Source organism: Gambusia affinis, linkage group LG21 (genome assembly GCF_019740435.1).
Source record: "Gambusia affinis linkage group LG21, SWU_Gaff_1.0, whole genome shotgun sequence".
Taxonomy (NCBI): Eukaryota; Metazoa; Chordata; class Actinopteri; order Cyprinodontiformes; family Poeciliidae; genus Gambusia; species Gambusia affinis.
Window position 1 is genome coordinate 9506015 of NC_057888.1, and position 72089 is coordinate 9578103.

Below are 72089 nucleotides of genomic sequence, written 5' to 3' on the forward strand. Positions count from 1 at the left end.
GAAAGCAGAAACCGAAAAAAAACAAAAAAAAAAAAAAAAAAAAAAACACCAGGAATTAAGGGCTCACAGTGAGTGCCAGCAGTTAGTTTTGGAGTTAAATTGCTGCTTGGCTACAACCTAAACAAGGAATCTATTTAAAGATCACTGGCGCTCCCTTGTGGTGTGGCAGTGAACGTGTTTTTTCTATTCTTTAGTGGAAAACCTTTTAAATATGTTAACAGTAGAGTTTACTGCTTAATTTTTAAGATCTATTTTGAATAGCACAGCATGTTACATAAGGTAATTACTGATGTTTACTTTATTTTTCCCAAGATCAGACATCCTGCAGCCTTTCTCTTTCTCTATAAGCAGAGATTAGAGCTCTTCAAGTATTTGCTTGCAAGTTTAATCGCCCACCCTCCACCCCTCCGATTTTGTGCCCCATCTTTAGCAGAGCATGGGGAAAGAAGTGGAGCAGATGAAAAGCTCTGAGCTTCTCATCTCAGTGATCAAATATTTTCTTTGCATTTGAAATTCTGCTTTGTTGTTAATGATGTTGACACGAACTTCAGTCAGCGTCTGATAATTTTGATGGCTGGGTGTTTGACAAATGCAAATGAGCAAATGGTAATTAGAATTTTTGATCCAAACTGTTTTAAGAAGCAAACTTTTAAACTCTCTCTGAAATGTCATTATCTTGCTTTAGGCTGGAGGTGTTCATGCTAGAAGCAGGCTTGATCTCACAGTGACACCTTGTGGAGGACATCAGCAACATGTTTGCATTCATCACAGAATGTTAATCTCTATTACAGACAGTGCCAGTTGACAACAAACCCACTAGTATGGGTTTGCTGTCAATCATCCTTTAATCCTGCTCTATAATTGCCTCTCAAATTCCCATTACAGTTTAATTTCACAAATTACTATGTTTCTGGTCACTCTTAGCACAGTTCTGAACATATTTCTCCCATAGTAATTAACATATCCACACAGATACAGAAACATACAGTCCACTCATCAGAAGTAACAGTTTCTTTATGCACCTGCGCTCATGACACTTTGATCTGGCCCCTTAGCTTAGAACACTTCATTCATTTTTACCTGTGAAATAACTTAACAGTTGACCTGGTGTTGAGGAAAATTCAAAAAGGAGAAAGGTGTGCGGTTTAATATATATCTATATATATATATATTTATATATATATTTATATATATATATATAAATATATATTTATTTTTTTTTTTTTTTTTTTTACTGACAGGAAATATGTAAGCTGTGGAGTTAAAAGAATATCAAGATATATTAGCCCTCCATTTTAGTTGACCAAAAAGTGCAAATTAATGGTTCTAATTTATGATTTTGTGATTACTGTAGGACAAAGTTAGTATAATTAGAAAATGGGATTTGAAATGTAGAGCCACTAGCAAAAGAAACTAAAAAACACTTTGGGATTTTCAGGTAATTTTACTTCTTGGCTTTTCAGTGTCCAGAAATGCCATGACTCGCCTGAATAAAGATTCCACATAACAGAATCCTTTTTTAAATAGCAAATAAGCCTTTGTTATTTACAAAAAGGAAATATATTGCTCATCACATAACTGGGGGTTTTTCCAAGAAAGGCTTTTTCAAAAGCCCATAACATTATTAGCTTAATATCTTACCTTCAATAGATAACTCTCTCATCATTTAGTCCAACAAAGCTACAGCTAGTGGAGTTTTACAAGCCCACAGTGGAATATTACAGTATTAAGTAGCAAGGCACATGGTCACTGCCTTCACTAGCTTATTTTTTCCCTGCCATGCATCCTGATGTCAGGTTTTTCAAGTAAGATAACAAGATTCATCTGACCATACCCCCTTCTTCCGTTGCCCTGTCATCCATTTACTAAGTTTACATCCAGATTGCTGATGCTTTCAGGGCTGGACAGTGAAAACCATAGATACCCTGAATGGTCAGCAGGAACAAACTGTGATTCACTGTACTCCAACACCTGCTTCTTGTAATCAGGGTTAACACAGAGGTTAGGCTTTCCACCCCACATGCCTCAGCGAGCCTTGGTCTCCATGGTGCTCATTTTTGATAGTTACTCACAATTGCATTGAGCAACATTACAACAGCTGCAGTTCTGGAGATACCCAGAAGCAGGAAAAAATGAGCAATTCTAAGAATTTGAGTTAGTTTGATTTAGCTAGACAGCTGGGTCTATCACATCAGCTTTGAGGGCAAAATGTCCACTATTGTTATGATGGATTGGTATGTGGTTGTCATAACATATGGCCTAATTGATGTAGTTTGATTCATTTCCCCCCCATATAAATTAAGTCAATAACACAAACTAAGGTTTCAATCATCTTATTAGGGTTGAAAAATGTAAGGATCATCTTACACTTCAGTATAACTAAAACTCGTGGGAGCAAGAGGTTTGTTCTGACATTGTTGCACTGGCTTCCGTCCCACTTCCATTCTTCACCGACCATATGTCTGTCCCACGCAGCAGAGAGGCTATAGAGTGTTACAGCCATTATGTATGACTCTTAACAGACCTCTCCTTCATACATCACTTCAAGCCGCCAGGGAATTTATCCACTTTATCAGCGCTGAGTCACAAAGTCAGTTCAGCGGAAATAACTCTCGGGAAAAGACGTCATTTTAAAGAATCGCTCTTTAGGCTCTCGGGGAGCAGAGAAAAGCTTCTCCAATCCTCTCAATGCACATCACTCGGCCCTTCTGTTACACACTTCTGTTTAAACTCTAATATGTTTCATTGGACCAAAAATAATGATACTGTGCAGCGCGAAATTTAGCTTAATGTTCCATTTGTGAGTGAAACACAATGGGAAGAATCAGCCTCATAATGGGTGTTTTTTTTTTGGCAGAAGCAGTACCCTACAATTTTAAAAACAGATTACTGTTCATCTCCATAAAAAGCAGTTTTGGGAAGTACCAGAATATTGCTATCTTTTGCAGGCTTCCATTATTCTCATAATGGAGCTTAAAATACCCTAAATGAAAGCATTCTTTAGGCTTGCTGCAGCTTGTATCACAATCAAAGAACATTCTAGTGTTTTGGATGTGTTGCACAGCTCTGGGCTGCCAGTGCTTCAGGGAGGGTGAGGAGCGGTGTCAGATTCCAGACCCAATGAGGCTTAGAGGAAATGATGTCACCCTTTGCCCAGACTACCATGATTCATTAGTTTCAGCCTGAACTTTCATGTTGCCCTATATTAGGGGGCCCTGGCAGTTGTGGCAGTGCCACGCTGAGAGGTACCTGGTGCCTTACATTCTGCTCTTAACACATACTGGATTTTCATGTTTCTTCTATTACAAACAAGCCAGAGAGTTTATTCAGGGTTCAGAATGCAAGCTGAACTCTCATACGCAGATCTATTGTTAGGGAGCTGTAAATTGCAGTGATTTGGAACCTTCTGTGGGTATTTCTTTTTATTATTATTCTTCTTTAGTTTGGAGTCTTAAATATGAAGTGAAAACAGGTGGTAGTCCATTAAAACTTCTACAAAGCAAAGTCAACACCAAGGAACGTTCCTTTCAGAGGGGAGGTAGATCATAAGATCTCTGTAGGAGAACTGGAAAACAGCAGGTAGCCAACCTGTCCGGCGCTAAACCGTGCACTTTTGGGAGGCCATTTAAACTGTTTGGAGCACAAACAGAGATTATAGAAGATTACACATGAGTTTGCACGTAGACAAGCATAGCCAAGTTCCCCTTTGTTTAGGCTCAAAGTATTTGACTTCTTAAAATACGTGATTTGAGATAATCTATGTGTGTGTCTGGGAGTTGTATACTTTAGCTCACGGGTTTGATTTATTTATTTTTGCAGGATAGCATGCCCCATTTCTTCTGCTTATGTCAGAGCTAAATTTTTTAGGTCAGAGTTGACATGACTTTTGTTATTGTTTAGCAGGAGCAAATCTGCTGAGCTAAGTGACACTCAAACTTGGAATTAGACCTCAAAGAACCCAATTAACTCTCTTTCTTCTTTTTTTTTTTGAGCTCTTCATATCAAGGCTGCAATATACCTTTTCATGAACACAATATGATCTGATGGGCTTTTGCTTCAATTCAGAAGACTACCACAATGCTACATTTGTAAAATTGGAATGTTCACCAGTTGGGTTGAGTGTGTGTTGTTACTTTTCTGTCACCTTCCTTTCTACCCCGTTTTCCTGTGATGCTGATCTCTTCCGAGACCAAGGTTGTTCTTGCTGCCAAGGCTGTTCCTGCTACACTGCTCACCCACCTGCAATGTATCATGTCATCAAGTTAGTATAAAAGGACCAGCGGGACTCCCAACTGTTGCCAGATTGTCTGTCTCAGTAGTGGTATTTCAGCTCTTTTTCTTCTTATGCCTCCAGGGAAAACTTGCTACATTCTCCTTGAAGTTTTTGTGGCTTTCAATTACCTACTTGAAGCTCACCTTGTTTCTCCCCTGGATTACCCTTGTAATACCTTGGTTACTTAATGGTTTTTACTACGTCTGCAACAATTATCTAGGGAACCCACCAAACTGCATTAGAGGTCATCTGTCAAACCCCCTCCATTTACTTCAATTGGCTCATAAACACCACATGTAAAACAACCAAACTTTCTGGAATCACACAAATTAAATGCTAATCAAAACCACTGCATTAATCCTTACTTTGTCACATCACAACCACAGATTCTAACATTTAATAATATTTCTATGTGATATGCTAACACAAACTTGTGCTTAATTGACATGATGCCGACTCCGCCCCCCATGCTGATGTAGAGCAATCCTCCCCCAATCAATCCAGGGCACTTGTCAGCAACTGACCAATCAGGCCAATTGCTGGGTGACATGCAAAATTCAAATGGAGGACCTGAAGTGGATTTCAATGGTTCAAAACAAAGCAAAGTTGATCACAACAGTACGCTAATGTCTCAAATAGGCTGGAACAGACAAAGCATCTCAAAAAACACGTATATTTAGGATATGATCCATGTTATCGCTGTAGAAAAGATTTCTCTTATAATATTGAGGATTTACTAACATCAAGGTGATCCACATAACTATCTGGTGCTGCAGACTTCATATTATATGAGCCAGAAGAAAGTTTTCAAAACCCTGGAGAATACAATCATTTAGTTTCTGTCATAAAATGCAGTAGTAGAAATGGTGACGAAGACGCTGTGGAACCAGGTTGAGATGATACAAGTGATGATTTAATGATGAATAGTACACAAATAATCCAAAGGTCCTAAATCCAGGCAGTACAGAATGAATGGAAGGCTAAGGCTCAATACTCATATCAACTGGAAAAACAAGAGACAAGACAGATCTGACAAGCACTCGAAGAGAAACAAGGAACACATGTGGGATTAAATACAAAGGGAGACAATCAGGAGAATCAAGGGACAGCTGGGGACAATCAACGGGTGGACAGGACAACATGGAGACTCAATTAACTGAAAATGACACAAAAACTTAAATTAACACAGAGGAAAAAAACTAAACCTGACAGTTTCAAGTTGGGTCAAGCATTTAGGATCAAAAGTAGCATTAAATAGCTGTCAACTTGTTTCTGCAGGCGAGTAATGAATTGTGCTATTTTCAGTAATTAGTCTATGATAACGATGCTATCGCTAACAACAAACTAACCCATGTTCTTTCTATGAGGTTGGATCTGATAGTAAATTATTTATTTAGCTTCTGTAAACCCAAATTCATACTGGAGTTGTACATTAATGTTGAGTTGTTGGAGTGTGGCAACAGAAATAAATGGGCTGCATTTATTTTTGGCCCTCTATCTGCATGGACCTTACCAAGCACCACCCACAACCGACCTAGAAAATCTTACATGGCCGCAAGTCTCAGGCATGTTGTTCCGATGTAAACATGGCGTCTTTCAATTTCTCTGCAGTGTATTTCTGACTCAATTAGTGCATCATTTCAACCAGATTTTCACAATATATCAGCTACTACAATGGACAGAGGAACTAACAAGTTCCTGTCATCTTTTTTGGATGAGATTAAGGTGTTTGAGCCAAGCGATGCCTCCAACATTGTGCACATCACAGCAAAATGCTTTCGTTCAGTGAGGAAAACGGCAGATCCACACACCCTCTTCATCAATGTAGCTGTGGACAAGATCACTGATGCCTATTGTTCTCCCAAGGCTGGGCAAGTCAGGCATTCATCATTCTGTAGGCTACTTTTGAAATCAGTGGGTGATTCCTGTAGTTTGTTGGCAAATGTTTGACCGTGCCTAGGCCTGATACATTGTACTTGGTGCTAGAGTGGCTAACACCAGTAACAGTTTAGTCCAAAGCCCTTTCTGCTAAAATAAAATCTTTAATGTATATCAGATACAGTACACATTGCATAATGATCTGTTTAGCTAATGTAAGACTGTGTAGCAGCCAATGAAATGCCCTCTGGTAAGGTCCATTGGGTGACGTCGGTGCTACGTCATCTGAAACACAGCAACAGTATCTATTATAGAAAACGCGCTGCAGTCAGAGATTTTGAGGATAATAGGTAATCATGATCCAAGTAGTCAGTGGGTAATATGCAATCCCAGAACGTGTAGAGGGCGGAATACAATTGTTTTAGGAATTACTAGAATTTAGAATATAAGTGGGTAAATCTTATAATTAACCTTCATAGGCTACAGCATAACACACCTTAAATCTGAAAAAGAAAATGTTCATAAAGATTGATGGTTCTATGCAAGATCTTGTAATAAAGTTTTTTGATGGAGGGTAAATACTCATTTAAACAGATAAAATTCATAATATTATTTCTTCCTTTTCCAAAAGCTTTGGAAAAATTTTACTACATAGTTGCATTCTTTGGTTATTCCCATGACCTAAAGCAGAAAATATCCAACTGTCTGGAGCAATTAGCAGTTTAAATGTGTTGTCACACACACTTTCACAGCAGTGGAGCTTAAACTGCTGGAGTGAGAGGAAATTAAAAGGATTGGCCAGAGAGGGAGGAAAGACATTTGACCTATTGAGTCAGTTTTCAGCTTTGCATTCCAGAAAGCTTTTTACGTTCAACAGATCTGTGTGATTTCTAGCTCTCTCAATGTCCTGTGGCTTCTGACCTCCCGGAAGTAGAGTTTCCACATGTCCTTCATAATAACCACTTGACTTTGGATTGTGTTCAGTACTGATTCCATTAGACCTTCACTTCCTAAGGCTAAATTTACTCAGCCATCTCACAGTGAAGACCCACTGCTAAGCTTGGTTTTGCTCTATAATTACTGACCAACCTAATATTACAAAGTAGTACCTCTAAACATATTCCAAACCAAGGAACATTACTTTCTGTTTCCCAAAATATCAGCAAATAACTCACTACACGGGGCCATCGTTTCTACTCAAAAAGCTGTATGAAAAAAAAAAAAGTTGTTAGTTGTTGAATCCACAAACCAGTGCTGATCTTCCTTCACCTGTTTTACTTAGTTGTTTTTTTTTTTTTTTTTTTGGGGGGGGGGGGGGTTTCTGTGCAAACTTTTCATGTAAAGTAGCTTTATCCCTTTAGACATATTTGTGAATCTGAGAGCAAAACAAAGACTAAGGCAAGATTCCCAGATGGAAGATGCAGTGCCACAATAGTGGCCTGCAAACCACAGTGTCCATTGGGGAATATTCCATTGTAAAAGCACCAACGATATTCAAAGAAAAAGAAATCCCTTACTTGTGGTTGGTCTTTTAGGTTGCAGCCAGAAAAGGATAAGGGTGGATCACCACTGGGTTTTGTCTTGATGTGTTGTGGTTACCAGATTGCCAGTCTGCTACTTCAGTGCTTCCAATGCCTCTTTCTCCTTAGAGGGCAACAGGTTCATATGGATGGCTCAAAACAGACACACCCTCAGTGTGAAGGATTCTTCATCTGAAATATCTGATCAGACTTCAGGACAGAAGTGCCTGCTGCAAATCTTACTGAGGCTCGAAACTGGCAGCCTAGAATTAACTATAACTATTATATAGAATGGAAATGACACAGTGCTTTCTATGAAATGAAAGATCAAGAGTAACTATGGGAATGATCTCATGTCTTCTTTTCCTGAAACCGATCATGTAACCTTCGGCACAGAAAATATAACAAAAATGGTATAAATGCAGACTGAAAACGGTATTTGTGGTTCTAGTTTTATTTTCCTGGAGGAACTTTGACAAAGATTGATGAGGTGAGGTGTTTAATTATAAAAGAGCACATTCAGGCAGACTCGTAAAGTTTTTATGTATGTTGAAATTATCAATGAAACTATTGTTTTTTCTTTGTTTAAGTGCGTTTGAGTATAACTGACATTACATAATTACTAATTTACTGTTGATTATTAACTTTGGGGGTTATCAAACCACTAGAAAACAATAAGCCATTATCCTTAATTCATGGTATGTTTCTAGTAAACAGACATGCATTGACTGTTAAAGTTTAACAATAATCTAGTACTTTATCTTGGACGTTTGTTGGCTTTTTGTACTTTGCTTTACTTGGAATACAATGTAGTTAAGGTAAATTGTTCAGGGGACGGGTAGGATTAACCCTATCCTTAACCCTAACCCTAGCCCTCTATGGTTTGGGAGACAGGAAAAATGCACTCCAAACGCTTTATTTGGAGTTCATTTTGAGTCCAGTGATGTAAGGGGGCAGGACCTCACCAGCAATTACAGCCAAGTGAGAGGCCAACCCTATAAAGCCTCTTGTGTGAGTGAGGCTCTTTGGGTTAACGTTGTTGGTCCCCAGGCTGACACTCAACTGGAAGTCTGACGGTGACAGAGACACCCATAGAAAAGCTCTTCTAATGCCAGATCAAACTGAAATGCCCTCCAACATGCATCATACCTGGCCACTCCCTCATTCTTGTCAAAAAGGTTCTGCAGTTCCTTCACAAGGTAACGAAGCACCTTGTCCAGGTTCGAGATAAGGCAGTGTTGGAAACCCATGTCCCGAAAAGGGATAACCAACAGGTTCTCCAACAGCAATATGGTTAACGCCTGCCCACAGAAAAAGAACTTGGGATCAATCTCCCAGGGAATGTCGCCCTCGAATCTGCAGACTTGTTCGATCCGTACTCCAAGCTGGAGGACCAGCTTGTCCTTCAAATCCTCCATGTGGCCGATGTCCTGCCACACCCTGGACAACAGTGCTCACTGGAACTGACTGGATGCCTATATGGCAGTTGTATGTGGACATGTGGGGAGTCCACATACAACTGCACAAAGTTAAGCTAACTGTCAGCACCAAGGACATCCATGAGTGCTGGCTGCAAGCTGAGCGGTAAGTGATCCAGATCAGTTTGGTAATTGGTGGCCTTGTGGATCCCCAAGATGGAATAAATGGATCCACGAGGGCCTACCTTGTCCTGCATAGCATACCTGGAGATTAGGAGGTGGATGTCCAGGTCCCAGGCTGATATCTTTCACGCCGCGCGGACAGACAGACTGGTGACACCGTTTGGATCTGCCACGTCTGTCATATCCACAGGATCCTCATCCTTTTGGCTGAACATGGTCAAAAAGAGAACTGGCTTCAGGGGGTGGCTCTCACCATTATTCATGATAGCCTTGTGGACAAGGGAGAGGATAAAAACCAGGTTTCGCCAGAGAACATTAGTCAATATTTGCTTCTGCCTGGCCGGCTTCTCCCTTTGCTGCCATCAGCTCCTTTTTGGAACTCAAACAAAATGCAATTAAACATCTCACAAGCATAACTTCTTTGTGAGACGTGTGTCTGGGTCAGTCAAGGAGACTGGCGTGAATATTGGTGTCAGGTGGCAACCACCCTCCACATGTCCAATTGTGTAGCCACAACTGTGTCTTAGGGCAGTCAAATCCTGTGGGGTACACTGTGTCAGGTTCACATTCTTTTTCAGGACGTTATAACAATCCTGAAAAATGTGGACCTGACAATGTGGCAGATCTAAAAGTGCCATAGCACGTTTTAGCTCCACCACCAGGCCATCAGTATCGAACCTGAACGTGACGTCACGTTCAGGTTCGCCAACATAGGTGGAGTGAAAATGTCTGAAGGCATTTGATGTCAGCTCCCAGAAAGATTGACAACTTTGCATACTGTGACATGGCATGGCTAAGTGTTTGTGAGTTCAGGGAGCCAACCTCATGAATGACAGACTGGGTGACTTCCATGGTGTGCACAGCATGGTTGTCAAATGGCAGATGACACAAAGATAAGTTTCAAGTTACTTAAAATTCCAAAATACAAACTTATGTTAATTGCGCAATTACACAAACATAGTAATGTAACTAATGTAATGTCTTAAACAACAAAATGTTTAAGACATTAAACATGTGATATAACAAATTTATATTTACATGTCTCTATGTATCCCCTGTGCCTCCCCCATGTATTCAACATGTCCCCTATGTCCAACGAGTCCAGCTAACTTGCTCCGTGTGTCCAACGTCTCCAAAATGTGCAATATGCCCCCCGTGTCCAATGTGATACATGTGTTCAACGTGTGGTCTGTAAAGAAAAATTAAAACTGAAAATGTTTTACCACATTCATGAAAACTGCACTTTGATCAGTCCATTTTGAGAAAATAGGGCCACAGTTGTCAAAAGTTTTCAAGAACCGAACTTTGTCAGGATAATCGCTCAAGTTCTTGCATTTTAGATCCCAACATGTAAAGGGCAGTTATTTGCAATAACTCATAGGGAACTACATTTAGGGGGAAACTAACATTTGTAATAATGGTTCTCATAAATTTAGGGAGAAGATACTGATATAGTGGGTCCTGCTTTCGATGTAGGAGCTTAACAGCATTCAAAAAATTCAGTGCCATCCATCTGCTTTTTTAAATCAGGCCGTCAAGAAAGACTGGCTATATAGCTATTATTGGCATAAAATGAAATCAATTTTACTTGGCACCAAGTGGCAGCAGGTACAAAGACCTGGAAAATAGATTCTTGTGGGCTTCAGTTAGGTGCAGACTTTTTAATAGTATTTCAGACCAAAATGGATAACCTCGACTGGCTTTAAATTGATAGGGTCTAAGCTGTAATTGACAGCGAGGTCACATTTATGACCTAAGCAATTATCCCCTCAACCAAGTATTGGAATATTGGTTGTGACTGACAGCTTATTACACTGCGATCCAGTATGGAAACGATAAGTCTGGGTGGCTGTCTCTTGTGTCATGCCAAGAATCACAAATCATCTCTGGTGTAAGTAGCAAGGAAATTGACTTCATGTAAGCAGAACCAAATGTGTTTACTCAAAAACAAACACCGAAGAAAGCAGACTCTTCTGAAACATATGCTGCTCCACTGCCTGTCTTTATCAAACATCAAGAGTGTTTTGATTTCAGTGTCTAAATACAGTCTTTCAAATATTCCAAAGTTTCCCCGAATTATTCTTGCTCCATTTTGTTGTCTAGGTCTAAATATGCAGTCAGAATGACCAGATTTGTAGGTCTGCACATCAGATCATTGTTTTAGCTTCTTGTATCAACAAGTTTGTTCCTTTCAAATGTAAAAAAAAAAATCATAATTTGCAGTCCACATGTGGACTGAACTTAAAATATAACAATTTCAAAAACCTTAATGCAAAAACCAAACTTGGATAACTTAGCATGCAGTGATATATTTCAAGTCGAATCCTAGAGAAAATTAAAGCCCGGAAGTTTTAAATAAATTTTAAATTCAGGAATTTCAGCTTTCTCCCAAGTATCAATTGCTTTTAAAAGTCATTCTTTGATTACAGAGGTAAAAAAACAAAATACTGACTGAAAAAAACAGAAATTATCCAGCTTAACAAAGACGGCAAAAAAAAAAAAAAAAAACTATGCCCAAAATTATTCATACACCTGGAAAATTTAGATTGAAAATGTCATGATGTAAGAGTTTAAGAATGGACCAAAATGCAGACAGGAGCAGGGAGCATGGATCATATTAAACAATACTTTGGAGAAATAAAGACAAAAACTTATTAAAAAAAACCATGGGAGCACAGGGACTTGGAGCCAAACAAAAATCCAGAATCCAGAACAAAACACCTTCAGGAAAATCAGTGGAAGTATCCAGGATCAATGGGAATTAAGAGGAGGAACCAGCAAAGAGTATGAGCAAGAGAAGGGTTTAAATACCATCAAAATAAAAAACATCCATTTCAATGGATGTTTTCTCGTTCCAATTTTTAACATTTGTATGAAATGAATATTGCCGGAACAAAAGACCTGAGCTAATGAGCTAACAGGTTGCAGGTGTGAGGAGAGAGAGACAACATGGCACAGAGGGCGAGAGAGAGCATACGGGGCCTAGAAAATATATCTAATACCAAGGAATTAACTCAATCTAAGAAATATAATATAATAACAGAGAATTACTAGAGACAAGACTGAACAAAGAAAGAGACAAAAGAACAAAAAATAATAAATAAACCTCAAAACAACTCAGGATCCTAACAAAAAAATGTTTTTCATTTTACCAAGAAGTTTGTTTCTGAAAGGAAATAAGATTGGCATATAAATGTAAAACGTGCAATGTGCATCAGTAAAAAAAAAAAAAAAAGTATTTACATTTTATTTAAAAAATGGTGCACTGATGTTTATTATCTTCTCAATCAATGGAGAAAAAAATATGGAATTACAGCAATTAAAGCCTTAATACATTTGCAAAGCAGTTGTTTACATTTCCACTGGTATTTCACAGTTTGTCTTTGATAATAACTTGGAGCTTTCTTTCAATAATCTTTAGAAAAGATTATATCTACTTTAGGATTGATGGATTGTAAACAAAGGGACCCGAATACAACCCTCTTTTTTTCTTTTCTCGTGCACTTTTATTGACCTAAGACACGTAGTCTCTGTGTACCCATGCTGACACACCCTGACACCAAATTACCCTAAACTGCTATTTTTTTTTTTCATCTGAAATTCAACCTACAAAGAAATGATTGAAGGCGCAAAAGTCAGACTAAACACTCTGAAAGATCATTCAGAAGTCTCCAGAATAGCTCATAAAAGTCCTGCTTTGATTTTTTTTTAGCTGGCTATAAATGGAGCTCCTGTGGCTTTTGACAACTCCCCATCCTCCACCCATCCTCTGTTCCACTTTTGTCTTCTCCATAAATCAATATATGTTTGGGAGTGTGGGGCTGCTGATTGTTTTTACAGAGTGTAGATGTGTAATTTGGATAAATGGCATGTACAAACAGTTTGCTATGACGATGGTAAACAGTCTGGCTGGTTAGAAAGGGAGTGTGCCGATAGTCTCAAGGCATACAATCTGATATAATTGGTAGTGTAAAATCTGAGCATATTTGATTACTCTCCTGGAGGATAGGTGTGATGATAGGCTCGTAATAATTCCCCCTTTTTTGTTAAATCGCCTGGATCAAAGTTCCCATTTCTTGCCCCTGCCAGCCCATAATTGTGTTGCATATAATCATATATATTATATATAGGCTGCCAGAAGGGACTCCATCCATACAGGTATATTATTTGTGATTTTATACATAGGGTTGAAATGGTAAATTCTATTGAGTTTTTTTAAATCTTCCCGCGGTCTTATAGTGACGCTCAGGAGGAGTGTGGTGTGTTGGATAGCAGGGAAGTAGGAAGGGAGAGAAAAGGGGGCGGTGGGGAGTCAGCTCCCCAAACCACACACATAAGCACACCAACTCAGGATGACTGAGACCTCACACAGGATAAAAAGGGACCCTGACTCTTAAGACCACGTCTACATAGTGTATTAATGCTACAGCTGCATTCACAGCAGCCAAATATTGCTTTGATTTCAAATTGAAGGAATTTAATCCAACTGCTTGGTATGTCTGGCAAAGAACTTTCTCTTGCAGCGAGACAATAAGTATGCATCGAACTAAGGATTTTGTCATGTACAAACTTTAATAAATATGTTTGCTTCTTATAGTTTTCTTGCAGCAGTTGCTTTCCTCTTGACATTTTTCTATCCAGGGAATATTTGTGAAACACGATTGATGTTTATCATATTCTTCCCCCTGAGCCTTGGATGTTTGCAGCTGATACTGAGTTACCAAAATCCTCCAGGTTGATACTATACTAAATGCTCTCTTTCCCAGGCCTCTGTGGAGAGGTGGGCAGCCATGTTTTGGAAGGTCTTAGACACTGCTTTAAGATTGAAAAGGATTTTATTTAGGAAAAATGTTTTTTTTTTAGAGAAAAGGGAGCTTATTAGGCACTGCACATCTTTAGATGTGCCTTCATAGCCCTTTTTTTCTTCCTACCATTTTACAATTATACATTGCTTTGTGTTGGTCTGTTGCATAAAATCTCTATAAGATGCATAAATAGTTGTGGCACAATGAAAAAAACATATTATTCAGAATATTTCTGCAATTGTTGTCAATACAATAGATTTGTTCATTCTAAACAGAACAGGATGGGGAAGTAAATAACGGGCCAAGGCAACAATAATAAAACTGCAATAAAACAGTACTTACACTAAGTTTCGGTTCACAACAAAGTATGCAAATAATGTGTTCCATTAAAAGCTGAGACACACTCAATGAACAGGTGTTGGTCCAGCGGAACACGTCATACATTCTTCCTTTCTTTATTGTTTATTTGCATGGGGAGACATGAACATTATGAACAAAAGCAGAACACTATAACATTTATGGCCTTATCTAATTTGCAATGCATATCCCCAGATGGAGCTTTAACCACACAAAACAATTTAAAAAGACATAAAGCAACATAGCAAGATAATATCATAATAAAGTGAGGATGAAAAGAGCGTATGTTAAAGAGGTCTCCCACTGCCAATAATTTGACAGTACAAAGCTTGAGTTAAGTGTATAAAAAAACGTTTTACTTTACAGTTTTTCAATGGATGTTTTCTCGTTCCAGTTTTTAACATTTGTGTGAAATGAAGATTAATGATTTCAGAAATCTTATGGAGATGCACATGAGGCCAAAAAATACACAGCTGTACTGAATCTGTCCTCACTTCTTGTCTCTTTCTAGTATTTTTCCACTAACTCTAAATTGCACTGTGCCTGAACCCAGATATCCCCAACCTCCGCCCTCTTCCTAAAAACATAATTAGAGAAATTTACAGTGAGTTAGCCACGTAGTATCCTGTATATTCAATATACAAATAGTTGGGCCCCTTCAAGTGATGTGCTTGGGTTTAAAAGCTCTGGCTGCATTCCTCATTATTCCTCACAGGAAAGCTGATTTGGGCAAGACATTAAAGATAAGTTTCTGGAAGTTTAAACATTTCCAGAAGTTTGCAACTCACCTATGTAAAGTTAGCAAATAGTTTGATTTAGTTTACTAACAAATTGTCCATGTCATTAGTGAATTCTTATTATTTTTGACTGACATAAGTATTTTTTAGTGCAAAGTTCAGTTTTCTTCACAATTTTACCTTGTGGTTAAAGCTGCAGTATGTAACTTTTATAAAAAACACACTTTTAACATATTTATTCAAACTCTCACTATGTTGTGACAGTTTGGTATGAGAAATAAAGGATTTTTTAAAAAGAAATAAATAAATATTGAGTTCCTACTGCCTTCTCCCAATGCCATAGCTATAAACAACCAGAGCCACATTTTGTTGTTATTTTCTTTGATAGAAAAACACAAAGTGGTGCGTGGTTAGAGAGTGGAAAGAAAATATTTGGATTACAATTAAAAGTCTGAAGTGTGGCCTTTATTAATTGGATGTGATCTTGAAAGCACAATGCACCATGTTGGGATAATTTTCCCCACAGCAGGAAAATGGATTAGAAAATGGATGGAGCTAAACACTAGGCATTGCTGGAAGAAAACCTATTAGAGCTATTAAAAGTTTCAACACAATTAAAACTGGGGCAGAGGTTTTATTATCCAGCAGGACATCTAAACTACAGCTGAGCTACAATGTAATAATTTAGATGAAAGGGTATATAAATGTGTTAAAATACCCCTTCAAACATCCAGACTTAAATCTTATTCAGAAACTGTGGTAGTATTTTAATTGCAGCTACGGACTTAGAGACTTAAATCTGAATTCAGATTAGTGCTTAAAAAGTAAAATAAATTAAAACTAAGCATCATTAGAGGTAACTTAATGTACTTCTCCAATGTAACATTTCAACAAAATATGTTTGCAGATCAATGCGCAGTAGGATGATTAGGGTAGTATGTGCCACAGGCAATTTCTTCAGGTATCAGAGCTGATGCTACACTTTGTGTTTTTGTATTTATGGGTCATACCTTAAAAGTGTAACTGAAGCACCCCAAGTGCTCATTAAGAATTTGTTAAAAATAGGCAAAAATCTTGACAAATATTTCATATTTTTCTAAATGTTTTAGGTATTTCTTTGTTACATGCTCAGGAGACAGAAATGATAAATATAAACAGTATAGTTATTGACATATTTCTATTTACTTTAATGTATGTTATTCTGTTACTTTACTTTAAGCATGAAATATCAACAAGTTAAAGCATGCCTAAAACAACCTGCCTTTTAAGATTCAAATACAACATCTTTAAATTTTCTTGCCTTGGACTAAAATAAATCAAGCTTTCTTTATCCCTTCCTCTATTTGATAAAACCATTTATGTGGCATTTTTCTATCTCGGTCAGAGTGCAGGTTTTGCTACATTCCTGGTTACAATCAATGTCACCTTTCAGAGGGTATGAAGTTGAGCCAGTTCAGGGGAAATGATGGACACAAAAGGCTCTTTCAGCAGCAATAAGTCTCCCTCCCTAGTCTGACCCAAATCTCCCCTGCCTGCCCCCCTCATCATAGCTGGCTCATAGCAGCTACTCAGACATTCAGCCTTCATCTCGGCTTTACAAGGAGCAGAAACGTGCCTTTGGTCAGGCAGCCAGTAGCGCAGGGTGAAAACATGGCACCTAGAGGTGGGGACAACTCTCTAGAGGTTGTAGATGTTAAAATATAATGAGAATTGATAGAGATGTGAGACCTTAGATGTTTCATATCAGTGAAGCACTGGTTTGAATTTATTCAAACTGACTGTACATCACTATTTTGAAGCATGACGCCCTACCTCGTTTCACCCGCTATAGATTCCCCGTCTGCACTTTCTCAGTCTTTACATCTCTGACCTGCAAAGTTTTCTTTAGGTTACATGTACATGTTTACACACTCCCTCCAAGATACACTGAACTACATTCTTACCTATGTATATCATCACACCACACCCCAAAACACATAAGTACACCTCCCTTCAGAGCAAGCAGGTCTGATTGATTCTACATGTGACATGTCCAAACCTGAGAACAACCTGAAACAGGGATTACACCACGTAGGTCTGACCTGCAGAAAGGAACTTTGACCTCTCTGCAGGTCAAAGGTCTGAACATAAATCAATAGTGAAACTCTGATATTTAGTTTAGTGTGCTCCTTATTGTTGAAGTGAGAGTGAATATCACTGTAAGATCAAAAGAGCTGTCTAAGGTCCTCAGAAAGAACATGGTCGCAACTTCTGAGACCAGATAAACAATAAAAAAAAATCTTAAATGAGTTTAAGGCATAGAGATAGAAGTGTCAAGTAAATTCAGTACAATTCTGTTGTGTAATTTACAACAAACATTTGCCCTCTTATGTCTCTTCACATTTAATAAAATAGTAAATTCGACTGAATTATATAGATTGCAAGTTAGGTAGATGCATGTCAAATCAATGTTAGTTATTAATGAGGTCAATATCATGAGATGCCCAAGTAAACATTGTTCTGCAGACGTCTGCAGGATTAACAGGAAGGGCGGACCTGGTATGAGAAACTGGAACAAGTGCATAATCATTAAAATATAACAGTAGCAATCATTTTTAAACAGATTTTATTCAATCTTGACAATAACTTAAATATGTTGTCTTTCTGAGTTTCAAAATCCAGTCACTCACATCTCTCTGGAGAAAAGGCATTTTTATTTACAGAAAAGCAAATGCTTGACATTTTCAATAAAGAAAGAAAAAGCAGATGACAGTAAAATGTGAAAATTCCAACAGGTGAACTGGAATCTGCTGACTTGCTTGTTAGTGAAAATACTGAGAAAACTAAGATGGCCCTTTTCAAAGTTTCTTCAATAAAAGTCTTGAATAAGCTGCTTCAGTACAGAAAAAACAAATTAACATGCTATCCAGGAAATAAAGAAGTTGAGTAGCACCAGTAGTAAAAAGCTTCAAACTTTTTATGCCTGAAACACAATTACTCTAGTTAAATGTGCACATGCTTCAGCTGCTTGTTTGTGAAGATACCAGTGTGTATGACGGCTACCATGATGGTTAAATCAGTATTATAAACATAATGGTAACCTACAGTACACATAAATGCTGTCTGATTTAGATTTATTTTCAATATACTCTATGCCATTTATTTCAGTCACTTTTCTGTACCATTTTCACTCTGTTTGACAGAGATTCTTTGAAAAGAAAAAAAAATCATTCTTTCAAAGCGTTTGCTTTAAAAAAAGGGAATTGCATCGTGAAATGACCAAACACAAAAACAAACCAAAAAATAAAAAATAAAATACTAAAGCAAAAATAAAGCAAAAATAATTTATACTGGGCATTCAAGGAATGTTCAAGGATCAACAAAGGACACAGCGATGTAGCGAGTGCCATTAGTTGTGGGTAGACCTTCGTGGAGATGAGTCAGGCGTCCTGGGTGCATGAAGCTCCATCCTTTTCTTGGTGATTCTATGGAGCAGTTGTACCGATGGAAACGGCAGCCTCCACCCTAATTTGGGTGTAAACAGAGCAGATGAAAGCAGATTGTGTTTTTAAGAAGCATTTTGGAGCCCAAAGTACATCATTCAAGAACTTTCACCAAGTCCCTTTAATATACCCTTGCTAGACCACAGGTGTTTTCGTTTTAAACTCTTTTTCCAAGAAGGTGTTGTCCCACCATATCCAACATTTGAATGTCAATAGATGCTTTGCTCCAAAAAGAGTTTTATTTCTGTCTCACAAAAAAAATTCTTTGATTGATTTGCTGATATGAAATATATCGTTCAAGACAAAAATTTGCTTAAAAAATGATGGGCTTTCCAAAGGTGTTTTGGTTAAAATAACTTCTGCATCCATTGTGTTTCTGGCCAAAGAAAGGAAAAAAAGCCAACCTAATAGCAACATTAGAATAAACTGCTCCAGTCTAAAGGAACTAAAATGGCAGTCTGTGACTTATTTTCAAAATGCGTCTTACCTGAAAATCTGTATTCTTGTTGTTGAGAGCGATGTTGATGGTGAAGGTGGAGGAGTCGTGATGGGGCCTCAGGAAGGCTTGTCTGTGGGGTGTGTATTTAACTACGAAGTTCATCAATGCATATCCCTGCCATGATGGAACAGAATTACATTGTGTTACTTGCTAGTCAGAGGTTTGTACTAAGAAATTAATGCATTTGGAAAATCTGAATGACACACAAACAGGGGCCTGTCAACAACATCAGGATAAAAGTTTTGATAAAGTTACGTGTGCAAAACAATCCCTGGACAATGTCCTACGTTTAAGAGAAATGTGTTTCTGGCAGCAAAACAACACAGCCAGAAGGGTGGAGCTGTGTGTGGAAAGTGTTGCGTAGGGGTGCTCTGTGAAGCAAAAGTTCAGCTGGAGACTGCAGCTCCAGGGAGGAGCTTTGTGGAAATAGTTGGTGCTTTATGAGGGATTCAAGGTTTCCTCAAACATGAATGAAGGAATCAAAGCAACAGATCAGGTATGTTTTGATGAGGGTATTACATTAGAATCTGAAAGTAAATTTGACATAATATTCATGATATTATTACACCCCCGGGGGGTTCATAAGACAAGTTTTAGGTTTTAGTAGAAAGAAGACGGTTTTGAGTCACGTCAAACTAACCTTTGTGTAATAGCCGGAGAAAACTTTCAATGTGACCGGCGATATGAACTCCCGGAGAAAGTGCAGCCACTCTTTATCAAACCCAATTTGCTTCATGTGAATGTCATCCGTCGGAACTGTCTCGTAGCCTCCAGAGATCCTCTTGTCCTGAAAAAAGGATGAGAAAAGAAAGTAATGTGATTAACAATGGAACAAATGACCCACCGATCTCAAAGTGTGTGACCACAGAGTTCACCATGATGATGATGTTGGTGTGTCTGTGTGCCAATAAAACCACAGGCAGGGCTGTTGTCTGTCAGCATGAAGCTTAATGACCCATCCAGGAGAGTCACTTCCCAAACAGAGCTATTCAAAGTGTCTGTATGAATTCAGTCTGTCCCGGAAAACTCAGAGACACACAGAATTACCAATTTAAAGCAACATAAAACAGGCCAAACCCCTAAAAATAAATGTTGATCATTATTTCTTACTTTAGTGCAGCTTCTCATTTTAGACATGGGACCTATTGTCTGCTAGTTCTGTGTCTATGAGCTTTTCTGTTATAAAGTAAAGTAGTAAGGCAGAATTGTAAGAGCTCCCAAACCAGGAATGCAATAACACAATCTTGTAGCCCTGGGAAAGAGATTGGATTTGTATCCTTGCAGGGTATCTATTGAACTTTATTAGGTTTAATTGTAACTTATTTTCAGAAGATTTTATGTCACACCCAGGAATTGAAGTTATAACTTTTTTAGGCTGGTTGACTCTTATTAGCTCTCATTCAGCTAAGATTGTGATGTATTTTGAGAGCATTTAAATATCTTAGCCACAAATTAGCTACCCCAAACTAGCTATCCATGCTTTTGGATTTTTCATGTATTTATGAAACTAATTACATTTAAAAACAAGGAATTAGTTGTATTCAGCTACTACTTCTCCGATGACTTCTTACATTATGTATACTCATTGAAAAAAAAAAAAAAAAGATTGTAGGAATTGACACATTTTGTAAATATCTCGGGTTTCTGTAGTGTATTACGCTTTTTTGAAAAAATTCCATTTGACTCCATTATTGTTCAATAACAATTGGCAGTGAGGAATTTGTGGTGAGTGGTTTTGTACACTGGATGTAAGACTGAAATAATTATAGAAACCAGATTATGCCACATCATTTATACAGTGAAACCCTAGAACAGGGTGTACTTTTCTCTTACCATGACTGTAGATGTAGCCATTAAATCAAAATTTATACATAATAATAAAAAACAAAATTTGCTTAGAAGCAGGATATTATTTTTATACACACAAAAGGCTTATAAAAAGCAGAAGGGTTAGGGTTAACAGAAAACAGTGGCCACAGGCATGAGCTTGTGTTGCAATAGCTTTCACTACTATTCTCAGGAAGTCTCCACCAACAGTACTGACCTCATGTTTGCCTCCAGACCATAAACCATAGTGCTCCATCTCCTCAACTATTTCATCACACGCCTTCTCTGAGAGCACTGGGAACCAGAACACATCTGGACAAGGCTGCAACACACATATGAGCACACACACATGCATAGAGTGACTACAGAGAACAGACTTTACTCACATCTTCACCTGGGGTTGTAGCTGCTGTAATACAATACCCAGACATGCTAAAACCAGATGTTGGGATTTCCATGCGACATTATGTCACTGTCTTTTTCGCACTCTCAGTCTGTACATGCAAAGCCACACATGTAGACACAAACCTCCTCCAAGTGGTTCTCAGTGAAAATTTGTGTGTAGTTTGGGTGGATGTATTTCTCCTTCCAGTCCTGCATGTAGAGAGATTTTTAGATAAGCAGACTTTTTTTTTACACTGTTTGCCGACTTGCATACCTCACAGGACTAATCACTCTCCCCACCAGCTAGGAATCTTTTTTGCACTAACGCTTTCTATTGTCTCATATTTCTAATTCTTCCATTACTGCTAATAGGTTTTACAGGTGGTCGCTGTTTATGTTGGGAAAAATAGATTTCACATGCATGTAAAAATAATGAAAGACTATAATGACTTACCACAGGGTTTTCAAATATCTGCCACAAGTCGTTGTTGTAACGAGATACGTTGTAATTAGCTGTGGAAATGAGCCTCCCAAACTCATGACGGTTGGTTATGTATATGAATACTCCCTGCAGCAAATAGGGAAATAAATCCTCTTAAATTCTATACAAATGCTAAATCTGAAAAATCTCTTAATGTCTCACAATTCACGACAGATGTGCATCTACATAACCATAAAACATGCAGATTTAAAGCTCGGTAAATCCCTTAGTGGTTTTCACTGGCATACAGAGAGAATAAAAAAATGATTTAAGTGTGTCTAAAAACACACTGAAATCATGCTTAACTCTAGATTCAAGTAGACAGGTGGCATATAAATAATCTGAGATTATTTATTGGTCAGTCTTCTCTGAGTTGCTCTTGTAAGGACAAGACAGAGTCATTAAGGGGTTTGGTGGGAGGCAAGACCAAAAGGGCATCTTGGGATGAAGCAAATCTAGAGAGGACGCTCTAATTTCAGTGATGCATAGGGAGGGTGCTGTGTGGGAGTGGATCTGGACTCACTATCAGACTAGGCTTTGTTAATGTCAGAAATCACAAATTATGGGTCTGTTTTGCAGTCTTGTGGTGTTGAGTTTCCAAATTGCAAATGTCTCGGTTTGTGTTTGCAAAGATGTAATTCAGGCCAAATGCATAAGAAGTGTTGTAAAAGGATGTGTTGTTTTGGAGCCTAGTCTGAGATCAGTCGATGTGTTCAGTGGGGGAGGTGCTGCTAACGCGTGACTGGCTTGTAAGGGTAAAGCATCAGAGTAGAGGACTTGCAAAATGACCCTTGAGCCCTTTAAAGTCTATCTAAACCTAGCTACTTACAAATTTAAACTTTTCACAAACAAAAGGTTCACATTATTTTCCCAAAAACTGTAAGAATTATTATTTTTTGTTTCTTACATTGTGACAGACTTTGCAAAAGCCTTCAAACCCTTGAACTTTTTCTTATTGTTTTTTGATTTTTTACATTTACTCATATTTCATACACAAACATAGATAATATTATATCTGTTTTTCTTTATGCATAGTAGAGAAATTGAATGAAAATAATGTATTTGTATTGATACCATCATACTGGAAAATGAGCCTTTGCCTATTACAGCTCTAGACAGATTTTCCTAATTGCACTGCATTTACCTCCTTCCATCCTCCATGCAAGTCTCACCAGCTTTCCTGTCTGTGTTTAAAAAAAACAAACAAAAAAAACATCCTCACAGCATGTTGCTGTTCACACCACAGAGACCTCTATTTTTCAGGTTGACAGGAATTAATTATGAACTGATTGCACTGGTTTTTATTTAGGGCTATCGAAGCACTGAGAAGTGAATGCTTATACATGCCACACTTTTCAGATAAAAATATGAAATAAAAATGATGTATTCTTCTCCTTACATGTCACTAATTTGTTAAACTTGTATGTGGGTTAACCATATAAAATTCCAATTAAATATACCAAAGTTTGCCATTGTAAAATAACAAAATGTGGAAAAAGTTCAAGGGGTCATCGTATTGAAGAAAATTCTAGATCTCAATGTTAGATGTTATTGGAACTTGACATTTTAACTTAGCACTGCTTATTACAAGAATCACAATCAATTAGTTCCATTGAAAATTAAAATATCAGACAGCAGAACAATCAAAGCAAATATTGACCTTTGGGGACCTGAGCATATGGAATGATTCCGGAGAAGGGGAGTCTTTTTCCCTGTGACTTGTCTACAATAAAGGAGAAGCATTATATAAATAAGACTGCATAATTTTTACTCAAGAGTAAGAGACAAAGTGACAATTAAAATATGTCCATGTCACACATAGTAGAACTTAGTAGGAGTGAAAACGCGCCTGCATGATCAAACGAGCAAGATTCCCTCTGAAGCTGATGTTTTTTGGGGTTAGTATGGGAGGAATGCATGCCTTTGCAGGGTAGTGGTTCAGTGGTGATCAGAGGTGACAAGTAGGTGGCACAGAGCGGAGCTAAGTGAACAGTTTAAAGGTGTTCAGAAAAAAAGGAAGACACAAAATGCATGCTGTCAGCTGCCAAGCCACGCATTACAACTGACTGAGATCATGGCAATAATGGTAGAAAAAACAAAGGATGATGGGATGCAAGTAGAGCAGAGTACCTTAATGCTCTGTAGACAAAGCATGAACATAGTTGGGTCATGCCTTGGTGACAAATACATTTCAAAACAGCAACATACTTCCCTGGTTTTGGTTTCCATTGAGTCACTGACTTCTTTTAAAAGTTAGATGTGTTGTATTTTCTACTTGCATCATTAAGCCTTCTTGGTATGTAAACAAAATCCCTTTTTAATACCTTAACACTTCTGTCACACTATTGCCTAGCTGCCTTGTATTTTTACTACTTCCAGCAAGACATTAAACACTCTAACATTGCTATTCTACAAAACTAATACTATAGCATATGCATATATTTTAAAAATATTTTCAGATGTGCCAAAACATGTGCCAAGTATAGAAACAGTGTGGCAGAAGCTTATTAATAGCAAAACATATTCATTGTAATATTAAAAATCCCACAGACCATTTTTTCCCACCTTCTTACCATTTCTCTGGAGTTTCTACACAAAGCCATATCTGGGTCCAGTTTCTCCAGAACAAAATGATTCCTTTCTTTAAGTTCATTCCTCAATACAGTTCCCTTGATGAGGTATATGTGCGCCATGTAAGGAATGTTCCACACACCCCTTAAAGCAAAAAGAAACATACAATCTTTCACTTTACTTCCATACTATCTTAAGGGAACAATGACAGTTTGGTGATTTTATTCATTCCATGCATGAGTTAGGATTTAGCAACTACTGACTTGTGGTAACTATGTGGTTAACAAAGTTGATTTAAGTTATGTGATATTCAAAAGTAGCTTGTTTTTATTTTTTGCTTGTGACTATTTAGGATTTGTTCTTACTCCTCTACAAAGGGTTACAGTGAGAACGATACTGTAACAGTTGTCCTGCAGAACAGCAAAGAAATTTGTCATGAAAAACACCCAGAACACATTATGTTGTCCTGAGTAGCAATGGAAGGTGAGTTAAGTGTAACACAATTACAGCACTATGTAGAATATGTATAACATAACAAATGTGCACTTTAAAGGTGAACTTTCAAGTATTTGCACTGATTCCAATGAGCTTCTGGACATATGTTGCTATGTATCGCTAACAGTGGCTAAGAACATTTTCAAAACACTGAGATGCATTTGATAAGAGTTACATCAACGCTCAGAGATTAAAACTTGTACGCTGTGTTTGAAAAATTGAAAAAAAAAATTAAGATTAAATTATACGTTAAGCAGTATATGCTTGACTCACACTCGTTTCCTTTGTACAATGTCAACATAATCCTCAGATCGTGCATAGTAGCCGTCCAGACTCAAGGCTCCCCAGAAATTTGACCAGAGCTTGCCATGCCGAGTGACAAGTGGTCCAATTACTTTTCTGTGAAGGCAAAGTGGGAAAGAAATGGGTGCTTCTGTAACAGTGGATAAAACTAGACCAACGTCTAATGTACAGATTCTCTTTAAAAACCTTGTGCTGGAGCTGAGCAATTAACTTTTACTTGAAATAACTGCCAATTCAGTAACAAATCCCATAAACATTTAATGCAAACCAGGTCCACAAATTATGCTTGATTGAATTAAAATGATTCCCATGCCTCTCCTCTGGTAGCTCTAAAAATGTTTCACTCAGTCACATTTTGGAGGAATTGCTTCAACAAATCTTATTATTAATAAAAATAGTCTACATGTATTGTGGAATATTTTTTTGTTACAGCTTAATAAAAAAGACATACCAAAATTGTTTTAATTTAAATTAGATAGCCATATGCTTTATGACAGACAGACATTTTCTAGTTTGATTTTTTTTTTTTTATGTCCCCACCTTTCCCCCAACGGCCCCAGTGCCAGTAGAAAATTCCCATGGAGCCTTTAAATATCCTAGAAAGTCTCTCGCCTTGCATGCTTCCAGTCAGTAACAAAAGCCACAGTGACATCCAGTTTATGGGAAGGTTTCTTCACAATCATATGCTGCAAATGAGGAAAAAAGGTTTTCTTTTTCTTTGCTGGCTTTTTTTGTGTTCTTTTTTTTTTTTTTTTTTTTTAGTATTTTCAAGCGGCATTTGAGGACTAGTGCACCCGAATCCATCTGTTTCTATGAGGAGGAGCAAAAGAACGGGAACCCAAAGCAACCTTTTTAAAACTTTAATTAACTTGGCTTTAATGTTCCTGTGGGTTTGCCACTTCAGGAATGAATCCCACACGTCAGCAAGCACAACAGCTACCAGAGAACTGGTATGACTCCTGTTTCAGCTGTTGTGTGAGTACCTGTTTTGTTCAATGAGGAGCTTCAGTGTTTGCCGGTTGGTGAGCATGACATCGGAATCGATGCTGAAGTAGTAGCCACATGAAGCATCCTTGCGGCAAAGATCCCTGATAAAATAAACATGGAACATTGTCAAAAATGTCTTGTTTAAATTCATAAGAGAATTTTAAGCACAGAGTCTGAGTATCTTTAAACCTTACGTAGACGATGAATTATATATATATATATATATATATATATATATATATATATATATATATATATATATATATATATATATTGGTGCATCAGTAGCTTAAATACAAAAGGTTTGTCAGAGCCAGTACATTATGAACTGGTCAACTCAATCTTGTTTTGTTTATCTAACACAAAATTCTGAAAGATATTTGATTTATTTATTTTTTTAAAAGGTTTTATTGGCTCTAGTGGCCTTTATTTGATAGTTAATTAACAGGAAAGTGGGTAATGAGAGAAGAGAAGACATGCAGCAAAGGTCACTAGGCCGGGAATCGAACCTGTGACGGCCACATCAAGGACTAAGGCCTCCTTTTGTGGGTTGTGCTTAACCCCTGCGCCACCACAGCACATCCCAGAGATTTGATTTATAACAAGCATACATACATTCCCATGTTCCTGGCTTCTCCTTGGCTCAAATTTTCCTCTGGTCCCACAACTTTGAAGCTCTTGAACACGTCCCTATTCTCCTCCCAGAAACTCTGAATGTGCTTCTCGTGATAAACCTCCTGGGCAGGGAGCCAATATTAACAGATTATTGGGAGGGATTTGAACTGCAGTGATCTAGAAAAAGAAAACCCAAAAAGCAGCTGCACACACTCACGTTGTTATGAACAAAGAGTTTCAGTTTATCTTTTGGATAGTCAAGAGTGAGCAGTCGCTGGAAGAATTCAGGGAGGAATGGAGTTGGCTGTTCAATGAACACTCCGACCAGCACGTCTGGATATTCCTGTTTGGATAAAAGGAAAAATAAATCATTTCTGTTTTAAACAACTAATCATAGTGATACAACACTGTTTCAAATGAATCAAGAATATTTACAGTTTGCTTCAAACGTATTGATATATAAACATTATGGCTCTGCAGATGTCTTCAACATTACTTGTTTTTCTCCTACACTAAAGCCCAAGTGATGATTGAAGGCACATAAAAGACTCACAAAATGACACTGTGGATAAGCTATACATAGATGGGAATAAAGGAGGAGACAGAGATGAGGAAAGACTTTCCCATGATACTCTGCTTAGCCCACACAGGCCAGTCTGGACTTGTGATCGTCTTGACCAGTTCACAGCAAAAGGTCTGGGCCAGGGATAAAATGCCTTCTTAGCCGAACCGTCTAATTTGCACGTTCCGCAATGACTGTATTTCAGGCACAGGAAAGGAACCTCAAACATCAAGCCAACACAAGCTTAAATTGTTACACCAGGACTGTAGACGGGGCCGCCCAATAAAAAAGAAAAGGTCGGATTGACAAACTTGAGCATTTACAATGAGGTTTAACACGAAGCAGACACAGAAATTGGGCTTGTCTGGATGGCACACTACGAGTCTTTGGTGGGTTAAGACTTCCAGTGTCTTTGCATGGCCAAAGGTTCTAAGTTAAAGTTCATAAAAACCATACAGGACTGCCTGTGGACTGAGTTCACAGGAGTAGAAAGGCCTGGTCACAGTGGGAACAGTGTTCCCACATGACCCGATATCCTGGTCATCTCTGTCCCAAACAAACAAAGAGACACAGTGGAATGATATGTCTTCTTAGGCTATTTTACTTCAGCAAACATTTCTGTATTTTTTGTGAAAGGTCAGCTGAATGCTTTTTATGTATCTCAGTTAGTGTTAATGTAGTTTTAAAAGTTTAAAACACCTTGCAAAATATTTATAGCAATTGGACACTGTCACATTTGTGACACGGTAACTGCAAACTCCAGTCTATTTTATTGGAATTTTATGTAAAGAAAAAAAAAACAAGGAAAGAAGTGCGTACTTGTAAAGAGGATAGGAAATTATAAATTTTTCCTTCTTTTTTTTCCTCAAATCTGAAAGTTGCATTCAACCCTCTTGTACCAATAAGAGCTCCATGAATTTATGGCATGTCTCCAGCAACGTTGCACATCCAGAGACTGAACTCTTTGTCAATTTTCCTTGCAAATTAGCTCAGTGTCAGCAACCACAAGCTACTGTGAGCATCTGTTTTTCAAGATTTACATACTCTGTTCTGGATTTTGGTCAAGAGTTCTTAACTCATGACTATGCCCAGCTCCACACAATTTCATTGTAGGTCTGTTTGCATGTTAAGAGTCACAGTTCTGCTGGACAATGAACATTCACCCAAGTTTCAAGTCTTGTCATTGAAGGAAGATAACCATGCCTTTGTGGGTTTATGGTGGCATGAAATTTATAGTCAACATGTGTAGAATTCGCTGAGAAAAGATAATTTTTTTTTCTTATTTTACACCTTCAGTTCTATTGTTTAAATCTAAACCAGGATTAAAAATTTCCACAACTTTCTCCTGGGCCTTTTCCTGTATTGTTCTACATATTTTTCTACTGAATTCTAATAAACCCATGAGGCCTTTACAGAAAAGCTGGATTTACACTGAGACTAGAATACACAATTTTAGTCTCCAAGGTAATTGGTAAAAGTGAAATTTTGCAGGGTATCAGAGTAAAGTGTCCTCAATACAAATGCAAGACATGTATAAATTCACTTAAAATTAAATGCAATTTTGCATTGGACCATAACATAAAATCCCTAAAGCAACATTAACGTTTGTGGTTTAAATGAGAATGGTGAACGATTTTTTTGAAATGCAAAGTCCTGATGTCATTAAACCGTGAAGAAAAACTTTCAAAAACAAAAATCGGTGATAGATTCCAAGCTCAATGCCCAGAGTGACAAATTCGGTAACAGTCGTCACAGATTGAAGCACACTGCCTGAGACATTTCCGAAAGCCTGCCAGTCTTGCCCAGCTTCAGCTTAGACTGACAAATTTTCAGCATGACCGCTATAACTCACTATTGTGGAAAAAAGCCGGATTGCGGAGCCCACTAAAAGGCATGCTGGTCAACAGTGACTCCCCTTTAAATGAGCACTTCTCAAAACCTCAGAAACCATATCCTGCACCACAGCCATGCAATGCTTCCCTTTTCTCCTGAGTAGATCACATCACGTTTGTGCGCCTTAAAAATGTCCAAAAAGTATAAGGCTATTATTGCAGGATAGAAGGGCGAACTGACAGCCTCACTTATCTGTTGAAAGAAGACAAACCGAGCTCTGCTCCGTCTGTCTAGACGGTTACTCGTAGCTAGACAGCTCGTACTGGAAATACAAGAAACTGTTTCATCTTTTCCTTACTTCACAAAAAATTAGGTAAAAAAAAAATTTCCATGGCAGCAGTTTTAGAAAAAACAAGTAGTACAAACAGATGGAAAAGTGCTAAATGTGAATCACTTACATGTAACTGAGACAAATCCAGAAGATCATCATCACAGTGGCTGCACCCATGTTCATAATTCCATGCGTTGGGGACATAGTTCCCAAGGTAGTTCAAGTACATCTGTGGAAAGAACAAAGTCAGTGTATAATTTTGACTTCTTTTCTTTTCTAGACTTCTATTCAGCAAAAGTGGTCAAAATTAGTGGTGCAACAAAACAATTGGTTTAGAAATCAGAGAATGGTCAGTAGTTGATGTAATGGGAAAACCTATATATTTTTATATATGTAATAAAAGTCACTAGAATACAAATTTGGCAATAATATTGCCAAATATACACAATTAGCTCATATGTTATTTTTTTCTCATCTTAATTAACATTTTATTATTATTATTATTATTATTATTATTATTATTATTATTATTATTATTATTTTTATTTTTTTTATTTTTTTTAAGTGTTGTGTTAAGATTTTGTTTCATTTGACTCTCCTCTATGTCAGTCTTCTAAAACGATAAAAAAAATATTCCAGTTTTGCTTTTCAATGAAAGAAATCCAAAGCAAAATATTTTTGAAATTAAACTTATGTACAGAAAATTAAATTAGGTCATTAGTGACAAGAAGTCACCACCAACATTGATTTTAAAACGATCTATTTCACCACTGAGTTGATTTGTCTAATTCTAATACATGAAGCATTGTGTAAATAAAAGCAGGTAGACTTTAGAAAAAAAGAAAATATGTTTGGTAGCCTAATATTTTTTATCTTTTTGTAACAATGTTCCTCAGCAATACGTCTCATAGTATTGGCGACGTATTGCTCCAATATTATGAGATTGTTTATTCCCCTATACATTGTGCCATATAAGCAAGAGACAGGGATTGTATTAAATATTTATTTTAAATAAATAAATAAATTAAGAGCACTTGGTTAAAAAAAAAAAAAAAAGAAGTCTTTCAAATTCTGACCATTGCAAAACCTTTTCAAGTGGTACCCTATTATTTTTTTTTATAATTTCCTAAATATTCTGATCTCATCCACTGCTGCAGAGTTCTTGAATATTTATCTTAACAAAAGCATGTTGTGCAGGAGCATCTAATTTACTTTGCTAATTTCCCCATGCTAAAGTAGACATATAATCTTCTTGCAACCAGAATTAGCTGCAGATGATTAAACATGAGGTAATGTTTAACTATATGCCAGGTATTCAACTGTCCAGTCCTAGAAAGGCATGGATTTAGTGCTCTACCATTAAGCGCTTCCACTCCAGCTGGTATGACATTTTGGGGAAAATGACTCAATAAATTGGTGGGTTTCGTTCGAAGCTCGTGTGGTCGTTACTGGAAAAAGATTGTGATGAGTTAAAGGACGGGAAATGTCAGACTAAACTTGCGTAGTACTGCAGCATTATCTTACAGACATCCTGTTAACTTACTGACTCTCTTGGACTGATAACTGAATAATGGCATTGAGCAAATGAGAAACACATGGTCAGAAGCATTAGCAAGCAACCTTGACATGGATGAGAAGCCAAGTATGGTCAGGGTCATCTGGCAAGTATCCAGTAGGCTGCATTTTTTTCCACCCAATGTGAGGGAATGTATCAAGTGAAATACATTGTTCATGATGAGTCGTTACTGAGAAAGACATAAAGGACTAGAGTAAAAAGAAATCCATCTGACATCAAGGTATACCAGATTTTTAAAAGTTGTGGTTTCAAAACCACCAAAAGTTCTCATTATACTGTTCCTAGGGTTTTACAATCCTTACAGTAAGCTGCCAGAGAGACTGGAATATTTCCAGGTCTTCTGGAGCATAGTGTAATGTAGTGCTGCTCCTCCCCAACTTGTTGCTACACAGGTGGTCAGATGGCTGAATGAAACCAGCTAAACTTTTCCCTCACTTATAAGAAAGACAAAATCTTCTCTCTGGAAATATCTCCAAGTGTGAATAATGACAATCTTTAAAACCTAAACTGGTTTGATCCTTATTGTCCTACTTTAGGTGTTTCATCGTACTAATTTCCTTACATGTTCTCCATTCGTAATTACCATATTTTGTTAGTATTGCCTCAGTTAGTTATGTGCACACAGCCTACTGTAAATGGTAAATAGATTGAATATTTACAGCATCACATTGACCAAAATGCTTTTGCGCAAGTGCCACATTCACTGAGTCGAACTAGCTCACTAGCTTAGTGTGAAGAGGCTTGCCCAATGGCAAACCAACATCTGGCGGAGAGGAAGCTGGAATAAAACTCACAACTTTAAAATTGCAGGGTAACTACTCGTTCCACTGAGTCATAGCTGCCTCAAGGTGAAATAAAGCACTGTTAAAAGTGCACTTGCTGTACATAGTAATACATAATTTCACAAAAGAACAAACAAACAAACAAATAAAAAAAAAAAACAGCTTACATTCCAGCATAGTCAAACTAAATATTGGTTTAGGATGAAATAGCATAACTATGTGGAAAACTAGTATTGTGTTTCATAGATAGTAAAATGTATCTAACAAGAGTTTGATTCATTAAAAAAGAAAGTATGGCCAATAAGGCACTTAAACTTTGATGTGGTTTTAAAACATGTTTTTCAACCATCTTCATTCTTCATTCAGACAGCTTGACTAACTACAGAGTTAATATCAAGAAGTTATACTCATGTTACTCTATAAAAAAAACCAAAGGATAGAAATATGTGTGTATAATCAATACAATTACCTTAAAGTTCAAACAAACTTTACCAGTTGGTAATTCAAAATGTTTGCTTTAGCAAATGGTTAACAAGGAAATAAACAAAGAATGTTAAATATGTTATTTTTATAAAATAACATCTAATATTATTATAAAATAACTATGTGATAGATTATCTGAGTGGCAGTAGAAATAATTGTTGCTTTTATAATCTGACTGTTGAAGAAAAACACACATTTTGTTTAATTTGGGGGGTAGCTTAGAAACTAAAATATTCTTAAAAAGAATGTCATTCATGAGAATTATTTGCAAGCCCATTCCCACTTGTACCAAAGAAGAGAGCTTCATACTCACTTTAGTGTTTCCATTTCCATGGACGACGACAGGCAAAGAATTGTACGCTGTGTTTCTTACTCGCACTCTGTCAGTTCCAAACTTAAGAAGCACCTCATCTGCCAAAAAACATAAAGAACACCAGATTTCAAGGTCAGGTTTGAAAATCTGAAATATGCCACACAATGTCAATACAAAGTTAGTTCAGCAAGAACTAAGTCTTCGCACTAGCTCAATAAATACTAATAATTACTTACCAACAGCCCCGTTCAGATTCTGGAAAATCTGGCACTTGTGGTCCAGAGTCATGTTAAGAGATTCCTGTAATATGTGAACATGAAAATGTACTAGGCTGTCCAAAACATTTCTTTTGAAAAAGGTCAATACAAAGAAAAACAATGACCTACTCGTTTCAATGGATCCAGGTAAATCTTAGTGTAAAAGAGCTGGTCGTCATCATTGTCGTGGAGATCCCACTGTGAAACTATTCTGTGTACATATGGGGCATAGCCAATTATACCTGCAAATGAATGAACAGTGTGAAATGCATACCAATGTGTAGACGTCATGGTGAGAGATGTTTACACAACTGGCAGGCTGCTGGGTGCCTGGCTGGCTTAACAGCCTCCAACTTCATCTGAGGAAGCCATGACGCCTTAAACAAAGTGTGATTTTTGGCAATTATCTGAGGCACACATAAACACAGGGCAGGGATGTTTTCTTTTCCACAGAAAGTAAAAGCGGTTTGCAAAAAGCTGCAATCTATTTGTTGTGACCATCTTACATCACATACTTAAACTCTAAATGTACATTCTCATGGTATACTCCTCTATAACTTCAGTTCCTTTTTCTTTTCTCACTCTGTCGCTCAAGGACAGCAACCACAGTAACAGATTGCAGGGTTTAGCTATGTTGCTGGTGTGTGTCATTTTATATCCCATCATTGGAAAAAAACCTCAGACACTATAAACAAGTCAATGGACAGACATGACATAATATAAATGGTAGGAACGAGGAAAGAAAGTTCAAAGCAAAATCATCAATTTTATGCAGATTATATTGTTGGTATGTGGTTCATTTTACAGATCCTGGGAAAGTGCAGTGAACATTCTGCCTTAGTCTTCCTATCCTCTAGAGCAAAAAAGACACAATTATTTCCAGTAAATCCCAAAAGGACTAGACCAAACTGTGATCCAATCAAGGTCATAGGAAAAAAATATGACATTAATTGAGCTTTGCAACTTAATCATCATGCTGGCAGAATGAGTTTAACTAGTGTGGAATCTATGATGTAAAAATTGAAAGAACAGTATATAAAATTGAGACTTGGCACTGGAAAACATTTTGTCTGACAAAGCTTTGTTTTACATCGAGGATCAAAATAAAAGTGACCTAAAGTGACCTTCTTGTTCCTCTGTTTAAACATTCACAGTCTAACACCAATATGGAATCTCTCCATCTCAGCTCCATCCCCAGAAGACTGCACTCTCTTTGACACAACTGTGCACGTCCAAATGCTGTAAAACTTTCCTCACTGGTCACTTGGGCGGTAGCCGTAGGAACACAAACAAAACCTGCAATTTCATGCAAACTGTGGCACACTCAGGGGCCCAAGACAAATCAACATGTCAAGTCAATGACAATGAACGCAAAAAGCAGTCTCTGATCAGTCTGAGACAGTAAGGCTCCACTATGGGAGGTCGCACCAAATTGATGACCACAGGGAAAGGAGCAGTTCAATGCGCCAGAGAATTGGAAAGATGGGGTTTAGGTTAACCACAAATAAGCTTTTGCTTTGTTGCAAAATGTTCTACCTACATAGAATTTTTAAGTCTGCAAGATGCACCATTTGCAATTACTTTTAGAAAACATCCCGAAATAAAACCATAATTATGTCTAATCGACCACCGGGAGGATAACAGCTAAAAATAGATGTTTAAGCATAAGGTTAAACTTTGGGCAAATTTCCTCCTCCCACATTCTGCTCACCACAGACAGGAAATACTTCACAATCCAAGTTTATTTGGAAAATATACTCAAATTTTACACCAGAAATTAGCAATAAGGATCCTGGGGTTTTCTATTTTAAAACTAACACATGCTTATTGCTATTCTTTGTTGGTGCTGCAGCACTCTTTACACCAAATATTAGAACACAGCCCACTGAATTCCAGAAAGGCCTGCAGGTCTTCAGAGTTCAACAGCTGCGTTACACCCAGATAACTGGTGTGAGTATGTGGTTTCAACTTGTGTAATCCAGCATTATTTCAACTTTCTACGCATAAAGTATGCTGCAATAAAATCTTCTACAAATGTTAGACATAGTGTAAAGTCGTGGTTAAATACAAGTATCAATTTGGGGGTGGTTTAGGAGTTATTGTACCCTAAAGACATAATATAGATGGAAATCCACATATTTAAGACTCTGTGTGAAATCCCTGTACTTATACTATAGAAATACATCTATATTAGTGTGTAAAAGACTGTTATAAGCTGAGACAGACAGTTGAAATAGCTACATAAACAAGCAGTGATTCCAGTGTTTCTTGCATTCTTCTAGATTATGCCTTCAGGTAAAGTGCTGAGACAGTTATTGCCCCCTTACAGGTTCCATTAGCTTTTTTGCATCACATCTTCAAACCAATGCTAAAACCATACAAAAATGTCTTAATAAAAACTTAAAACAAAATTTAAATGGTGATTTGACTTAAAAATGTTAACTAGCCAATGTTAGCTATCCAAACCAACCTGGCCCTATGTGAAAATGCATGTACCCCCAAGTTTCCATTTCAGCAAAATTCTGTTTTAAAATATCTGTTATCTCAGTGGTGCATAAAAAAAACTTTATTTGATGTGGTACATGTTATGAAAAGCTATTTTTGTGTTAAAAATATCTGGTAGAAAGAATTTAATGCATGATTCGTGATACATATTTCATTGACAACTTTTAGTGATATTACGCATTTTTACAAAATGAAACAAGAAAAAATAATAGAAGTTTGAGAAATGTGGTTGTCTCACCTTTACGCTAGTCAATTAGCATATTTTAGCTGCAACGTTTGTTTCTGCTGGTAAGTTTTACAGTGTGAACAGGAATGATCAGGCTTCCAACAACAATCAAAACACTTCAGTCCTTAAAGACAAACTAAACTTTTGGAACCCACCTCCAGAGTTGAGGTAGCGCTTGCCACTTCGGACTAAAGGGTACTTGTCAGCTAGCCTCTTATCTGGCCATATTAGTCCTTCTGCAGCAAAAAGCACTTTGTGATTGGCTTGTTGGAACTTCCTGAGAATCTCCTCTGGTCCCCCAGCGAAGATAAGATCATAACTTAGGGGGGAGGAAAGCAGATAAAATATAACAGATTGTTAGCCTTTTATTTATCCTGGAGGAGCAGTTTTGTCTTCAACATATTTCAATGAGCATCACACATAGTATAGGCTTTCATTTCCCTTGGACTAATAGAAATCTGAATGTAAACAAAGCACAGTCTTTGTGTTTGGTTGGACTGAATTTTCTGAGAGCCTGTGCAGTGCCATGGTGTCAAATGGAGTTTACTTTTCCAGACATTAACACACACAAAACAACATAATTATTCAAAGGGATAATCTTAAAGTATCAGTAATTTAATTTATTTGGTGCTTTTATTGGTTTGGCATGTGCAGTTGGCATTTAGAGCAAAATCATGATAATTTCACAAGAGTCATTGACTTTTTAATGTCTTCAAGTAATGGGAGCTTATTCTGCTTGTGTGACAGCACGAGTTTGAAAGCTTGAAAGCATAAAAGCATATACAACTTGTATGTAGGTCTAAAAATAGTGCAGTATATGGCCCATTTGTAGAAGATGGCAGGAAAAGTAAAGGTTGAGCCACAAGAGGAAGCCTGACGTAGGCAAGGAAGTTGAAAAGTCTTGCTAACATCTGGCAGACACATGTTCATATAAAGATCCCTTGTGACTTGTTAAATCATAAATCACACACTTATCCCATTAACATAGGGCTGCTCTCTATAAAACCATTCAAGATTGTGTCTGAGAATTACATGGAAATAAATTCAAGACAAATCCAGCTTGGAATTTCCATTTACATGTATTTTATTGTATTGCTTTTCAGGCTGTCTCTGGTGTTTACCAAAACCTTGGAGCTTCAGTAATGGAACTAAAAAGGCAAAATAATATCATATGATTGAGAAGGACATGTTGAACGATTTTAACACTGAATTGAGTATTTGATGAGTTAACCACCAGCAAGGGGACCAGCAATGCAAAACATGGAGTTCTTTATTTATTATGGCACAGGGGCAGTGCAATATCTGCCTGAAAGAGATCCGGTAAGCCCTGACCAGAGTATATGGGAAGCCAGTTCTACAAAAGCACTCCCACAGGATGGTGCTAATACTTAGTGGTGGTGTGTTGAGGATGATGGGTAGTCTTAGTTTTCGAAGTTTTACTATGAAGACCATGAAGACCAGAAAGTCACATGTTGGTCTCATCTAAACAATTAACCTTCAATGTACTTGCTGTGGACTCTATTTACTAATTAGATTACTTTTGTAAGCAGTTGATTTCAGTGAAATTTACTTAGGGATATCAGAGAAAATTATTCTATGCCACAATTTTAAAGGTTTTGTTTGAGAAATAATTGTATAACTATGTACCATCTTCCTTCCACTTCCCACATATAAAATATATTGTGTTTTTCTATCTCTGACAGTACAGATGCAATGTTAAAGTTTGAGGGTGTAACTTTACAAAATGTAGGGAATGAATAATTTTGCAAGGCATAGTAATGCAAAAAACATTCAGTAATAGGTTTTAATTCGAAATTATGCTACTTGACAAGTGTTTCTAGTCTTTTCTATTCATTTCAGAAACTATGCATGTTCTGAAGTGCATTTCTTTACAATAAAAAACTGCTAAATAAATTCATACTTAACTTTATAGGTCACTGAATCGTAAAACAAGATCTAAGGCCCAATCAGTACCTGCCAACACACTCCTGGTGGGCCAGGAGGATTTCAAATATAAAACACACTGAATTACTTGTAATCCTCTGACATTTCCAAGTAGTTTATTAGACCACAACTGCTTATTTTAAAAGAGAGAAAATTGCTTTCTAACAACCTGCTTCAAGGTGTTATGAGCTGCAATTATGACTAAAATTATAGATTAAGACGTCACGGTAAATATTATTTTTTGCTCTATTTAAAGATAAAGACTTGTGCAAAATATTTATTTTTAATCCCCTCACTTCACCCATGGAAGTATTTTCCGCCAGTGTTAAAAGTTTGCAGTTCAGCTACCTGTATTTGACAGTTGTTCTCCTCACGTATAATAATAACTGTTTTTGAATGTCTGATTGGTGTTTTTGCTTCAACAAAAACACCTTTTACTATGGAGTTCTGGCTTTCAAATCTGTTATTACAGCACATGGTAGTTAGAATTTGCACCATGCTGGAAAAAGTGCTTTGGGTCCCTTTTTTGGTTGGAAGTTAAATGTATTTCAAATGAAAGGTAAAACAAACAAATGTTTGTAAAGAAACAAATCAAATTCAAAGCCAATAATGTCATATGTTACAATAAAAAGACTGATGCAAAATGTAGATACCTTTACATTAGTTTGGCTCATAACATACCTATCCACAAACAAAATGACAAGATCTTCCTGAGCAGCCAAATTCTCCATGGCCTCCTTCAGTAGTCTGACTTTTTGCCCTCCACCAATAGAACGACCAACATCACCACCTTTCCACGTCTCTCCCATTCCCAAGACCTGATGCAGACAAAAAGACAGACAAAATGTCTAAACTGTGAACTCGCTGAATGCATAAAGTTTGGCTGTGAAAATGTCCATTTGCATCTATATCTAAGCAACCATAAGTCTCCTAATTGGAAAACCTCTGAAGGAGTTGGCCCCATGTTTCTATGTCATGCGTAAGTGAGCTGGAAGGAACATCTCACCAATTCCTATTTATAAATGCTACCAAAAAAACGGAAATATCCATGTACTTTCTTTAATGGGGGAGATTTATTTTATGTTTTTGTGATATTAAAGCAACTAGACCTTTTAGAACAACACACGTCTAATTCAACTGGAAAAAAAAAAATTCTAAGAGGGAAATATGAATATATAGATTACACCCCTAATCCACATTTTGATTCAATTAGAGTCTTCTTGTATGCACTTCTGTCATCAGAAGCAGAACTAAATCTGAGAGATGATCTGTGAAAGAATCTCCTGTAGAGAGCTATGGATGAGAGGAGTGATCAGAATCTGACAGATTTGGGAATCTTTATATAAGAGTGGACAAATACTGCTGAGTTAATGAATGGAACACCTATGGAAGAAGATTGAATAATAATTCTGGGTGAAGTATTAGTTTAAGATATGAAAAACAAAGCAACTAGGTTTTTGCACCATTTCAACCGCCACAATTTTAGTTAATGTTAGAAATCGGGAGTTATTTACAAAAAAGATGATGACAATTAACAGGAAAAATTAAGACAGGAAATAGATTTTCATTAGTAATCTTCTGTGAAATTTATACTGGTAATGGACCAAAGTTTTAAGTAACTTGATAGAGATATAAAGCAATGTAAAAATAAAGAAGATTGTTTTCTATTATATTGATATAATTACATTACTACTGTACTATTTAGAAAAAGGGTACAAATTAAGTTCATCTATGAGATTAAAAGTACCTTTTCAACATAATAACTTGTAAATGAATATTAATCATACTTTTCATCAAGCCCACACTTATGTGTTTTTTGATGAAATTCTAATTTTAAATTAAGTGTAATTATCATTTAATCACAATTAAGGGTGAAGTGAATTATAGAAAAAATTAAGATTCCAAAAATAATCTAATTTACTGAAAATGATAACAAAATTAAGACCCCACTATAGTTATCTTCTCTGGTTCTGTAACCTGATTACTGAAGATTAGAGATTAGTATTATAATCAAACTACTGTAAAAATATTCAATATAGGGGCACATGAGGTTAGCAGTGCAGGCATGTCACCACCAAACTCCAAGCTAAAAACAAACAAAAAGGTTTCTTTTAACCACAAAAGTCAATTACGGAGCTACATCATGGAGTTTCCCTTTGGGATGGAAGTTTTTTCTCATCTTGGTTTCCTTTAACAGGCTCAATTGATTCTGGCAACTGTGTGTGGAAAGCATTTTCCTGCTGAGTGTATGTTAGTTCTGTATAATTACAAACAATACGAATGTTTGGGCATGGATTTAGTAAATGAGATACTCTTACCTTCACAGTGTAGTTGAAATAATTGGCGGTCTGCATAAAGCGCTGGAAGCCATCTGTTTCCTTAGTTGCGACAGTTAAGACCACCAGTTTTTCTGAAATGGACACAACTTTGTTTAAAATTCATCACATATTTTTTGGCTGCTAAATTATAGGGATGAAGGGATATGTCCCCACACAGGGAAACTACAACATATAAAGTTGTAAAAAAAATTTGGCTGGAGTTAAAACATATCCGCAAATATTTATTTTCCTAAGCTTAAATATAAGTATTGAGATTCCCTCTGCTATCCTATGAAGCATGTCCCTTGTAAACCTCAAACCTATGTCAACATACTGTTGACCATTTGGTTTAGCAGTCTGAACCTATGTCTTGATTTAGGAATGACTGTTGTAATTTTAATTTCATTTAAAACCAATGGCATATTTTCAAACATAGACTCAATTATTTTTTTTCCTCTTGGGATAGAGAGGTCCCCAGAAACCTCAGGGACATTTCCAGTTGCCTTGAGTGCTGAAGTTTGAGGTTTCAGGAAGGGTTAACCAAACACACATTTTCACCAGTAGTCTAATGTAACACTAGAAAGAGGAAGAGCTTTTTGAATAGCCTCCAAACCTTGAATCAAATATGCTCTGCTTGTTTGAGGAGACAAGTTGAGGAAATTTCCAACACCTCTTCATCTTGTTCATCAGATGTTATTACCGCATGAAGGGAGAAGACTAATTTACTACTGGCAGACAGTACAAGTCTGCTAAACATGTGCAAGTCTTCAGAGAGGGCGACAAAAACTTATCGGCCCATTAAAACAGTTTTATAAGACTACTTGAAAATGAAAAGCAAATCTGACCTTTATTTAATAGACAGCATGGTTACATCAAACACTTGTAAATCATTTATTAGTCAACGGCACATTAAATTGGTAATGAATCGAGACTGAAAGAGAATCCCCCCGTATCTTTTAAAGGGCTTTAACAAAGCTAATTGAAATGACATTTTGAGCCTCATAATAGCTAAAGAGCAAGTACGACCCTGATCTCACTAACTTAACAAAACAAACTATAGTAATGCATTTGATCCCACACCCGTGTCAATCCTTCAAGGAATGGACTTTTCTAGAATCCTGAATGTATGATGCATTATATGGCACCATGATGTTAGTGGCAGAATTTTTTTTCCAAGTTGAGGTTGAATCTCTTTAGATTTAATTTTATTATCCTGCATAGTCCATAGATATTTGGTGTAATTGAGATCTGGTGAGTTTTGGAGGCCTAGTAAACACCTCAAACCTGTTGCTGTGATCATTTGCTTTCAGGATGAGCACATTATCCTGATTTTTATAGGTCCATGGTCCAATTCTAATAGCTCTTCCTTTATCTTGCTACTGTATTTTGTAGTTTTATGCTCACTGTTAAATCCTTGAGCAGTTCCTTTCTGATGATAATCCTTTTTGTGACTTATTAGTCCTTACTATCTATCACAGTGTACTTGCTTCTGTTAATAAATGTGCTTTTTAGAAGTTGATCACAGACACTCAATTCAATTAAGATCTAAAAAGTTTCCTGGAAGTAGTTTAAAATCTTAGGAGATTGTTATTAATGTTTCTTTAAAGCCTACAGTTTCAATTTACAAAAAAAATCTATACAGATAACGGTCAAATGTTTCTGGACTTTTGAAAGAAGTTACTCTTGGTGGACATTATTTAACTCTGGTCAAGGAGTATTTTTTTAGAATTATGAGTAAAACAACTACGTTGGATAAGCATCAAACCCATGCATGTACAAGGGCAGAATGTGTCATTATTGGCTCAACACTTTGTAGAATTAACCTTATCCTCTCCAAAGATATAATTTTCAAAATATTCCACATTGTAACAAGTCATCCAGTCACTCATTGATGTTTTCTTGGACAAAAGTTTTTTGTTTTTTTTTCTTTAGCACATGTCTTGTCTCAAGGCTAAGGCTGAGAAAAAATAAAAAATAATCTGCGAAAATATTTTTAATGTTGAAGCAACAAGGCTATATTTTCATTTGATTACTCTGAACAAATAGTTTGAATTTTAAACATTCACAGAGAGCCAAACAATGAGAGGTTCCACTTCAGCAAAGACACTGAAAAGCTTACAATGACATGCTGTTTATGAGTATTTCATAAACTGTTTGACACTCATCATGTCACCAAGACATGTTTCAGTAGCAAAGAAGAGAACGAAAAAAAAAAAACAGAAGTAACATCACTAACAACCCCTACAACATTTCCTGGAACTTACGAAATCACACCCTTTAGTTCTTTCATAAACATAAAGGTCAAATGAATGTATTCAAATATGTAAGCTCCCACGAAAGTACACCCTGAACACCCTGAAGTGCACACTGTCTCAGATTTAAAAGAGACGAGGAAAAACATAGGATAGATTAACTACTCAAACAGTTTGCCTGTGATTTCTCCAGACACAATTGGAAGAAAAAATGTGTCATCTGCTGCAAATAATATTGGAAAATCTTTGTTGTATATCATGTTGACCATGTGTAAAGAGGTCACAGCATATTAAGGAAATATTTTTTTTACTCCAATTGTGTCAAATTATCTAAATTCTGCTTGTAAAAGAAAAGTCTCACATCTCAAACAACTGTAACAGCTAACTACATATAAGCAGCAAAAGTTCACTTTTCCAGACCATCAGAATCTGTATTCAAAACAACACTTGAAAAAGTTAACAAGGAAATTTCTGTTTTCTATAACAGTATATGTTAAATCAAGTCAAACAGCATGACTTTCTATGGGTAACTTGACAAAACAATACATAAAATCTCCCTCAGAGACAATAAGTGTTACTTCTATGGTTCTGATCATTGTTTGAGAGCTCAGGCTTGTGTCCTATGGCTATCTGCATGAAAAGAGGAGTTTTCTTTCACTTTTTTAATCAAAAATTTATCAAACAACCATGTGCTAGAAGATTCAAATGAATAACTTTGATAAACAATAGGTTAGTTTTAACTGTCATTTTAGGAACCACTGTCAGAAGAATATTATACAGTTTAAATGTGGTTTCTACAATACTTGAGTTCAGACTAATCACTAACAGACATCTCTATAAATCCTGACACTAAAAAACTGATGCGGTCTAGTCATCAGCTGAATTTACAGTTCTAAGGTGACATGGCTCACAATAAAGTATATTCACTAAAGCCAAAGTGCAGCTTCTTGTCTGGCACAATGAGTGGAACATTGCCTACTACTACAGGCATGCATAGATAAGTTTCTAAGTGTATTCATCAGTAGCAATAAAACAAAACTAAACAGCTTGTGACACTCCAGATACTGGAGATCTTATGCTATTTCAGTTTCAGGTTGTTATCTCTTTTTAATTATCTTGGAGAAACAGTCTTGACTTTCTTATATGTCTTGGACAAATTTAGCTTAAAATCAAAAGTCAAGCTTTGAACAAGTCAACCAAATGTTTTTAATGATATAGACATCCTCATGTAGGCATATTTTTATTCCTAATTACAATTTCTTGCTGTTAAATGGAACACCATCTTTGTTTCTGCCTTTTATCATCAAACACCCTTTCTGCTCCAAGTTATCTTAATTTACTCCTCCTCCCAAAAAAATAATAATTAAGTTTTTCTAGTATTTCTTCAGTGGTCAGTGAATAAAAAGACATTGCCCTCACAACTGTGTTCAATCCAGATTAAGTATCAACATGTAATAAACTAAGAATGAAATAGAGTTATTTTGATTCACAAACACCCAAAAGTGCCAGATGTCTCAAATTGATCTCTTGGGGACTCTAACTCCTCTTTTAATGACAGTGTCTTCCACACCAGTTTTTGAAGTGTTTTTTTTTTTTTTTTTTTGCCATATTTGACAAACATTAACAGTTGAGATCCAGAAATTATGAGCAAACAATGGAGCTTTTTATGACGCTGGTATTTAGAGGGTGAGTGTCCAGTCAGAATAAACAGCATTCTCTCCTGACAGTGCTGTTTGAACAGCCCAGGAGGAGAGGAATGTAGAGCAAACGGTGCTACTGAATTTCTTCACCAAGAAAGGCATAAACTCTGAGCAGTCTTTCCTTTGCACAATTTTTGTGGCCCATGTTTGGTTGAGATGTTTGTCTAAACTTTCACACTTCAGTGAGCAGAAGTCCTGATTTACTCACTAGAGAATAGCTTAGGTACAGGTTTCTTTTCAAAAGGGAAAGCATCGAGGGAGAATATCCCAAGCTTAGATAAAAGAGTAACAGGATTTATTTCTTGAGGATTCTGAGTGCAAATGGCTGCTCTGTTTTGGGCATTTAAACAAAAGAAGGTTTTTACTACAAGAGTCACTAAAACTCTCAGTTCAGTGGAAATACAAGTCTTTTTAGGAACTTTGATACCATTCATGTGATCAATGTAAGTCGCATCATCAGTGCCATCTTTTCTATTCGTGTTTGTATTTCTTCAAAACACAAATCACAAAATGGGAAATTTTCACAATCTCAGGAGATTGCGCCATCTCTTCAGGTAGATAATTCATCAGTAATTGTTTATGTTTTTAGCTAAAAGAGAAAAAAAAAAGAATAAGCATATTTGTGCGAAATATTTAGATAACTTTGCAAGACAAACAAAACTCAAAAACGTCAGATTAGGGTGTTTGGAAGTGACTTTGGCACATTGCAATAATTTAGTAAAATAAGAAAAAAGGGAAAAACATAAAGACATCCTATTTATAATGCTCTATTAATGTTGCCCTATTGCACAAAATTTTCATGAAATTATAGGCACACTGAATCCAAAGAAAAAATAATATTTTCAATTACATGTGTGAAACCACAGGCACTTTAGCCTTAGGATGTGGCATGGTCTCCAAAATATTTTGCCAAAAACAATTTTTGGCGAGAAAATATTGAGTCAAGAATTGCTCGGAATTCTACAAAATCAGCTTTGATGTTTGCTTCAGATGGTGTGCCAGCAGTTATGATGGCCATTTTCTTTAGACCATTAAGTTTCCTATTACTGAGATAATTCTCACTGATAAATTAACATTGCACATATAAGGCAGATTTACCAAACTACATAATTTAGCAACTGTTAACAAGTCATGAATAAAGTGTGTGGGAGTGCTCATTTCAGTGGGCGAGGTCCTAAAACTGCACCTAATATACTCCAATTTCATTTTATTTTTGAAATAAGCAACCATTATGATGGCCATGCTGACTCTCCTAGGCATTCATGACAGGCTCTGTTGTGATGAACCAGCTGTAGGTAGCATCACTCTTAGGATTTCTTCGCTTTTCTAGAAACTCACTATGGTATAACGGCTTTTAACTACAGGCAACTGAACTATTACTAATAAAAACCTCAGAGAGCATGAATCCTAATAATCATGAATATTTACTTAAGGTATCAGCAGTCTAAAGTAAATATTTGCAAAGCCAACAAGAATTGGCATGTCTCCCAATAACATAACCCTAATTTAAGCTTGATACTGAGACTACTTAAAAAATTTCAGTTTGTCGGGCTAACCGAATTGCATTGCAAAAAAACAAGATGGCATAACTGGCATTATATTCTATTATATCAAATATTTACTATTTTATTGGCACTGATTGGGTTGAATGAAAAGTAAATGAGTGAAAAAACAGTCAATGCCCAGCAATAACCTAAAGACTTCTTTAGAAAAAAGACAGATATTTCCTCAAGATAACAAACAAAAAAAAAAGATAAAAGTTTGTCTTTAAAGTACATATGAATATGTTTTGTGTAACTTAGTGGTTTTTACAGTGCTTTACCTCAGACACTCCAAGTTAAAAACAAACAGCTCAACACATGTTTGGCTGAAAAAAGGCATGGACCCAACCTTGTGGTGATATAGTGACAATGTCTTATGGGATGATTATAGACCATGCCTGCCAGCAGGGTTTGTTAGTTTGTTAGACTGGCATTACAGGCAATAGAGAGTGTTGTATTACAGAATGGTATGGACAACCTTAGGTGGAGTTTCCTTTACTTTTCCATAAAGTTCTTCTTGCTGTCACGTCAGAGATGTCTGGGTAAGGTATAATCTAGAGTCGCTTTTACTGTGTAAAAGAGAGACACTTTACTAGATAATGAATGATGCCGTTTACCAAGCCTCACCTAAGTATTCCTTAAGTGTTCCAAAATAAATGTTACCATTTAGGTCTCCTGGGCTAGTTCGACATCTATGTCTTTTTGTGTTTAATTGTATTTTTGTTTGTATTAACTCTGATTGTATTGCATATTTTTTTAAAATGCATTTTAATTTCTTTTTCTTCAAGTATTTTATAATCTTTTAAACTTTGACTCCTGTTTTAAATCTTTTTCTCGAATACATTTCAGACGGAATGTAGAATATATTGGCAATATCGATATTGACTGGCAATATCCTTTCTTAAGATATCCATATCGGTCCAATAAATAAAACCGGGCTGATATTAACAACCGATATTTATTTCCATCTTGCTGCCATTGGTTTCTGGTGGAGGTCTGTCATGTGGTATTTGTTTGGTCATGTGACAGTAGCAGTGGTGGAGTGAAATGAGCAACGTGTTCATGTTTTATTACTTTCCACTCTATAAAGCTATTTTATGTAATTTGCATGTGCGGAATGGAGAGAGTGGCTTTTTGATTACTTTTTTTAAAACAGATCATAATTTTAGTTTTAACACTCCTTAGCTAGGATATCACTCCTTCAAAAACATCAATACTACACAAATTTGATAAGAAATAATCATGTTTTATATGCATAATGAGGATGACTGTTAAGAAATGGGAATAGTATGTTGATATGCACAAAACAAATGATTTGGTAACTTAACATTAGGGCACAACAAATCAAGGACTCAGAAAACACATGATCAAATGATCAAATTAAAGATACATCTTTCTAAATAGCCTAAAAAATACTAATATATTTGCTCTGATACTAAAATACAAAGCATTCAGAATCAGAGCAAGGCACACAACTTTGCAGAGTTTCTAACTTACACCAAGAGCTACGTGTTAAATTCACCACTTTGTTAGAATTGCTGTTCAAACAGTCAAACATAAGTGAAAGGGTCCTTTCAGGTGGCTGGACAGCGGCTGAATGCGTGGCCCAATTTTTGTAACCTTCCAAAACTGACCACACCAACAGCAATGTCCACTGTTCCTAGTGACTGGCCAGGTGCAAGTTGGTGAGAAATAGAGAGCTCTGCATTCCTGCTTCTTCCACTGCTCCCTTTCGCTGTTGAATCACTGTCTGTATCTGAGCTCTGGTCGCAGAAGGGTACTCTCAGGAAGGAGATGGAGAAAGCTGTGAGAATGTGGTGAGTTTTAGATTCTCACAATGAAAACTCACATCTTTGCTGTGAAATAAGCCTATTCCTTTTTTTTTTCATATTTCTGAATCAACTAATGCAGTGGGAAGCCTGTCCAGTATAATTAGTTTCACATTATGTTCCACTCACAAAACATTTCCTACAAATGGCAAGTCTTAATAAATTCAAGGTTTGTTTTTGTCAGTTGTGCGTGGAACCTAGAGTGAAGTGTTTACCTTATAGTTGGTATGCTATAGAATCCTGTAAACCAATAAATTAGTCCTCTTTCCAACATTAAAAAAATCTAAATGTAGACCAAACATGTGTTGAAAGTGCCCTGGGGATTTAAACCACAGCCTTCTGGGTGTCCTGCAAGTGAGTTCACAAAAGCCAACTCCTCAACCCAATGTACTGCACAGTGCCAGTCCAAGGCATAAGAAAAATAAGCAGCAACAAGAAGACTAGTAATTGACTTTTCACAGAAATTATCCTTGTGGACTGATACAACCATCAGGCTCAGCCAATGCAATTTTCATTTTAATAACTATAGTCTTTTAAGAAAGTGTAATTATTTTATCTCCACTAATGCTGCTTTGAATGCAAAGAATACGATCATTTTAGGTTTCAGTCATTTTAAATAGCTAAAAACTGCAGAAATAGTTGTCCTGGAAATAAGGCTTCCAGGACTTATTTTATTTATTCAATATTGTCCAAATTCACATAAACAGTTTCTCATCTATGTGTATCAATGATTAGGAACTACTCCTGATATATATTCACACAAACTCATCTAAGAAAAAATCCAAATTAGCCCTTAATTGAGTTGTAGGCTCAGTAGTAAAATATGTATTTAGAGATTGTAAACATAGCACAACATAGCACTCAGACTCAAACAATTAGAAAGAAATATTCTTTGTGGTTTGAGGGTGATTCAGGCTCTTTATCAAATTCTGGTCAGGGTTCTACACAATCTGTGATTCAGAAGTGGATCACAGATTTCAGTACACTGTTTATCATTTAAATTTAGATTGCTGGATAAAAAGCAAACTCATTCTTTTGACTAATAGCATAATAAAAATTTATGTTTTTGTTTCTAGTGGAGTGATTCTTCCAGTGATTTTTTTAAAGGCCTATACAGCAATGTATCTTCAGATTTCCAGACTAAAGATAAACATTTAAACATCCACATATTTTACAATTTCTCTGTGTGAATGTTTGTCTGGATTTGAGGGTAATTTGGTACAATCCGCCAGAAGCAACTTGCCAACATGGAAAGGATATCTAGGTCAATAAAAGTTAGACATAGGGGTTTAACAACTTATACGTTTAAAGAGGAACTGCTCTTCTCAGTTGCCCATAAGCAAACTTACAAGGACAACTCGGTTTTGCAATTACATTCTAAATTAGTAATAAATGTTTGTTTTGTTTTGTTGTTGTTGTTGTTGTTTTTTTTACTTTCTACGGTTTGGTTGCCTATATCATGTCTAGTATCTATCCGTTGCTGTATTTACAGAAAAACTTCAAACACCCTCCTCACCAATTAGTGCTTCTGGCACTAAAACTTTTACTGCCTCTCATATGTAACATAAAAGCTGCGCCAACAACACAAGACTGCGAGAAACCGCACAATCAATTTCACGCTGTACACATGTTTGCTGCAAACACAATGACATTCCCACACGTGAATGCACCCTGCAAGTTCATATAGGCTGCAGTGACATCACTTTTTGTGGTATAAATCTTAGGCATAAGCCCAGAAGTTCCCTTCACATAGTGAGCCGTGTTCACACATTAACAGACTTTAAAATAGAATGAGCGCAAAAAAAAGGAAAACAAAAAAGATGATGTCTTACCATTAGGAATAGGCGCAGGAGTTTGAGGCGCATTACTTGAGAAGACAGAACTTCCTAACTTCATGTAGAATAACAACAAACAGAACCTGAAGGGATCCATGGCTGTCGCTGGGCTTATTACCGGTTAGTGTGACCGACTGAGCTTCTAATTCCCTGCCCGTCAAAACCAGCCCCGGAGGGGTCTAACTGTAAGCTCTCGCGAGGTTAGAATAATTGAACAAGTATAATAGGGCGTTTTCTGGACGAGCAGACCTGCAGCCACTGGAGACAAGTTTCTTCAGCTGCGGTGGGGGGTTGTATATAAGGAGCACAATTCAGAGAAATTAGAGCCCAGCAGGCGTGGTTCACTAATTGCCGCAGCAGCCACTTGCGTTTCCGTAGCAGAGGGTATGAGGAGGGAGGAGAAAGGGAGGATAACGGTCCTCCTCATGGACACAGGGACGTCCTGCGTGAAAGTGCGACTAAACACAGCTGTGTTTGTGCCCCACACCCACTGACTGTGTCTCCACTATGGTTTCCTCTCCTGTTAATGTCAAGCTGACCATTTTTAGCTGCACACTCACGCTCATTAAGAAAAACTCATGGAAATCCTCCCCACAGCACAGAAAAAAATTAACAAATGTGACACCCCTATTTTAAAACATAGCTTTCAATAAGGCAGAAAAATATATATTCCCAATAGCAGTTTTTTTGTATTGATTCAAAAACCCATTTTAGGCATTACATTGAAAATATATCTCCTACAAATAGTGACAAAAACCTGTTGGATATTTGCTTAGTTGCTACCACACATTTAAATTATTTGATTCTTTTGGTTTAGTCTTGGGGCTACGTATGAGGTGTTATGGACCCGCACAACATAATGCAGGATTTCGAAGAGATAAAAAAATCATAGTTGTCTAATTGTATCCACTCTTTTTTACAGGAGTAAAACTCTTGTCACATCAGTGGTATTTGTAGTTAGAGAACTGAGTTTGTCAAGATCCTATCAACTAGTGTTGACAGATATTTATTTAGTAGTTGGTACCTTTTCTGGCATATACATCAACCTCTATGGTATAAACCAATTGCCCTTCCTTACTTTGGGAAATGGGTGAATGAAGTAAAAACACAGACACTGAATGTTGCTTCCATTTACTGTCGGACTTAATCTATGTCCCAGCTGAACCTTAAACCAAATGCTAAATCTCATTTGATTCTCTCCATTCCTTATTAATAAGAAAAGACATACCTCCCCCAACTGGTTTATCCTCCTTGCAAATACTTGACAGGACATTGTGATGACTGGCAGTAGATTATTTCCATAATAACATAACCAGGAGAATGAATTGTAAGTATCCAAATTTACAAGGAGTGATTTTTTTGGTAATTTTTTTTATGAAGAGCACTTTGTTTTCCATAGAAGTCATAATATATAGAGGGCTTTAGAATAGAGTTGACTCTTAAGCCCTAACATTGTTTTTTGGCAGTGAGTGGCAGTGCTGATGACTTCCAACATATGTAATGACATCATGGATTTATGAATCCGAATGCAGAGTGAGTAGAAATTCCAGCTTTTATATGAAGTAAATTATACGCTTCCAGTGAAGCCCTAATAAACCTTGGAAATGCAGAGTTGAGCCAGAAAACCAACATAAGAAGCTTGAATTGGATGTCAGCCATTCTTTTTAGCATGCAGCTCAGACTAGAGTGAGCATGGAGCAGGCATGTTTATGGAAATTGGTAAGTCATGAGAAAATTACCACTTTGACGCTTGCTGTCTGTCTCCCATATTGTAACACATCAGAAAAAGGTCAGTCTCCCCACTGTGAAACTCAAACACAAAGTAACAACAGACCCCTCGTCTCAGTCGTTGCTTAAAGTTCTAAATTCTAAATTCTAGTTCTAAATTTGTATTCAAAGGTGATCTTCAACAGCTCAAGACAAATACCTCATTTGTTCCTATTGAACAAGCTCAGTTCAATGGCATAGATACATAATACATATTTAGACAACAAATTTCATTGCGTTTCGTTGAGTTTTATGAGATAGACCAATACAAATTAAACCATTTTGGAGAGGGATAAAAATGATATCTAGTTTTCACAATTTTTATAGTCTGCATTTATAACCTGCATGTTCAGACTCCTTTACTGGAATAGATTTAAATAAAATCAAGGCACCCAAAAATCACCTAAGAGAGCACCCTCGTATGTAATTTATTCTCACAATAAAATCAACTGATTTTATGTGTCTGTTTTTTTAAGTGTCTCGTTAGAAAATGCTCTGACTATTGCAGATCTCAAAACATTTTATTTGGACATTATGGCTGGACGTGTAAAATGACAGGCTGGGAAAAGAAGATAAAATTTTTAAAAAGCCTTCTGGAGGTCCACTGTACCTATGAAGGAGCTGAAAAAATCCACTGGACAGGTGAATTCTCAGCCATGAATTTGGCTGAGAAAGTTTTGAAATAGAGTTTGAACAAGCAGTAGAAAAAAAAAACTGCTGAAAAAAGCAACATGCAGTCTCATTTCTAATTTCATACAATTTAGGGCATGAGACCAAGATTTAATTTATTCTGAGGTAAATGCTTTGTGAAACAAACATAATCCAGATTACACCATAGCCACCTTAGAACATTGAGGTGGCAGCATCATGCTTTGGGGTGCTTTTGTTAATCACTTTTTTTTTCCTTTTTCAAAACTTTGAAAAGAAAAAAGGAAATAGCCTAATGGTGATATTCCACCTATCCAGGAGTTTCTCGCCAACCTTCAACTGAAAATACAAATTGACTACACAGCACACTATTTTAAATATTTATTTAAAGTAATACAGTATTACAGCATTTTTTTACCATGTGATTATGTGATATTCTGTGTTGGTCTACCAATTAAAATCCCTATAAATCACATTAAGGTTTGCATTGGTAGTACAACAATGGAAAACATCAAAACATTTTACAGGACAATGTGTTTGTACAACTCTACCTTTCTGAGTCAGTACTTGCATACATATAGTAAACTGTAGGTAGATGGTGGCAGTGAGACTGGCAACAATTTTAAATGTGGGGTACCAGAGGTGTGGGTGAGAAAATGACATTTAATTGCTCAAAAATTGTAAAATACCTCAGTAAAGAGGTGGCTGTGGTTAGTTGGAGGAGGACAGAGTAAAAGGCTTGAAGCCTGTGGGGACAAAAAGGCAAAGCTGCAAATAATTATCTCTGTCTGCCTGGGTACCAGTGGACGGCGCAACGACCCTCAAGCAATAAACATTTTAGCCAATAATTAAAAGGACAAGCACATGGAATTTTTTCATGTCACAATGGTCAGTGTTAGCTTTTTTATTTATTATCTTCTCAACTCACAAGCCTGCAGACTTCCTTGATAACAAGCAGTAGTGATGCCGTTTCTTGACACCAGTGATGTATGCTCTGTTTTGGTGCTGTTGTGGAGACAGTGGGTTTGCAAGCACTGTGTAATTAGACTACACTTAGAAGGTAGGCTGAAAAAAGGGTGCTGAATAATAAGAAGAAAATGTCTTCTAGCTAACATAGCCATGTTAACATTTTTTTTACTTATTTTGTTTTCTTCAATAGCTACAAAACTGTTAGGTTATTCAGAAAGTTGTTCATAGGCTACACAAGACAGATAATTTCTTTGGGACGAAGTTGAGAAAAACCTTGGATTTCAATCTACTTTCTACACCACTTTCAACTTCTTTTAGTGGTAAAACAGGACGGTTTTCCAATCATGCTGGTGAGTCACATAACCTAGAAACTCAGCTCCCTAACCTCTTCTCAGGAACCCACAATTGCTCTGTGATTGTTAAAGAACGGGTTGTATTTTTATCCCGACTCTTTGATCACTTCACAGAAAGATTAATTACCAATCCAGATTGGTGGAAAGCATATCGGTCATTTACCTAAAAAAATGTCATCTCTATGCCATACCCTGTTTAGTTAAGACTCTTGCGGTCACACTTATGGGAATGCAAAGCATCTATTGACCTGGGGCGTGGTGGAGGGGTGGACTATAAAGGACCTCTTAAGGGGATTTGCTATATTTGCTATTGGTTTATTTAATAAAAGACTCAAGAACTTTACCCAGTGATTTTTTTCCATTTTAGCACTCATGCAAAACTCGTCTTTAAGAGGCTATGTTTTGATTATTTCACACCAAACCTTATCTGGGATTTACAAAATATGTGAGCAGCAGTTGAAGATATTTGCACATCTTATACCTCAATTAATTTTACATTTGGCAGATTGAGGTAGTTGGACAGTGTTCTCAGAATTACACATAATGAGGTCTTTAGGCAGTTTCATTAGACTATCCTTATACAGCAACCAGATGTTAAAACCACAAAGCTTGTGAAAACAAAAAAATAAATAAATAAACCTTCCTACGAACCGTTCCTCAATTCCATAGAGGACAAAGCAAAATGAGGTCCATAAAACCCACATTTCTTACACCTCAGTAACTCTGCGATGGTGGACAAAAGCCACAGATCTCCTAAATCTGAATTGCAACTAATGGTCAAAACCTTTTGTTTGTAAACACTGTAATATGTTTCCAAGGAGGTTGAGAAGTGTGACCTCCTGATATCTGGAACATACTTTCTGGTCCATGGTTTGCCAAAGGTCCTGCTGTCAACTAGACCCATTAGATAAGGATCATGGCTGAAAGAATAAGGATTTGGACACAAGTTGCAGAAAGAAACTTCTGCTGTTGGGTGGCTGGGCTCACCTTTACAGATACTGTGAGAAACTCCATCATCATAGAGAAGTTTGAAGTAGAAAAACTGCTGTTCTGCAGGTTTTCGAAGCATGTCCCACTTGGAGGAGATTAGGTAAACTTAGAACTCGATGGAGGGACCCTCTTTTGGTCTGGCAACACTACGGGGTGAGTGTTGCTGGGAACAGACATATCTGGTTTCTTTCCTGGACCTGGTGCACCAGCATCACAATTTTGGATAAACAGAAAAAAGATTTGGGTGGAATTTTTGTTTAGTCTTTCAGCAAGTCACTTTTGTCCATGTAACTAAAAATAGGATCTGAAATGTTCTTACCATACCTTGACCAGGCATATCCATAACATGGTTACTGTGTTATTGTAGCAAAGAGCAACCCCTGTTTAATAAGCCTTGGCATCTAAAAACTCAACATCGTGTGCTATCTTGGCAGTCTAACAGTTTTTAAAGCTTAAAAGTAAATAGCTGTCTTATAACCCTAATTGTCAGATTAGGGTTATAAGAAGAGATCAAACTTAAAAGGATGATAGGGCTGTTTATTGCAAATTAAGGGTAATAGTAGTTGGCCAGGAAGCACAGGATCTGCCAGGCTGTCTGCCACAGCCTCGGTCGCCATCAGCCTCAAACAATAGAGAAGGTTAACTAAACAATAACTTTACACAAACAGAACAAGATGACAATGTGGGGTTTTTTTATGTAAAGAGAAATGTGATTAAATTCTTTCTTTTATTATTTAAAAAGTGATGGAGCTTATAAAATAATATATATTTCCTTTTTATTCAGTGCTTACTTTAAATTATTATTAATGTATCAGACTCTGTGATCTATGTTTATCATTTTATTGAATGGAGAGATTATGTTTATGTTTTGATGTGGGAGGCTGCTTTAGCCAGAGGAATTGTAAACAGGCAAAACTTGTTTGCATTCATTTCTTTCTGTGTCACTGAGTTCAAATAATATGTTAAGAAAAGTCTTACGTTCCATTTTTAACTGGCTTTGTAAAATGACGTGGCCAAACATTTTCAAAATTTCTTCATTAATTAGCTGATCAGTTGTGATTGTCTCCTAGATATTCCATTTGCATAGGACATCTGAGACTCAGGCTCCAACATGAAAAATTAAAAAACATCAGAACCACAGGAAAACTTGCACAATCAGTTGGAATGTGGACAAATCACCTTGTCAAGATTTGGTTGCGATAAGTGCTGCTACACTTGACTTAGTGTGTGTAATTGTAAATTCCTGCAAGACTGTTTGTCTTCTTTCCATTTAACTTGAGAAACAAGACTTACTTTCATCAGATGTTTCTGCACACTATTAAATTTTCTTCTGAATGTTAATTTTGATAAGTTTGAAGATAATTCTAGATTATTTATTGTGGGTTTTTTTTTTTCTTTGATACTTTTTCTTCACTGGATACTTTTTGATTTTCTTCAACTGGGACTTAAACTTGAAGCAGTAGTGTGTTTTTAGATTTTTAAGTTAATTTATTTTTAGTGTTTTGAGCCGTGTCTGTGTGTTTTATGATTGAGCTCTCTATAAGGGTTATGGAGAGTTCTCTTCACGGTTGACTGGCTGCCTAGGACATACAAACCCAGAGGCAGGACCTAAGTCCCATCCTCTACTTCCTTCAACAGGCATCCTGCCACACTTAAAGAAGTGCTTTTGAATCTATGTTTTATTGGATTGTGGCTTTGGTTGAGTTAGAAGTTGCCATTATTTTGTTTGTCCATTTTTGGTTATAATGTTTGGATAGGCAGGGAAGCAATAATCAAATGTTTTACTCTTAGATGTTTCCACCTCTTTTTTTGTCAGTGCTTTTTGTAACTTTTAGTTCAACTACTGAGACTAGTTTGGCCTGTATTCATTATGCGTCCTCTGGGCCACTTTAACTTATGAACCAAGTTTTACTGAAATCTGACTTTTTTTTTCCAGACCTGTCAAAAATCCAGACGGCTTTTAAACTGGCTCGCTAATTATTACTCTGTAGCTTTGCAAGCATCGTCCCACATCATGAAGTTGTCATGAACATGTTTGACTGTGGACATGAGTGAGTGAAATAGTGCAACCCACTTAGCCAATACAGAATGCTTGACTTATAAAGAGCTTAACTATAACTCCTCTTTTATACTTGATTTGTCTTTCTCATTCCAGAGTAAAGTAAATAATTATGTGGCAATTACAGATTCTGTCTTTAACGTACTGGGTGTGTTGTTTTCTTAGACTGTGCTTGCTAATGTGGATTCAGCCATGTGTTTGTCCCAGTATGTTTGAAACACAAATAGCTCAAATTCCAGTGAGTGCCTTTGAGAACACCAGGACAGAGTCACCCCATTACAGAGCACAATGGATTCCACAGAGCTCCCAGTGCATGCTAAGTTGCAGGAATGATGAAATTAATTTTTTGTGAATGACTCGTCACAGGATGAAATGGCTCCACTGGCTCAGATCTGTATATGTTTATGAACCACAGTTTGTAATAAAAAATCTTCTGATTAAAAAAAATATAATCATAGCATTTAAATTATATTTAAGGTCCACATCCTTAAAAATAAGACAATTCAGATATGTTTAATGAACAGGGACTGCTTGGTTAAAAACTAAATGGTCAACACCCAATACAACGGGAATCTGTCAGGGGTGTAAACAGAGTACAACAGCTGTTCCATCTGGCAAATTCTATTCAGTCAAACAGAACAAATCAAAAATGTCTCCACTGCTGTTTGTTTAAATTGCCTGACTCCTATATAGAGAGCATACAGAGAACTTACAGTTTATGAGAAGCCAAGCTTTGACAAGTGTCCATAAGAACACGTTAAAACTTTGGTCAAAACAGGATGTTCCACTTTACATCTTCTCACTTGCACCAGCTAAAATGTGTTTACTTCCCACAGATTGAGATCTCTCAAGCAGCAAATCACTGTGTCATTAACAACTATGTATCCCTGTGGTTGCTGACTCTAACTCACATTCGATATTGACTATTGCTCAACCTCTCATTTTGTAGAACAATATTCAGTTTAATCAAAAATGAATGTTTTCCAGCAGTGAATCAGAGATGTTTTCTTTCTGGGGGTGAGGGGAGTTTTCCAGTTGTTGGTAGATATGCAGCTAGACGCTGTCAGAGAGAAATGAACACGTAGGGGCAGATTTTTATTTTTTTTTTCACATTCTTCCTTGTGTTACAGCTCAAACTAGGAAATTAAGGGAGGGCTACAAAACCAGATATCAGAGAGGGTGTATGTATATTTTTGAGACTGGAAATACAATGCCATAGACAGCTTCCGGAAAGTCTTCATTAAAAATAAAACAAGTTGCAATTGAACAATTTTGCAAATTTTATTGAGGTGGTTTTACAGACTATTTGCGCAATTTAAGCCAAGCTTAGTTTCAATACATTGCAAGGACTAAACATTTTGTTAATTCACAGTATTAGTGCAAAGGTAGAATACAGGCTTTATCTGTTTAAAAGTTACACTGCAATACATTCTGTCCCAAACCGATGGTTACGCACAAACAAAAGGCATCTGAGCATCTCAAACTTGTACTGCACTGTAAAATGATCAGGTCAGGGGAAATGATATTTTACCAGGTTTACCTTGGTAATCTGTATGCCATTAAATTAGAGAAAGACAACCAACTCAAGAACTAGTCATAAAGTCTGAAAATCAATAATGGATATAGATCTGGTGAATTAAATCCACTTATGGTAATTCTACAAGTAAGTGTCGGCTCACTGAAGGCAGAGTAAAACACTGTGGACAGAGGACATCTTAGGTTTACACAGGTATAATCAATTTCTCTAACTGGCAGTATTCTTTACAAAAATAAAAGTCTACAGAATTTCAGGACTTAAATATGACAAAATGGCTTAAGATGGGCATGTTATGAAAGTTTGCAAATTGATGGGGATTGTATAAAAGCCAAAACAAAACAAAAAATTATAAAACCCCTAAACAGGACTATAAAAATGTTGGCATTATTAAGAACATAATCCATGTCTTCCTGGTTACATTTCCTCTTGATCAAAGAGCAAGTAGCTGCCAGTGGCTTTAATACAACCTATTGGCTTTGTATGCTTTCTAATATTTAAACTGCACAACTATCACAATGGAACTGCAAGAACATGGATATACAGATCATGCCATGCATGCGCCACAGGATGGAAACAAAAATAAATAAATAAATCATCTTGATGTATGTAGAATTAAATGCAGGTGCGTAATTTTCAAAATCAGCAGTAGTCAGAACAGAAGCATGCATTTCAACCTGAGTTTGTCCAAAAATACAGATTAGTATGCAAAAATAACAAATAGATAACCAACTTCTATTAGTGAGTTTTGAAATTGTTCATTTGGAAAAATGAAGCAATACTAAGTAATTATCTAGCTCCCTCTCCTGGTCACTGCTGACATGTCATAGGAAGCTACAATTCATCCCTAAAAATAAATAAATAAAATATACACTGTGTAAATAAAATTATAGATGCTGCAAAACCTTAAAACATTACAGTATATATATTAATTAACACACACTCAAAGCTTGTTTGCTTTTCACAATTCCAAACTTCTACATTACATGAATCCGTTACCACACCACCTAACATACCTACAAAATTGTCAATGTGTGTGTTAAATATCTGAAGTGACAAAATTCTATTAGCATACTTTTTCAAAGTGTATAACAGAACATGGCTGTTTTTCCTTTTCTAAATATTTAACCAGTGTCTTCTTACTGTAAAAAAATCTTTCATAGTAATTATTAAAACTCAGGCTCAATATGTAATAAGTAACCATCATGTAAATACACCCTATAAATAAACACAGCAACATCCATACAATCACTGCTATTCAAAAAATAATAATGATAACAGAGCCCACACAGTCACAGAAACATGACAAACAAACCTGAGCAGCTGAAGCAAAAACAAACCTCCTACATTTCATTGTTCATGCAATGTTAGAACTTTTGGGCTCATTTTTGTATCCCATTTATTGAAGTTTGTTTGATTGATCTGCATTTTGGGACTGATCATCATGGCTTGTGGCCTTGTTCCACCAAGAATGTGATGTAGAAATCCTGCTTGGCTCCTAGTCTCAGTTGGAAGTCTCAAAAAACATGAAATCCTGTTGTTAACGAGAACAAGAAGAAAGTGTTAATGAAGCCAAAACTAAAACTGGTATTCATGTAACACTTATTGGGTGGAAATGTATTATAAAAGAGCTTGGAATACATTTACTGAATGGAAAATGACAGCTAGACAATAAATCCTATTTTACTTTTATTTTATTATTATTAGTTTGATCCAGGTGCTGACTAAACTTTTAAGTCTGGTCCACAAAACACAGTTGCAGTGAAGGCTTTGGGGAGGTCACTTCAAAAGATTAATAGTAACCAGCTTTATCTATTCAAAAGTCAATTTTGATGCGAGTTTGGGATAGTGATGCCAAACTGTACCCAATGTTTAACTCTAGATCTGGATTTTATGTAAAACTAAAAACAATAAATGAGAGTTTAACATGACCATGTAATGAAATGCTAAAGGACTAGAATGAAGCCCTCAATCCAATGTCAACACCTTCAAGCTCATCTGAACTTTGCAGATGCCAAAAGGGAAGGACTAATGCATTAGATGAGACAATAATTAAATTTTTAGGATAAGATAGATGTTTGGAGGAGTGAAGGTGAGATTTTCCAACCAATAAACATTGTTTCAACTTTTGAATGTTGGTAGCATTATGCTGTTGGGTTCTTTTGCTGCAGTGCTCGCACAAAATAGAAGGAATTATGAGTAAGAAGGACTTCATCGCCGTCCCTCTCTATATGATTTGAAGCACACACCAAATCTAGCTTTAGAGTGGATAAAATAGGAAAATAGTGATCTTTCGGAAAGCCAAGCCCTACTGGAAATTTGTAAACCACCCTCAACAGTCAAGTCCAAGTTAGAAAACTAACTGAAATACCCCTCTGATTCTGCCTCGCTACACCTTTAGACAACCAAAATCATGCTAGCAGCTTGCTAGCATGATTCTAGCAAGCTGCTAGATTACAGAAAGCCTGTGGTCAACTTGCCTCATGATATTTACTTAAATACTTAATTGGGCGTATATAAACAATTGACCCTGTGTGGGGAAGAAGAAGTTTCTAAATTCAACACTGTCTAAGAAAAATAATCAAATAAATTATCGAAACCCCCAAATTAAAAAGGCATTCCTGGCCTTTGTAGGTCCATGTAAACGTTTAATCCAAACTGTAGCTCAAACAGTCTTGGATTTAATGTCACTGGGTTCTTTTTAGGTCATAAATAATACTAAATGTAGCATAAGTGGTAATCTAATTAGAAACTCCATGAAGATCCTGACCACCAGCAACAAGAAACATTCCCAATGAGAGCAGGGTCATATGAGGCCATGGCGTCTGCGGCAGCCGCACTTATACAGATTCTTGCTTGCAAATTACAAAGTGAGAATCCCCAAACTGCATCCTTTACAAGATCTTGACATTACAGTTCATCATCACATTTTAGGCTGATTTACTGCTATAAGTATATATATATATAAATGAAATGTTTTGATGCTGCACTTACAATTAGAAAACATGCACCGATCATTACAGCTTTCATCCTCACATCCAGATCCATGGGAAACTGGATGCCAAAGTTGTCAGCGTCTGTGAATGCCTCCCGTAGGAGTCCTGTCCACTGTTTGCTGATTTTTCCAATCTTGCTGACTTCGTCCATTGTCAAAATCTGTGACAAAAAGCATCCAGGACATAGAAAAGAAGTATGCTGAAATAGGATAAGGATCAGTGAGCAGTTTGTATTCATGTTTATTGCTACTTATGGCCAAAGGAATGTCTTTATTTCTGTAAAGTCTTCAAAGACCTGGGGGAGAAATCATGGCCATAAAACATGTTTTGTTTTCCCATCCTCAGGGTCTTGTAAAACATCTACATCTCTGACCCCGACCCCGCTTCACGGCTCAGTCTAATAAAACTATATGAACCACAGAACAAAGGGCAGATTGTACCAAAATTTGAGTGTGTCCTGTTCCTCACTGGAAACTCCCTGACATTTGTCAAAGGGAAAAGTTGTTAGACTGTTAGGAAGGATTCAAATCATTTAAATAAAGAGCCCCACCTCAAAGTCAACATCAGGAAGGCAGCTCCAGCCACAGAAGGGCCCATGGATCTTCAGTACAGGTTCATTGTGTTCATTTGCTACAATAAATTTTGGAGACAATGGATGCCACTGCTGTATCACATATCCCACTGTGTTACCGGGTGGAGCCTGAACCTCCAGCTGTAAGAAGCAGAGAAATGTGACTGGTATTGACACCCTAAACCACCATGCTTTCAAAATACATGCAAAACATACAGAACAAATATCGTGCCATGCATAAGTATCACTAACCTTGAATGTTTTGACATGATGCCACAAAAGTAAACCTATTTGATTAGAATTTTATTTAACAGTTCTTAAATAAGATTTGTTTAAGCAGGTTGTCGTCCTGCTTGAAGATAAACTTACTCCTGAGTCTCAAGTCTTTTACAGCCACTTTCTTCTTTGTGTTTAGCTGCATCCATCTTCCCATCAATTCTGACCAGCTTTCCTGTCCAGGCTGAAGAACAACATCCCCACACCATGGTGCTGCCACCACTAACCCTACCATGGAATGGTTAGATTAGGATTTGTGTGGCTATAGACACACATAGTGTTTTGCAAGGTCAGAATGTTTGTTGATGGCCTCATCTGACGTAAGCACCTTCTTATACCTGTTTAATGTGTCCTGTTGAGAAGATTTTGCTGGCTTTACTTTCAGAACTGTATTTTTGTCTCTTGTCAATAAAGGCCAAATTTGTACAGGTGAAAAATGATGATTTGTGCTACCAACAGATTTTCCCATCTGAGTTGTGGCTCTCAGCAGCGATCACTGGCCTCTTCCCTGTTTTAAAGCTCTCCAGGCTCAGACTGTGCATTGAACCGGACAAACAAACCTTCGTAGGTTTGGGTGGTATTTTATTTAGGGACATAGAAGTAAAATGTCTCCTGAAACTTTCATCATTTTATTATTTATTATTATTATTATTATTATTATTATTATTATTATTATTATTATTATTATTATTATTATTATTATTATTATTTTATTTTTTTAAAGCATGCATAATTTTTCTTCTACTCCAAACAAGCCTGCTACTTTATCGGGGTCTATCACATAAAGTCCAAATGAAATTAATGTAATAATGAAATTAATGTGCCAAGTGTAAAAAAAGGTGCTGAATACTTGTGAAAGGCAGTGTAAATAACATCTGAATGCTCCCATTTAATTTCCAAGATCCAATTCGTGACCAGACAATTGAACTCACTTCTTGCAAACAGCATGGGAAGAAGCAAGACATGCACTTCAGCGGCCTGGTGATGCTGATGATCTCCTGGCCAAAGTTGTCAAGGACATGGATGTTAAAGGGCCGCAGGGGGCCGCAGCACTGCCGGCTCAGACAGTCATTCTCCTCGACGGCGTAGAACACATTCTGACCCATGACGTTTCGCACCTCATACTTGTTATTGCTTTCAAAACCGACTAGGGCTGTGTGAATTGAAGCATACAACATTAGCTGTTGTTTCAGAAAAAAAAGGAAAATACTCATGCTATATATTGTACCTTCAACAACCTCAACCTTCTGTTTGATGAGGAGCTGATCCACCTGGAAAACCACATATAAGTGTTTCATTTTTTTAATGCAACCAATAAAAATAGAAACAAAGAAGGGAGTTTCATAGGGGGAGGGATGGTTTAGACCTTATGTGACAGGATTCACAAAGCTTGGACAAATGAGACAATGCATGAAGTGATACCAAAGGTGTACGGTGACAGATCATGTGACATACAGGTGTAGTTCATTTCATCAAACGTGACTTCTGAAGGTCACGTGTTTTAGTTTTAGAAATGTTCTAGTTGCATGTAATCACCCCTTTTTAGTAAAAAGGGGTGAATACCTGCATATTTTAAGTTATTGCTATTATTATATACAAATATTTATTTATTTCACTTCACCAACTTAGAATATTTTGTGCAGATGTATTATCTAGAAATTAGATTAAATAAAGACATTTAAATACATGTTGTGTTGTAACAAAAATAAACAAAAATGCCCAGAGGGGTGATTACTTGCGCAAAGCACTGTGAACATACTTTTAACTTTTTCAATGGATATCAAAGTGCACGGGGAATATGCTCTTACAGTTGTCAGGTACTCTAATCCTGGGGGACACCCTGGTATTCCTGGGCTGGGCACACTGTACATGTTCATGTCTTCAGAATGCTGGGAGACCTGTTGATGTATAAGAAACTGTTTAAAACAGCAAACTGGCGCCATCTTGTGATAATTTAGGTCACAGTCATAAACAAATGCTGAACCATCGCAAATGAGGAAATTCGGAGAGTGTCTTTGCTTCATTAAAAAAATAATAAATAAAAGTGAATATCTTTAAATATGAAAAAAGTGAGGAAGTGTGTTTTCCCTCTAGTCATTAGTGTCGCCCGGGGGAGCTCAGTGCTACAGGGGTCTACGTGCTGGTGGGCGACACAGACATTCCTGGTTATATCTGGAAGTGAAAAGCTTCCAGATATAACTCGGCAGCATGGGAAATCTTCTGATTTGCTTTAGTTAACACGCGAACAACAGACTTAAACCTGAACTTCCTCAATAGGGCACACCAGCCGTGTCCCTCCAGTGTGGAGGTTGCATCATCAATGGAGACGGGTCGTGTTATGCATGTTTACTCCTCACGTCTCGTCAGTTGGAGAGAATCGAGCGCACACCGACGTCTCATCTGCCAACCTCTTCATTGAAACACTCGTGCAAAGCTTTCCGTTAGACTACTTTTTCCACGCGTATCGCCCACAGCTTGAAACTCCACATTAAAACCAAGAAATAAAACGCTAGAAAAATAAATACTCACCTATCTTTGACGTGCTACTTCCAATAATAACGGGTCACTCAGAATGGAAGCAAAGCTGTGGAATAAACCTATAATCTGATTGGACGACGTCACAGCACTTCCTAGTCTCCTGCGCCAATGGGAATATAGCACAGTAGATCTAAGCTAACAGAAGCGAATAAAAGCGACTAGAGCGGAAATAAATAGAGCACACGAATGTGTTGAAAGCTGGGAGTTTCTTTTGCAGGAAATCCATAAATAATAACAACAACATACACCTATCAACTGTTTCATCTGTTTTTCTACCTTATTATCAACTCAGAGATAAAGTTTAAGTCAACAATAGACAATAAGAATTTATTGTTGGCCACTCTTGGAGCCAAAGTTTAAATCTATAATTCCTAATGTATATAACTATATTTACATAAACACAACTAAATTTCAGCATAGTGAGAGAGCAATTTTTTATATATTTGTTTGTTGTAACAAAACATGACAATTTAAAACCGACAAAATTAATAAGAGTAAAACTAAGTGTGGTAGATCAGAGGGGCAGGGAGGGGCAAGATCATCTAAACATCTAAATTTAAAAACAAATAAAGAAATTTGAAAATGAACTTTAAAATGGACATGCAAGCATTGCAGAGAGGATAAAATTGGAGGAACATGCACTCTTCTTTGTGTTCCTGTTAAAAAATGTGCAGCAGTATGAATTGAAGGGATTATAAATATTTAATAAATCCAAGTTACAAGTAGTTATAGCACAAACCAGCCCACTCGTTACAAAGGCATGGATTACTACTTTTAATTTATCTTTCGACAAGAATTTTTTTTTTAAAACATTTATTAAATTTGTCAAAGTGAAGCATTTAGAAGCAGATTTCTGGTTGGTGGGATAAACATTTAGCACTAGGGGTTTTTACCATATCTGGGGGTTCCATTGCTTACTCCAAATTTTGAAGGATGTTTACAGTGTCAGGAGGAGTTTATGCTGAAATTTGTCAACCTAAAACTCAAGTTCTTCCATGAGTTACTCCCGTGCAATGGCCATCTGGTCATTAGTATGCTGAAGAAAACCATCCACTGTGTCCTTACAAAGCAGAATTCCAGATTTTTGGTGTGGATTAGCTTAATGAAGAATAACTATGAACAATAACCCCTGACCTTTCTCTCAGTGTTTTAATATTACAGTCTACATAGTAAATTTGTGTCTATGTGATTATTTAGAGGCTTCTAAGCCTTTAAATAATATTTTTGAGCAAAAAAATGTCATCATATAAAGCTGAAGATGGCTCGTAAGGTGGATTAATTTTGATGGGGTAAAATTTTAAGATCTTAATCTCCCGCAGAGATCCGAACACAGTTCTACTTACAATAAATCACCCAGACAAGGGTGTACAGAAAATGGATGGATGGATGCATGACTGCATGGATTCTGTCTGCAGTTATAGTGTTTTCCTGAGGTTGTGATGGGAGCATTAGTGGGGAAGCGGAACCTTTATTTGGGGGGCGTTGCTTCCGGGTTGGTTTTGGGGCGGACTTTCTGTTAGCCTCAGGCGCAAATGTTAATGCTAAAAGCAGGACTTCAGTCGTGATTGTTTAATTTTATTTCATCATTCTTAATGTTAGTACACAGTGAAAACACATGAAAACTACTCTCTAAAATGTTTACCTTTTGTTTTATCAGAAAATAACACTGCGTTGCGGTTCCTGTGCACCGTTCTGCTAGTAGTTGTACGTTTTATCAGCAGACGTTTAGATTGGCAGGATGCCAACCCGTGCTGGGGAAGTCCTGTGGGATTAGGTGATTAGAAGACCTTACTCCTGTTTTTATTAGTTTTTTTCTAGGTTTGGTTGAATAATATTCAGTGCATGTTGCTTGTTGACTCATAAAGTAGTTCAGATCATAAGTAAAGTGAGCCCAGCTAAAGTTAAATGTAGAGAAACTATTCTTTCTTCATGAAGTGTGGGAATTCAAAAGTTAAAGTTGAAACAATGCCATGTTATATTTTATATTTTTTGTAAGTCATGTAATTCTGTTTTTGATTAAGTATTAAGTTAAATTAGTGTAGATTTTTATATTCATCCCAGCTAATATATATCTTAATCAGGGGTCTCAAACTCCAGTCCTTGAGGGCCGCTGTCCTGCATCTTTTAGATGTGCCTCTGCTGCTCCACACCTGAATATAATAATTAGGTCATTATCAAGGCTCTGGAGAACTGATCTACACTAGGAGGAGGTAATTAGGACATTTCATTCCAGTGTTTTGTACCTACCTGTGGCACATTTAAAAACTGCAAGACAGCGGCCCTCTAGGACTGGAGTCTGAGACCCCTGACTAAATGCAGTAACCTTAAAAACAGTTGCTTTATCCTGTTTAATACACTATGCCTTGGTTGTTCTCATCCAAGTGATGGGATAGCAATGCGAAAAAGGTAATGTATGAAGTTACTTGTTATTAGTGATGGGCAAGTGAAGCCTCATGAAGCAATGAAGCTTTCCAACGCAAAGTGTTGAAAAAAGTTCATATACTCGATGCTTCATTCATCACTCACTAGTGACATCTGCTGGTGAAACTGTAACAGCCTTGTTACTCAGTTGGATCATACTTCCAAAAATTAGGAAATGCAATATTGTCACAAGGTTTTCATCAAACTCATGTTTAGTAAGAGGAGAATCATATTTAATTGTCATGTTTTAATTATTAAAATGATTTGTAGCCAATCTGATCCTTCACCATCAGTGGTGGTGTTGGGTTTTCTTTTATGTCATGGACTTATTAGACCAGGGGTTTTCAAAGTATGAAAGGGTGAGCCCCCCTCCAGCTGCAGGAAGACAACTGATCCCCGCTCCACACGCGCACCCCACAGTACCAACTTTTTCCTAAATCCACAAAGTTGATTGTGTGCGTAAAAGACGTTTCTCTCACACCAGTAGACAGCAAGCAGATAGCTTTTCCGGTTTATTTTTTCCCTCGCACCGCGCCTCCCCTAAAGTGCTCTGGCGCCCCCCAGGGGAGGCGCGCCTCACACTTTGAAAACCGCCGTATTAGACAATGAAGATATGTGTTACTTTAATGTATTGAGAACTGAGTGACTGTTGCTGTAGACTCTGTATACTTTGAGCTTGAAACTTGCTTCCTTAAAGACAGAATTTGTTTAAAATCATCTCTTCCTGGGAGTTCTAGTTCTGATTCTTAATATTAATTTACACATAGAGTTTGTCTCTTCTAATGGCTTTTAGTCTGCTTTTGATGTGTGATTTCGATGCATCTCCTGATCAAACAAAAGAAAATATAGAAATTTCTGGATTTTAGGTTTAATTGTTTTTATTTAGGAATAGGACTTTTTTCACTGTTTCAGGTTTTAGACGGTTTCTTCGTCGGCAGAGGACCTCCCCCGCCTTGGAAAAAACTCGTTTACACGGCACTGATGATGCAGGTGAACAGAGGAACTTCAGTGCCATACAGTGCAAGTGGGGATGCACATGTTTCTGTGTATGCCAATACTCCAATGGATCTTCATGTCTCCTTAGGTTCTTTTCAGCACGGTATCGCTCCACTTCAACAATGGCATCTGCTGTGGCATTGGAGCTACGCCTCTTCTGGTCCACTGTAGTATCTAACAGAGACCACAGTTCACCTATAAATAAAAACAAAAGATTATTACAGATAATACAAAAGTCCAAGAGCTGAAATACAGTAGTACAAATATCACAAGAAAATTTCAAAATATATAAAAACTCACAAGATCTGCTAGTGCCTTCTCCTGCATCTCCTGATTCCTGCAGCTGGACACCTTCATTGCTTGCAATCAGTGCAGAACATTCTGCTTTCAGCCGCCTTACCGCCTCTTGTGCTTTGCTTTGACTGAGAAAACCAAGAGTTTTGAACCTAGGGTCCAGCAAGGTGGCCATTGTCATGACAATGATTCAATATTTGCAACTTGTTCTTTGACACGCCTCAATAGGTTTTCAGACAGAAGTCTTGCAACATCATTTTTTATATTTGCCATCTTTGTAAGCACTGCATGGTGCAGCATGTTCATTAAAGGTATAACCTTGGATATTGACACTCTTCTCTTCAGAGAGCTCTGAAGTTGCTTGGAAAAATGGGAACAACACGGTTAAGGACTCCTCAATTATCTCATAATCCTGAGAAGCCAAAAGGATTATATCAGTTTTGAGTGTTGTGAGGGCTGCGGCCACAGGTTCTTTTTGTTGAAACAGACGTTCCAACATAAGGTAAGTGCTGTTCCAGCATGTGTCCACATCGATTATGAGCTTTTGTGATTGTCTTCCCATCTGTATTTGAGTCCTTTCTAGCCTTTCTTTACCTGTGGTGCTTGAGTGGAAATATGCCACAATTCTTTTAGCCTTTGCGCGGATGTCACAGAGGTCAGGGATCTGGTCAAATGATCTTCGGACTAATAAATTCAGTCCATGAGCAATGCAGATGGAGTGCCTGATCTTTAATGCCTTAGCACATGCAATCATCTTAGCAGCTGCATCAGTCACCAGACAGTTCACCATGTGATTATGCACTACCCTGGCCAGATTTTCAGATGTGTGAGTGGAAGGGAAATGCTCCACTCCAATTAATACAATGCTCAGTTTGTCATTGGGGTCAATGAAGTGGCATGTTATGGCCAGGTACGCTTCCATATTCATGGACGTCCACATATCTGCTGTCAGGCTGACGGCAGTCACCTTTTGGATGTCTTCTTTGGCCTTTTGTTTTGTTTTGTAGAATTTCTTCCACCATCTTTTTTAATGCCTAAAATAAAAAGCAAAATTATTCATTTTAATAACTGAAATGATTTCAAATTACCACATTAGCTGTTATTGATTACACATATAAACCTTTCTATTAGGAAGAACATAGGTTGGATCCAGCAAATGAATGAGCTCTCTGAAGCCCTCATCCTCCACTACGGAAAAAGGTTGGGAATCCTTTACAATCAGATTTGCCACAGCCTCATCTAGCACCTGCTTCCTGGAACCTGCAAGATGCATATATATAAAACAATTTAAATGACAATAATATACTGATAGATATAAATATGAATGAAATAATTTACAAAACATAAAACAATGTCATACTCTGGCTGGTGTCTCTTGTGTCTGAAGTGTGCTTATTTTCATGCATGGCCCTATAATGCCTAATCATTGATGATGTGTTGTTGTAGACCAACACCCTGTCACACAGCAAACATTTCACCTGAAATAAAAGGATGTGGAAGTTAACAACTCACTATTAATGAGGCAAATGTTGTCAGATCTTGGGCAAACATTATACAAACCTTATTGTGATCTGTCATGTCATAATACTCCCACATCTGAGAGGTTTTTCTCTTTTTTGACGGCTCCATTTCAACCAGTGCTGATGAAAACTGCTCTGCTGATACCAAACCACCTACTACAACCCACGAAGCAACAGGATTCATCGCGCTTTTATTTTGAAAACCGACACGCAAAATGAAGCAGTCACGTGACCCATGCAACGTGAGGCCTCGTTTGTTGCCAGTCACGTGGTTTTCAACAAGACAACACAAGCCTCGAAGCGGGGCTTCATTGACACGCCCCCTTATTACTCGGTACAAGCCTCGAAGCCTGGCTTCAGATAGCCCATCACTACTTGTTATCAGTTTTTGCAATATTCTATGTCTCAAAATATTGTTTGGATGTAATATTTGGTTGGCTACTTTATTCACAATTTTAAGCTGAAAGTAAAGCCAGCAAAATCTTCTCAAATTTAAGCACTCATGCTCTGCATGTTGATGAAATATTTGGCCAGTTGAATGAATTCTAACAGCCTTTATTGCTCACGCCTGATATGCGTATGTTGTGGAAGATGAGATACTACAGCTCACAGAGAGCTGAGAGGACATGGTGAAATGGTAAAAAATAGAAGTGTTTGGAAAACGTAGGTGATCATAAACAAAATTGTCATCACAATTTTCCGCATTGCATTTCCAAATGTTCTTTAAATGTATTGCATGGTATTGCATTTAAAGCTAATATGTTGCTTGCAAAGTGGACTGAGAATAAATTTCAAGCTTGCAATGTTGCATATTAATTATTTAAAGCATAAATTAAGTAAGTTGTTAGATTGTCCTAGAGTAGGAAAACTGAATAATAGAATATTCTGCACAAAACCTTATTTTTTCTTCTAAATGATATCAAAGAACAAACATAAAACACTCTAAATTTGCACTATGACACTTTGCGTCCACTAGAGTGCAGTGTTGAGCTAACAGGGTAACGTTGGCCAAATGCTGGAGTTACCCCTTTAGTTGCAAAGGGCTGAACTCAACCCTACTCAGCGCACACAGATGCACACAAATGCACTTGCTGCAGCTTAATAAATTGTGTGCCGTTGTTTGGTCGAGTATCCTTATTTGCGAATACAAATTACCTGATTTTCTCAAGGGCTACTGATTCTTTTCAAGCAACGCTAATGAGAACAAATGATGACTCGCACACAGATCTGCTGACACTTCAGGTGCAAATGCCTAAAAATGTGTTTTAATTGATTGGTTTTATGGCCATCGCTTATAGTGACCTTGTGTGGGTAAAGCAATAGACAACTTTGGTGTTTTAAAACTAAAATAAAAATGTTTAATGTATTGGGACCCAAACGGACATGTTTCTTTATCTTATAAACTGCTCACAGAGAAACAAAACACGTGTTATTCATCATTGTGATCAAAACAAAGTGATGCAGTGACTGTGAAATAGTTGCTCTCATCTGAATAAACAGACTGGACAGTCAGGGGTCTTTGAAAGCCAGTCAGATTGACTTACTGACTCCCACAGCCCACTTACTCCCACTGGGGTAAAGCCTTTGGATAATATGCATGTGTGTACCAATCATAGAGGCTTTGCACTTGACATTCCTACCTATTCTAAGATTCCTTTTCTTCTTCTCTGCTCTTATTTTTTGTGTGTAAAGGTACTGCTCTTTATACGCTTGGGTAATCTTTCCTGCACTCCTAACGAGGTTGTCAGATTGGCCGCATAATGAGGAGCCTAAAGATGAATGTAAAAATACCCCCATTACACCACTTTCATTCTCTTGTTCGTTAGGTTAGCATATAAGGTTACAGTGCATCTAGCCCCTATGTTGTACATAGAAAATTGAGTGTCACTGAAGGGGCCGCTTAACCTTGAAACGATTTTGATCTTCAGTGTAGAAATAATTTACTTTTCTTATGGAATTGTGGTGACTGGTTTTCTTGAAGTATTCACACCCTAGTTTAAAAATATTCCAATTAATCATTTATATTTTTTATTCCCCCACAAAAACCCGGCTTTTGTTCCATCTTTGTCTCTCCACCTCTGCCCATCCCTCGCCTCCCTCTGTCTCTTCATTTCTCTCATTTCTGCACCCCTGTCAAGTGCTTTGTTTGCTCTGACTTTCCATGTGGTTATCTGAGCGCAGACAGTATGCCTCGCCCTGGCACAGGACCTCAGTTTCCAAGGCAACTTTATAATTGTTTTGGATGCGTTCCAGACGCCACTGGATACCGAGGCATTATTGATGTCAAAAGAAACATGTATGAAATGAGGAGATGTGGAGGTGTCCATATGGTTCCGTACACAGCCATGCAAAGCCATTTAACGCTTTTCTCTTTTTTCTTTTTTTTTTTTTTTTTTTTTTTTTTTGCATTGGGAGTTTTTGTGACATCGCTGAATAGATCTCACATGTGCCACATGATATTTCATAATTTTGACCTCTCCGTATCACAAAAGGAGATAATAGCATGTGAAGTGAGCCGCTGAACTGTGCAATATTTCTCCTATTCATGTCATTAAGTCATTGTCACAGTATGTTCTGCCAACCTTACTGAATACAATGTGTCTATTATGCTTCTTTAGCCCAAAAAATAGGAAGCGAAAATAAGACTTTGGTCCATCTGAGCTCAAGTCCTTGGCAACAAAAAGGTTGGAACTGTGCTGCTACTGGCTTTAATTCACCACAAGCAGGCTTTGTTTTGACAGGAGAAGCTGTTTGGTTGTCACCATAACCATATTGCGACTCCACAACCCACCCTTCTTCTTGCACACCAACATATGCACAGCATCACAGAAGCTCTTCGCCACAATTGTGGTCATTAAAATAACATATATTGTCAACAGCAACGAGATGAACCTAATCGCTCCGGCTAAATTACCAATCTACAAATGTCTTTCACAAGTTGCTCTGGGAAACTCTTGGAAACAGTATTTTTTCATGTTTAACTGTGTAACTGAAATAAGGCCCTGACTGATCTTTTCTCCCCTTCTGATCTCTAGCCTCCCCTCCCTCAGCTTAA

General features: G+C 37.1%; 3 protein-coding genes across 5 annotated transcripts; all 3 read right to left on the reverse strand.

The window, feature by feature from the left end:
* Positions 1-17759: 17759 nt before the first annotated feature.
* On the reverse strand, positions 17760-49430 carry plod2 (procollagen-lysine, 2-oxoglutarate 5-dioxygenase 2). 2 transcript variants are annotated; one of them, XM_044105366.1, is made up of 20 exons: positions 49100-49428; positions 39946-40037; positions 38309-38445; positions 35839-36002; positions 33082-33194; positions 32932-32995; positions 32696-32793; positions 29669-29770; positions 27033-27158; positions 26816-26937; positions 26197-26301; positions 25184-25309; positions 24418-24559; positions 23505-23567; positions 21818-21931; positions 21508-21573; positions 21197-21301; positions 19793-19939; positions 19141-19266; positions 17760-18675 (listed from the first exon to the last, which is right to left on the reverse strand). In XM_044105366.1, the coding sequence occupies exons 1-20, from the start codon at positions 49197-49199 to the stop codon at positions 18520-18522; spliced, it is 2268 nt and encodes a 755-aa protein (XP_043961301.1). In that variant the 5' UTR covers positions 49200-49428; the 3' UTR covers positions 17760-18519. The 2 variants fall into 2 exon arrangements, with proteins under 2 accessions (XP_043961301.1, XP_043961302.1); XM_044105367.1 differs by lacking the exon at positions 23505-23567 and having other exon boundaries at positions 49100-49430.
* A 7725-nt stretch (positions 49431-57155) lies between these two features.
* Positions 57156-63906, reverse strand: si:ch73-206p6.1 (phospholipid scramblase 1). 2 transcript variants are annotated; one of them, XM_044105368.1, is made up of 7 exons: positions 63795-63906; positions 63074-63163; positions 62494-62536; positions 62198-62418; positions 60969-61130; positions 60417-60578; positions 57156-58956 (listed from the first exon to the last, which is right to left on the reverse strand). In XM_044105368.1, exons 2-7 carry the CDS (start codon positions 63140-63142, stop codon positions 58927-58929), a joined length of 687 nt encoding a protein of 228 aa, XP_043961303.1. In that variant the 5' UTR covers positions 63143-63163; positions 63795-63906; the 3' UTR covers positions 57156-58926. The 2 variants fall into 2 exon arrangements, with proteins under 2 accessions (XP_043961303.1, XP_043961304.1); XM_044105369.1 differs by having other exon boundaries at positions 63623-63796.
* A 3107-nt stretch (positions 63907-67013) lies between these two features.
* LOC122824664 (zinc finger BED domain-containing protein 4-like) lies at positions 67014-67689 on the reverse strand. Its single transcript, XM_044105526.1, has 3 exons — positions 67521-67689; positions 67120-67415; positions 67014-67049 (listed from the first exon to the last, which is right to left on the reverse strand). Exons 1-3 carry the CDS (start codon positions 67687-67689, stop codon positions 67014-67016), a joined length of 501 nt encoding a protein of 166 aa, XP_043961461.1.
* Positions 67690-72089: the final 4400 nt, after the last annotated feature.

Bases quoted from the DNA above. Each gene is read 5' to 3' on its own strand.
- plod2 (XM_044105366.1), bottom strand. From the start codon at position 49,199: ATGGATCCCTTCAGGTTCTGTTTGTTGTTATTCTACATGAAGTTAGGA. The intron at 36,003-38,308 runs GTATGTTATGAG...CTCCCCCCTAAG, and splicing joins GTCATTTTGTTTGTGGATAG to TTATGATCTTATCTTCGCTG. The intron at 23,568-24,417 runs GTAAGAAGGTGG...CCTTTATTGTAG, and splicing joins GTAGAAACTCCAGAGAAATG to ACAAGTCACAGGGAAAAAGA.
- si:ch73-206p6.1 (XM_044105368.1), bottom strand. From the start codon at position 63,142: ATGAACATGTACAGTGTGCCCAGCCCAGGAATACCAGGGTGTCCCCCA. The intron at 62,537-63,073 runs GTAAGAGCATAT...GTGGTTTTCCAG, and splicing joins GATTAGAGTACCTGACAACT to GTGGATCAGCTCCTCATCAA. The intron at 61,131-62,197 runs GTGAGTTCAATT...TGCTTCTTACAG, and splicing joins TCCCATGCTGTTTGCAAGAA to CTGGAGGTTCAGGCTCCACC.
- LOC122824664 (XM_044105526.1), bottom strand. From the start codon at position 67,689: ATGGCCACCTTGCTGGACCCTAGGTTCAAAACTCTTGGTTTTCTCAGT. The intron at 67,416-67,520 runs GTGAGTTTTTAT...TTTTATTTATAG, and splicing joins AGAAGGCACTAGCAGATCTT to GTGAACTGTGGTCTCTGTTA. The intron at 67,050-67,119 runs GTCCTATTCCTA...TTGTTTGATCAG, and splicing joins AACCTGAAACAGTGAAAAAA to GAGATGCATCGAAATCACAC.